The sequence below is a fragment of the Anomaloglossus baeobatrachus genome, chromosome 7 (assembly GCF_048569485.1).
Source record: "Anomaloglossus baeobatrachus isolate aAnoBae1 chromosome 7, aAnoBae1.hap1, whole genome shotgun sequence".
Lineage (NCBI taxonomy): Eukaryota > Metazoa > Chordata > Amphibia > Anura > Aromobatidae > Anomaloglossus > Anomaloglossus baeobatrachus.
Genome location: NC_134359.1, coordinates 291,953,441 through 292,024,497, shown reverse-complemented (window position 1 = coordinate 292,024,497; position 71,057 = coordinate 291,953,441). Strand labels below are relative to the sequence as shown.

The window sequence follows — 71,057 nt, the reverse complement described above, 5'->3', positions numbered from 1 at the left end:
CTCAAGTTTTTACAGACCTGTTAATAGGAACAAGTAGAGCTGCAGTGTAAAGCATGGCGTGGTGACAAAGCAGCAGCCAGAGTCTCTGAAGAAAATGTCCGACTCTACTAGAGGATGAAGCAGAGCCGGAGTCTCCAATCACGGCTCTTATGAAACTGAAGATTTGTCCTTAATGAAATGATTAATTGTCGGCTAATACCGCTTTTAACCCAACGCATTTCAACCCGGGGTATAAGAGGTGTAAAGGGTTAATAAATCCCGACCGTTATCTCTACATGATGTGTAATTTAGTGATATGTGGAAGAAAAATGGGGGTGACGGAGGAGGGGGGCGTCAGAAGAACGCATGTGTATGTTATAATGGGAGAAATGAAGACGTCGTTAAGTGAGAAGAGGAATGAAGATGTGAAGACAAAACGGAAGCAAAGAAAATCCATAAAAAGCCGATTGTGAAGAAGATTTATACGAGATGGAAGCAGCGCAGCGGAGAACAGAACTGATAATGAGGATTAAATGAAGAGCTGGGGGGTGAGTGTCAGAAATCGAAACGCGCGTGCACCTCACACCAGGCTCAAATGTGAGCTAGATATACAGTTATATAAGTAATGACTCCAAAATCCACCATGAACGTTACTTACACCGCAAGATTTAAGCTGTATCTTGTAAACAATGAAGAAGTACTGTTGGACCGAAATGCGCCTGGATATCACACCAGTCTCAAATGTGACCTAGATGTACAGTTATATAAATAATGAACCCAAGATTTACCCTGAACGTTGCTTATGGCGCAAAATTTAAGCTGTATCTGAAAAAAAAATGAAGAAGTACTATTGGACCGAAACGCGCCTGCACCTCACACCAGTCTCAAATGTAAGCTAGATGTCCAGTTAGATAAGTAATAACCACAAGATCCACCATGAACGTTACTTACACTGCAAGATTTAAGCTGTAGCTTTTAAAAAATGAAGAAGCACTGTTGGACTGAAACGCGCCTGTAGCTAACACCAGTCTCAAATGTGACCTAGATGTACAGTTATATCAGTAATGACCCAAGATCCACCCTGAATGTTACTTACGGTGCAACATTTAAGCTGTAGCTTGTAAAAAATGAAAAAGTACTGTTGGACCGAAACGCGCGTGGACATCACACCAGTCTCAATTGTGAGCTAGATATACAGTTATATAAGTAACAAACCCAAGATCCACCCTGAACGTTACTTACGGCGCAAGATTTAAGCTGTATCTTGCAAAAAAATGAAAAATTACTGTTGGACCAAAACGCGCCTGTTCCTAACACCAGTCTCAAATGTAACCTAGATGTATGATTATATAAGTAAAGAACCCAAGATCCACCATGAACGTTATTTAGGGTGCAAGATTTAAGCTGTATCTTGTAAAAAATGAAGAAGTACTATTGGACCGAAACGCGCCTGCACCTCACACCAGTCTCAAATATGAGCTATCTATACAGTTATAGAAGTAATGAATCAAAGATTTACTATGAACATTACTTACGGCGCAAGATTTAAGTTGTAGCTTGTAAAAAATGAAAAAGAACTGTTGGACCGAAACGCGCCTGTACCTAACACCAGTCTCAAATGTGAGCTAGATGTACAGTTATATAAGTAATGACCCCAAGATCCACCCTGAACGTTACTGACAACTACTGTTGGACAGGAACGCGCCTGTACCTCACACCAGTCTCAAATGTAACCTAGATGTACAGTTTTATCAGTATTGACCTCAAGATCCACCATAAACGTTACTTATGGCGTAAGATTTAAGCTGTATCTTGTAAAAAATGAAGTACTGTTGGACCAAAACGCGCCTGTATCTCACACCAGTCTCAAATGTAACCTAGATGTACAGTTATATAAGTAATAACCCCAAGATCCACCATGAACATTACTTATGGTGCAAGATTTAAGCTGTGTCTTGTAAAAAAATTAAAAATGTGCTATTGGACCGAAACGCGTCAATTCTGGAGAAGATGTATGTCTGGGTTACAGTGAAGCATAAAGTCTTTTCTAAAAAAGAGCCATCCATGTTGGATTGAAACACATCCCAGTGGACTGATGAGAGACATAATCAGTCACCGAGACGCATTTCACATTTTTTTTTTCCTATGAAATGATGTTGGATCAAAACAAGTCATAAAGACTGAAGACCGTGGGAGGAAAAATATCCTCCTGTCAGTGCGATGCATGTCAAACCATTGTTTGTTTAAAAAAAGAATCCATGTTGGACTGAAATGCGTCAGCGATTTAATTCTTTTGATGACCTTGTGAAGAAAAGTATACTCACTGTGAAGTAAAAAGAAAAGCCACATAAAAATCTGTATCATAAAAATAGTGAGGGACTTATCAATCAACTAAAGAATAAAAAACAGATGGCGTGAAACGCGTCACTGTAACAAAAGTATATTGATGACTCAATGCAGGGAAATATATTCCAGTCTGATATACTTTCAATCTCTTTCAAAGTAATTCGAAAAGACCCGAAACGCATCTGACCGGATTGTGCTGATGATTCCATGAGAAAAACTATAAAGCGGTGATTATGAAGTACTTGTTGATTCAACACACAGACTGTATGAAAAAGATCCGAGCTGGACTGAAACGTGTCCCTGTGAGCCGAACAGAGGGAGATTTCCATCACTGGTGACTCATTTTATGCCAGACGGGAAAAAAAAGAAAAGGTGTTGGGTCAAAATGCGTCAGAAGACTGAAATGCGTCAAAGTATAATTGAGGATGTGGTTTTGAACAAACTCGTCAATACACTCAAATCACTGCGAATAAAGTCATTCCGACACTGAAAAAAGACTAAAAAAGATCATTCTGGGCTCAAAACGCGTCACTAGAAAAAAAGTATAATCCAGCACACAATTTGATTTCGATCCATGCTAGACCAAAAACGCGTTAGTCAGTATGAGTTTTGTCCTTTTTCAAACAGACTAAAAGAAGTAGAAAGTGGGATCTAAACGCTTCTCAATTCAGGAAAAAATAGTGATGCGTTTCGGTCCGTCTAAAACATCAACCAAGAAGAGCTGATGCTTGAAACGCGTTTCAGTGTAATATTTTTCAAAAACTCTACATTTCCATTTAAAATGGATTGTTTCCATGAAAAATTGATCTTTTCTGTCCAATATTGTTTTTTTTAAGAGGGGCTATACATTCAAGGCACTGACGCGTTTCCATCCAAGATGAATCTTTGTTAGTATTGTTGAAAATGATCAAAACTCATTGCAGTGATGGAAGGATATGTCTCTTAGAAAAAATAACTCCATTACTTTACATCACTAAAGTCATCAATACCGTCAAGTCACTGTGACGCGTTTCGGTCCGTAGGTCACTTAGTCTGTTTTTGAAGGAGTGAAGTATATTTATGGACTGTGAGAGGTTAATTCTTTCTGACGCCCCAGGCCCCGTATCCAAAACGCATTTTGTTCTCCGTATACCAGGGGGGATCAATCTGTCGGCACCACGCGTTTTACGATCTCGGGGTCAGAGTGATGAAGCGTCTTCGAGGAAAAGCAATAATTTACTTTAATTAAATCTGGGAAAGAGCTCGGCTGTAATTACCGCTAATAACAACGACATGAATAATACAAGCCCCGGCTGCCGGATTGTTCTTATCGGAGGCAGCAGCGGTCACATGATCACTGCTACAGCTCCCATCAGATCCCATCAGATCCCATCAGATCCCCCAGCTCAATGGTTTCCAGCTGTATTTAAACAAAAACTCCCAGGATGGTGAGAGTTGTAGTTTCCCATTAAGCGGCGGAGTCAGACATAAAACAGTAGATCCTCAAAAAAAGGGGCTTAGATTGGCCCTATCCAGTGTTCTATATAGCAACGACAAAAATAGAGCCCCTTTCAGCAGCCGCCTGACACCAGCACTCACCAAACCACCTGCAAAAAAGGCATCCTGGAGCCATTGCTTTTTTTTTTTTCTAGATTTGCTAATATTGCAGCCCCTGTGGAGACAACAGCCATGTCCAGGACCCCAGTATTCAATATATGGGGACCAGCCTGGAAATGGGGCCCCCCGTTTCTAGGAGCCCCATAGCAGCAGCCTTTATGATCCATTGTTGTATAAATAGTATGTGCTGGTGCAAAAGGTGCAGAAACACCAAAGAGAAGGTCCTCCATAATAAGGGCCCCGGGGTGGACAAATGTGGGGCCCCTTCCCTGTATATGTGGGTCTAAGCTCTTATATTAGAAGCAGCAACTCTGTTTGTGAGGATCATTCTGAATGACACAGCGCCCTCTGCTGGACAAAGCTCAGTACTGCAGCTTCCAAGATTATACATCTGAGACAGACGGCAGCGCCGACCCAGTATAGAGCAGCTGTACCAATGAGGACACTCAACAACTCTGCCCTATATATAATACCGCCATTGAAAAGGTATTCCAAAATTAATATATATCACTTATCTCTAGGACAGCGTCCGGACTCCCCCATTCCTTCAATGCTGCTCAAACATACACCGGCAGGAAGAATTGGGTCTACAGCCACCACTAGGGGGAGCTCCCTGTATACAGAGATACATGATAAGATCCTGTCTGCAGCCACCACTAGGGGGAACTCCCTGTATACAGAGATACATGATAAGATCCTGTCTGCAGCCACCACTAGGGGGAGCTCCCTGTATACAGAGATACATGATAAGATCCTGTCTGCAGCTACCACTAGGGGGAGTTCCCTGTATACAGAGATACATGATAAGATCCTGTCTGCAGCCACCACTAGAGGGAGCTCCCTGTATACAGAGATACATGATAAGATTCTGTCTGCAGCCACCACTAGGGGGAGCTCCCTGTATACAGAGATACATGATAAGATCCTGTCTGCAGCCACCACTAGGGGGAGCTCTTTGTATACAGAGATACATGATAAGATCCTGTCTGCAGCCACCACTAGGGGGAGCTCCCTGTATACAGAGATACATGACAAGATCCTGTCTGCAGCCACCACTAGAGGGAGCTCCCTGTATACAGAGATACATGATAAGATTCTGTCTGCAGCCACCACTAGGGGGAGCTCTTTGTATACAGAGATACATGATAAGATCCTGTCTGCAGCCACCACTAGAGGGAGCTCCCTGTATACAGAGATACATGATAAGATTCTGTCTGCAGCCACCACTGGGGGGAGCTCCCTGTATACAGAGATACATGATAAGATCCTGTCTGCAGCCACCACTAGGGGGAGCTCCCTGTATACAGAGATATATGATAAGATCCTGTCTGCAGCCACCACTAGGGGGAGCTCCCTGTATACAGAGATACATGATAAGATCCTGTCTGCAGCCACCACTAGGGGGAGCTCCCTTTATACAGAGATACATGATAAGATCCTGTCTGCAGCCACCACTAGAGGGAGCTCCCTGTATACAGAGATACATGATAAGATTCTGTCTGCAGCCACCACTAGGGGGAGCTCTTTGTATACAGAGATACATGATAAGATCCTGTCTGCAGCCACCACTAGGGGGAGCTCCCTGTATACAGAGATACATGATAAGATCCTGTCTGCAGCCACCACTAGGGGGAGCTCCCTGTATACAGAGATACATGCTAAGATCCTGTCTGCAGCCACCACTAGGGGGAGCTCCCTTTATACAGAGATACATGATAAGATCCTGTCTGCAGCCACCACTAGGGGGAGCTCCCTGTATACAGAGATACATGATAAGATTCTGTCTGCAGCCACCACTAGGGGGGGATCCCTGTATACAGAGATACATGATAAGATCCTGTCTGCAGCCACCACTAGGGGGAGCTCCCTGTATACAGAGATACATGATAAGATCCTGTCTGCAGCCTCCACTAGGGGGAGCTCCCTGTATACAGAGATACATGATAAGATCCTGTCTGCAGCCTCCACTAGGGGGAGCTCCCTGTATACAGAGATACATGATAAGATTCTGTCTGCAGCCACCACTAGGGGGGGATCCCTGTATACAGAGATACATGATAAGATTCTGTCTGCAGTCACCACTAGGGGGAGCTCCCTGTATACAGAGATACATGATAAGATTCTGTCTGCAGCCACCACTAGGGGGAGCTCCCTGTATACAGAGATACATGATAAGATCCTGTCTGCAGCCACCACTAGGGGGAGCTCCCTGTATACAGAGATAAATGATAAGATCCTGTCTGCAGCCACCACTAGGGGGAGCTCCCTGTATACAGAGATACATGATAAGATCCTGTCTGCAGCCACCACTAGGGGGGGCTCCCTGTATACAGAGATACATGATAAGATCCTGTCTGCAGCCACCACTAGGGGGAGCTCCCTTTATACAGAGATACATGATAAGATCCTGTCTGCAGCCACCACTAGGGGGAGCTCCCTGTATACAGAGATACATGATAAGATCCTGTCTGCAGCCACCACTAGGGGGAGCTCCCTGTATACAGAGATACATGATAAAATCATGTCTGCAGTCACCACTAGGGGGAGCTCCCTGTATACAGAGATACATGATAAGATCCTGTCTGCAGCCACCACTAGGGGGAGCTCCCTTTATACAGAGATACATGATAAGATCCTGTCTGCAGCCACCACTAGGGGGAGCTCCCTGTATACAGAGATGCATGATAAGATCCTGTCTGCAGCCACCACTAGGGGGAGCTCCCTGTATACAGAGATACATGATAAGATCCTGTCTGCAGCCACCACTAGGGGGAGCTCCCTGTATACAGAGATACATGATAAGATCATGTCTGCAGTCACCACTAGGGGGAGCTCCCTGTATACAGAGATACATGATAATATACTGTCTGCAGCCACCACTAGGGGGAGCTCCCTGTATACAGAGATACATGATAAGATCCTGTCTGCAGCCACCACTAGGGGGAGCTCCCTGTATACAGAGATACATGATAAGATCCTGTCTGCAGCCACCACTAGGGGGAGCTCCCTGTATACAGAGATACATGATAAGATTCTGTCTGCAGCCACCACTAGGGGGAGCTCCCTGTATACAGAGATACATGATAAGATCCTGTCTGCAGCCACCACTAGGGGGAGCTCCCTGTATACAGAGATACATGATAAGATCCTGTCTGCAGCCACCACTAGGGGGAGCTCCCTGTATACAGAGATACATGATAAGATCCTGTCTGCAGTCACCACTAGGGGGAGCTCCCTGTATACAGAGATACGTGATAAGATCCTGTCTGCAGTCACCACTAGGGGGAGCTCCCTGTATACAGAGATACGTGATAAGATCCTGTCTGCAGCCACCACTAGGGGGAGCTCCCTGTATTCAGAGATACATGATTATTAACCTGCCTGCAGCCACCACTAGGGGGAGCTCCCTGTATACACAGATACATGATAAGATCCTGTCTGCAGTCACCACTAGGGGGAGCTCCCTGTATACAGAGATACATGATAAGATCCTGTCTGCAGCCACCACTAGGGGGAGCGCCCTGTATACAGAGATACATGATAAGATCCTGTCTGCAGCCACCACTAGGGGGAGCTCCCTGTATACAGAGATACATGATAAGATCCTGTCTGCAGCCACCACTAGGGGGAGCTCCCTGTATACAGAGATACATGATAAGATCCTGTCTGCAGCCACCACTAGGGGGAGCTCCCTGTATACAGAGATACATGATAACATCCTGTCTGCAGTCACCACTAGGGGGAGCCCCCTGTATACAGAGATACATGATAAGATCCTGTCTGCAGCCACCACTAGGGGGAGCTCCCTGTATACAGAGATACGTGATAAGATCCTGTCTGCAGCCACCACTAGGGGGAGCTCCCTGTATTCAGAGATACATGATAATATCCTGCCTGCAGCCACCACTAGGGGGAGCTCCCTGTATACACAGATACATGATAAGATCCTGTCTGCAGTCACCACTAGGGGGAGCTCCCTGTATACAGAGATACATGATAAGATCCTGTCTCCAGCCACCACTAGGGGGAGCGCCCTGTATACAGAGATACATGATAAGATCCTGTCTGCAGCCACCACTAGGGGGAGCTCCCTGTATACAGAGATACATGATAAGATCCTGTCTGCAGCCACCACTAGGGGGAGCTCCCTGTATACAGAGATACATGATAAGATCCTGTCTGCAGCCACCACTAGGGGGAGCTCCCTGTATACAGAGATACATGATAACATCCTGTCTGCAGTCACCACTAGGGGGAGCTCCCTGTATACAGAGATACATGATAATATACTGTCTGCGGTCACCACTAGGGGGAGCTCCCTGTATACAGAGATACATGATAAGATCCTGTCTGCAGCCACCACTAGGGGGAGCTCCCTGTATACAGAGATGCATGATAAGATCCTGTCTGCAGCCACCACTAGGGGGAGCTCCCTGTATACAGAGATACATGATAAGATCCTGTCTGCAGTCACCACTAGGGGGAGCTCCCTGTATACAGAGATACACGGTAAGATTCTGTCTGCAGCCACCACTAGGGGGAGCTCCCTGTATACAGAGATGCATGATAAGATCCTGTCTGCAGCCACCACTAGGGGGATCTCCCTGTATGCAGAGATACATGATAAGATCCTGTCTGCAGTCACCACTAGGGGGAGCTCCCTGTATACAGAGATACATGATAAGATCCTGTCTGCAGCCACCACTAGGGGGAGCTCCCTGTATATAGAGATACATGATAAGATCCTGTCTGCAGCCACCACTAGGGGGAGCTCCCTGTATATAGAGATACATGATAAGATCCTGTCTGCAGCCACCACTAGGGGGAGCTCCCTGTATATAGAGATACATGATAAGATCCTGTCTGCAGCCACCACTAGGGGGAACTCCCTGTATACAGAGATACATGATAAGAGCCTGTCTGCAGTCACCACTAGGGGGAGCTCCCTGTATACAGAGATACATGATAAGATTCTGTCTGCAGCCACCACTAGGGGGAGCTCCCTGTATACAGAGATACATGATAAGATCCTGTCTGCAGCCACCACTAGGGGGAGCTCCCTGTATACAGAGATGCATGATAAGATCCTGTCTGCAGCCACCACTAGGGGGAGCTCCCTGTATACAGAGATACATGATAAGATCCTGTCTGCAGCCACCACTAGGGGGAGCTCCCTGTATACAGAGATACATGATAAGATCATGTCTGCAGTCACCACTAGGGGGAGCTCCCTGTATACAGAGATACATGATAATATACTGTCTGCAGCCACCACTAGGGGGAGCTCCCTGTATACAGAGATACATGATAAGATCCTGTCTGCAGCCACCACTAGGGGGAGCTCCCTGTATACAGAGATACATGATAAGATCCTGTCTGCAGCCACCACTAGGGGGAGCTCCCTGTATACAGAGATACATGATAAGATTCTGTCTGCAGCCACCACTAGGGGGAGCTCCCTGTATACAGAGATACATGATAAGATCCTGTCTGCAGCCACCACTAGGGGGAGCTCCCTGTATACAGAGATACATGATAAGATCCTGTCTGCAGCCACCACTAGGGGGAGCTCCCTGTATACAGAGATACATGATAAGATCCTGTCTGCAGTCACCACTAGGGGGAGCTCCCTGTATACAGAGATACGTGATAAGATCCTGTCTGCAGTCACCACTAGGGGGAGCTCCCTGTATACAGAGATACGTGATAAGATCCTGTCTGCAGCCACCACTAGGGGGAGCTCCCTGTATTCAGAGATACATGATAATATCCTGCCTGCAGCCACCACTAGGGGGAGCTCCCTGTATACACAGATACATGATAAGATCCTGTCTGCAGCCACCACTAGGGGGAGCGCCCTGTATACAGAGATACATGATAAGATCCTGTCTGCAGCCACCACTAGGGGGAGCTCCCTGTATACAGAGATACATGATAAGATCCTGTCTGCAGCCACCACTAGGGGGAGCTCCCTGTATACAGAGATACATGATAAGATCCTGTCTGCAGCCACCACTAGGGGGAGCTCCCTGTATACAGAGATACATGATAACATCCTGTCTGCAGTCACCACTAGGGGGAGCCCCCTGTATACAGAGATACATGATAAGATCCTGTCTGCAGCCACCACTAGGGGGAGCTCCCTGTATACAGAGATACGTGATAAGATCCTGTCTGCAGCCACCACTAGGGGGAGCTCCCTGTATTCAGAGATACATGATAATATCCTGCCTGCAGCCACCACTAGGGGGAGCTCCCTGTATACACAGATACATGATAAGATCCTGTCTGCAGTCACCACTAGGGGGAGCTCCCTGTATACAGAGATACATGATAAGATCCTGTCTCCAGCCACCACTAGGGGGAGCGCCCTGTATACAGAGATACATGATAAGATCCTGTCTGCAGCCACCACTAGGGGGAGCTCCCTGTATACAGAGATACATGATAAGATCCTGTCTGCAGCCACCACTAGGGGGAGCTCCCTGTATACAGAGATACATGATAAGATCCTGTCTGCAGCCACCACTAGGGGGAGCTCCCTGTATACAGAGATACATGATAACATCCTGTCTGCAGTCACCACTAGGGGGAGCTCCCTGTATACAGAGATACATGATAATATACTGTCTGCGGTCACCACTAGGGGGAGCTCCCTGTATACAGAGATACATGATAAGATCCTGTCTGCAGCCACCACTAGGGGGAGCTCCCTGTATACAGAGATGCATGATAAGATCCTGTCTGCAGCCACCACTAGGGGGAGCTCCCTGTATACAGAGATACATGATAAGATCCTGTCTGCAGTCACCACTAGGGGGAGCTCCCTGTATACAGAGATACACGGTAAGATTCTGTCTGCAGCCACCACTAGGGGGAGCTCCCTGTATACAGAGATGCATGATAAGATCCTGTCTGCAGCCACCACTAGGGGGATCTCCCTGTATGCAGAGATACATGATAAGATCCTGTCTGCAGTCACCACTAGGGGGAGCTCCCTGTATACAGAGATACATGATAAGATCCTGTCTGCAGCCACCACTAGGGGGAGCTCCCTGTATATAGAGATACATGATAAGATCCTGTCTGCAGCCACCACTAGGGGGAGCTCCCTGTATATAGAGATACATGATAAGATCCTGTCTGCAGCCACCACTAGGGGGAGCTCCCTGTATATAGAGATACATGATAAGATCCTGTCTGCAGCCACCACTAGGGGGAACTCCCTGTATACAGAGATACATGATAAGAGCCTGTCTGCAGTCACCACTAGGGGGAGCTCCCTGTATACAGAGATACATGATAAGATTCTGTCTGCAGCCACCACTAGGGGGAGCTCCCTGTATACAGAGATACATGATAAGATCCTGTCTGCAGCCACCACTAGAGGGAGATCCCTGTATACAGAGATACATGATAAGATCCTGTCTGCAGCCACCACTAGGGGGAGCTCCCTGTATACAGAGATAAATGATAAGATCCTGTCTGCAGCCACCACTAGGGGGAGCTCCCTGTATACAGAGATACATGATAAGATCATGTCTGCAGCCACCACTAGGGGGGGCTCCCTGTATACAGAGATACATGATAAGATCCTGTCTGCAGCCACCACTAGGGGGAGCTCCCTTTATACAGAGATACATGATAAGATCCTGTCTGCAGCCACCACTAGGGGGAGCTCCCTGTATACAGAGATACATGATAAGATCCTGTCTGCAGCCACCACCAGGGGGAGCTCCCTGTATACAGAGATACATGATAAGATCATGTCTGCAGTCACCACTAGGGGGAGCTCCCTGTATACAGAGATACATGATAAGATCCTGTCTGCAGCCACCACTAGGGGGAGCTCCCTTTATACAGAGATACATGATAAGATCCTGTCTGCAGCCACCACTAGGGGGAGCTCCCTGTATACAGAGATGCATGATAAGATCCTGTCTGCAGCCACCACTAGGGGGAGCTCCCTGTATACAGAGATACATGATAAGATCCTGTCTGCAGCCACCACTAGGGGGAGCTCCCTGTATACAGAGATACATGATAAGATCATGTCTGCAGTCACCACTAGGGGGAGCTCCCTGTATACAGAGATACATGATAATATACTGTCTGCAGCCACCACTAGGGGGAGCTCCCTGTATACAGAGATACATGATAAGATCCTGTCTGCAGCCACCACTAGGGGGAGCTCCCTGTATACAGAGATACATGATAAGATCCTGTCTGCAGCCACCACTAGGGGGAGCTCCCTGTATACAGAGATACATGATAAGATCCTGTCTGCAGTCACCACTAGGGGGAGCTCCCTGTATACAGAGATACCGAATAAGATTCTGTCTGCAGCCACCACTAGGGGGAGCTCCCTGTATACAGAGATACATGATAAGATCCTGTCTGCAGCCACCACTAGGGGGAGCTCCCTGTATACAGAGATACATGATAAGATCCTGTCTGCAGCCACCACTAGGGGGAGCTCCCTGTATACAGAGATACATGATAAGATCCTGTCTGCAGTCACCACTAGGGGGAGCTCCCTGTATACAGAGATACGTGATAAGATCCTGTCTGCAATCACCACTAGGGGGAGCTCCCTGTATACAGAGATACGTGATAAGATCCTGTCTGCAGCCACCACTAGGGGGAGCTCCCTGTATTCAGAGATACATGATAATATCCTGCCTGCAGCCACCACTAGGGGGAGCTCCCTGTATACACAGATACATGATAAGATCCTGTCTGCAGTCACCACTAGGGGGAGCTCCCTGTATACAGAGATACATGATAAGATCCTGTCTGCAGCCACCACTAGGGGGAGCGCCCTGTATACAGAGATACATGATAAGATCCTGTCTGCAGTCACCACTAGGGGGAGCTCCCTGTATACAGAGATACCGAATAAGATTCTGTCTGCAGCCACCACTAGGGGGAGCTCCCTGTATACAGAGATACATGATAAGATCCTGTCTGCAGCCACCACTAGGGGGAGCTCCCTGTATACAGAGATACATGATAAGATCCTGTCTGCAGCCACCACTAGGGGGAGCTCCCTGTATACAGAGATACATGATAAGATCCTGTCTGCAGTCACCACTAGGGGGAGCTCCCTGTATACAGAGATACGTGATAAGATCCTGTCTGCAATCACCACTAGGGGGAGCTCCCTGTATACAGAGATACGTGATAAGATCCTGTCTGCAGCCACCACTAGGGGGAGCTCCCTGTATTCAGAGATACATGATAATATCCTGCCTGCAGCCACCACTAGGGGGAGCTCCCTGTATACACAGATACATGATAAGATCCTGACTGCAGTCACCACTAGGGGGAGCTCCCTGTATACAGAGATACATGATAAGATCCTGTCTGCAGCCACCACTAGGGGGAGCGCCCTGTATACAGAGATACATGATAAGATCCTGTCTGCAGCCACCACTAGGGGGAGCTCCCTGTATACAGAGATACATGATAAGATCCTGTCTGCAGCCACCACTAGGGGGAGCTCCCTGTATACAGAGATACATGATAAGATCCTGTCTGCAGCCACCACTAGGGGGAGCTCCCTGTATACAGAGATACATGATAACATCCTGTCTGCAGTCACCACTAGGGGGAGCCCCCTGTATACAGAGATACATGATAAGATCCTGTCTGCAGCCACCACTAGGGGGAGCTCCCTGTATACAGAGATACGTGATAAGATCCTGTCTGCAGCCACCACTAGGGGGAGCTCCCTGTATTCAGAGATACATGATAATATCCTGCCTGCAGCCACCACTAGGGGGAGCTCCCTGTATACACAGATACATGATAAGATCCTGTCTGCAGTCACCACTAGGGGGAGCTCCCTGTATACAGAGATACATGATAAGATCCTGTCTCCAGCCACCACTAGGGGGAGCGCCCTGTATACAGAGATACATGATAAGATCCTGTCTGCAGCCACCACTAGGGGGAGCTCCCTGTATACAGAGATACATGATAAGATCCTGTCTGCAGCCACCACTAGGGGGAGCTCCCTGTATACAGAGATACATGATAAGATCCTGTCTGCAGCCACCACTAGGGGGAGCTCCCTGTATACAGAGATACATGATAACATCCTGTCTGCAGTCACCACTAGGGGGAGCTCCCTGTATACAGAGATACATGATAATATACTGTCTGCGGTCACCACTAGGGGGAGCTCCCTGTATACAGAGATACATGATAAGATCCTGTCTGCAGCCACCACTAGGGGGAGCTCCCTGTATACAGAGATGCATGATAAGATCCTGTCTGCAGCCACCACTAGGGGGATCTCCCTGTATACAGAGATACATGATAAGATCCTGTCTGCAGCCACCACTAGGGGGATCACCCTGTATGCAGAGATACATGATAAGATCCTGTCTGCAGTCACCACTAGGGGGAGCTCCCTGTATACAGAGATACACGGTAAGATTCTGTCTGCAGCCACCACTAGGGGGAGCTCCCTGTATACAGAGATGCATGATAAGATCCTGTCTGCAGCCACCACTAGGGGGAGCTCCCTGTATGCAGAGATACATGATAAGATCCTGTCTGTAGTCACCACTAGGGGGAGCTCCCTGTATGCAGAGATACATGATAAGATCCTGTCTGTAGTCACCACTAGGGGGAGCTCCCTGTATACAGAGATACATGGTAAGATTCTGTCTGCAGCCACCACTAGGGGGAGCTCCCTGTATGCAGAGATACATGATAAGATCCTGTCTGTAGTCACCACTAGGGGGAGCTCCCTGTATACAGAGATACATGATAAGATCCTGTCTGCAGCCACCACTAGGGGGATCTCCCTGTATGCAGAGATACATGATAAGATCCTGTCTGCAGTCACCACTAGGGGGAGCTCCCTGTATACAATGATACAGAACATCCTGTCTGCAGCCACCGTGCACATTGCCCTGGTCTGGGGGGCACTGTCGGGGGGTGTTGGGCTTCTCGCCTGTGTTACGGGTCTAGTGAGGAGTCACGACTTTATTGATAAAGCATTATTCTCCATGATTGAGCTGAGTGTGATCGATGCTTCTCCCGGGATCGTCTGCTGTGGAGGAAGTGGCCTCATCTACATCACACGTCGTCTGAGCGCAGTTTCCAGAAATCCATGTTTGCTGCTAACACAGCCTCTTAAAGGGTCGGACACCGGCTACCTCCAATAGGTGGCGCTAGAGAGACGGCGTTCTGCTACTTTACATATACATTATACATATATGGGACCTGGATCGGAAGGAAGACCCCTGGAGCGTCCATAACGGGAAACATTTTCGGACACCCCTTCCCTTAAGCACCAAAATTTGCAAAAATTCTTCAAGCATAAATGATGCGGAAAACTTCATATTACGCAAAAAAAAGGCGCAAGTACATTACTAAATATCCTTCATGGTATCTTCATTCCTTTTCTTTGTAGGACCTCTGCTTGCTGTCAGTAAAGAATGGCTCGTTCTGCTCTCAGCTGAAGTTTTGTTACAATTGTATCCAGTCTGATGCTTTGTAGCAAACAAGCAGAGGATTGTCTACACTGGATACAATTGTAACAGACCCTCAGCTGTGAGCAGGACGCGCGTTGTACAGCGCTATGGCCAGACTGGAGTCATTGTTTGGTTTGTGATACGTGCAGATCTGGGCTCCCCTCCTCCTCCTCCTCCTCCTCCTCCTCCTCCTCCTCCGCAGGTTGTCTCACCTGGGCGGTCAGCGATGCACCTACCCACAATGCAGGAAGCAGGAAGACGAGCGACGCCACACAGGCTGCCCGGACCTCCGCCCCAGGTATTTACCCCCAGAAGTAACACAGCTGAGGGTCTGTGACAATTGCACCCAGTCCAGACGTCAGGATGACACTCTTTACCTGCACTGACACATTGTAACGCACTGAGATTTGTGCTGCTGTGATTTGTATGTCTGCACCTTCCTCAGCACCAGGGAACGGGATCATTAATGGTTAAAAACGCGCCATAAGAAGAAGATCCGGCCGCCCCACAGCTGAGGGTTTGTTGCCGTTACATCCAGTGTAAACAATCCGATACAATGCTGCTCCGTCAGTCTCACAGAGGATCGTCTACACTGGATACAATAGTAACAAACAATCAGCTGTGAGAAGTGTCTCATATTAGAGTTTGATTTATTCTATGGGACGAAGGCGCCACAGAGGCAGGAGGGTCAGGATGATTCTATGTTTCCCATTCACTGACAGCAAACAGAGGTAAGAAACAGAAAAAGCACAAATCTGTGCCCTGTCCTAGTCGTTTGTTACAGTGTATCAGTGCAGGTAGACTGGATACAGTCAGGTCTCTATGGGGGTTTCAGCCTCTTGGGAAAAAGAAGTCGATCTCAACTCACTGACAGCAAGCAGAGATCTTGAAATACAGTGACTGAGTGTAAAGCAGACCTATGGGGGATGAGGCGACCCCCATCAATGCCATGTGATAGGGGTGCGGTGCCCGAAGACATCTTCCGCCCATCCCCTACTTCTCGTAGATATGTTGGGTGTGAGGAGACGATTGTGTAGAATTATTGACAGGTGAGGAAGTGACTCCGGCAGATATTATCTGCAGATATGGAGGAGGAAGTGACTCCGGCAGATAATATCTGCAGATATGGAAGAGGAAGTGACTCCGGCAGATAATATCTGCAGATATGGAAGAGGAAGTGACTCCGGCAGATATTATCTGCAGATATGGAGGAGGAAGTGACTCCGGCAGATATTATCTGCAGATATGGAGGAGGAAGTGACTCCGGCAGATAATATCTGCAGATATGGAGGAGGAAGTGACTCCGGCAGATATTATCTGCAGATATGGAGGAGGAAGTGACTCCGGCAGATATTATCTGCAGATATGGAGGAGGAAGTGACTCCGGCAGATATTATCTGCAGATATGGAGGAGGAAGTGACTCCGGCAGATATTATCTGCAGATATGGAGGAGGAAGTGACTCCGGCAGATAATATCTGCAGATATGGAAGAGGAAGTGACTCCGGCAGATATTATCTGCAGATATGGAGGAGGAAGTGACTCCGGCAGATATTATCTGCAGATATGGGGGAGGAAGTGACTCCGGCAGATATCTGCAGATATGGAGGAGGAAGTGACTCCGGCAGATATTATCTGCAGATATGGAGGAGGAAGTGACTCCGGCAGATATTATCTGCAGATATGGAGGAGGAAGTGACTCCGGCAGATATTATCTGCAGATATGGAGGAGGAAGTGACAATACTCACAAATACCTAACTGTGCCAAGGACGAAGGCAGCACAGAGGCAGGAGGGTCGGGACAAAGGCGCCAGAAAGGCACAAGGGTTGGGACAAAGATGCCACAGAGGCAGGAGGGTCGGGACAAAGGTGCCAGAGAGGCAGGAGGGTGGGGACAAAGGCGCCAGAGAGGCAGGAGGGTGGGGACAAAGGCGCCAGAGAGGCAGGAGGGTCGGGACAAAGGCGCCAGAGAGGCAGGAGGGTCAGGACGAAGGCGCCAGAGAGGCAGGAGGGTCAGGACGAAGGCGCCAGAACGGCAGGAGGGTCGGGACGAAGGCCCCAGAGAGGCAGGAGGGTCGGGACGAAGGCCCCAGAGAGGCAGGAGGGTCGAGACGAAAGCGCCAGAGAGGCAGGAGGATCGGGATGAAAGCGCCAGAGAGGCAGGAGGGTTGGGAGGAAGGCGGCACAGAGGCAGGAGGGTCGGGACAAAGGCGGCACAAAGGCAGGAAGGTCAGGACGAAGGCGCCAGAGAGGCAGGAGGGTCAGGACGAAGGCACCAGAGTGGCAGGAGGGTCGGGACGAAGGCCCCAGAGAGGCAGGAGGGTCGAGACGAAAGCGCCAGAGAGGCAGGAGGATCGGGATGAAAGCGCCAGAGAGGCAGGAGGGTTGGGAGGAAGGCGGCACAGAGGCAGGAGGGTCGGGACAAAGGCGGCACAGAGGCAGGAGGGTCGGGACAAAGGCGGCACAAAGGCAGGAAGGTCAGGACGAAGGCGCCAGAGAGGCAGGAGGGTCAGGACGAAGGCACCAGAGTGGCAGGAGGGTCAGGATAAAGGCGCCAGAGAGGCAGGAGGGTCAGGACGAAGGCACTAGAGAGGCAGGAGGATCGGGATAAAGGCGCCAGAGAGGCAGGAGGGTCGGGACGAAGGCGTAACAGAGGCAGGAGAGTCAGGACGAAGGTGGCACAGAGGCAGGAGGGTTGGGACAAAGGCAGCACAGAGACAGGAGGGTCGGGACGAAGGCGTCACAGAGACAGGAGGGTCGGGACAAAGGTGCCATAGAGGCAGGAGGGTCGGATAGAAGGCGGCACACAGGTAGGAGGGTCGGGATGAAGGCACCACAGAGGCAGGAGGGTCGGGACAATGACAGCACAGAGGCAGGAGGGTTGGGACGAAGGTGCCACAGAGGCAGGTGGGTCAGGACGAAGGTGCCACAGAGACAGGTGGGTCGGGACGAAGGCACCAGAGAGGCACGAGGGTCAGAACGCAGGAGATCGAGACAATGGCGCTACAGAGGCAGGAAGTTCAGGACGAAGGCTCCACAAAGACAGGAGGGTTAGGATTAGGGTGGAACAGAGGCAGAAGGGTCGGGATGAAGGTGCTACAGAGGCAGGAGGGTCAGGACGATGACAGCACAGAGGCAGGAGGGTCAGGATTAGGGTGGAACAGAGGCAGGAGGGTCGGGATGAAGGTGCTACAGAGGCAGGAGGGTCGGGACACATGAGGGTCGAGACAAAGGCACCACAGAGGCAGGAGGGTCAGTATAAAGACGCCACAGAGGCAGGAGGGTCGGTATAAAGACGCCACAGAGGCAGGAGGGTCTGGACGAAGGCGCCACAGAGGCAGGAGGGTCTGGACGAAGGCGCCACAGAGGCAGGAGGGTCTGGACGAAGGCGCCACAGAGGCAGGAGGGTCTGGACGAAGGCGCCACAGAGGCAGGAGGGTCTGGACGAAGGCGCCACAGAGGCAGGAGGGTCGGATAGAAGGCGACACAGAGGCAGGAGGGTTCACCATAAACCAAAGCAATGTTTGGAGGTTGGAGAACACGTAAACATCCGGCTTCAGGCTAAATGCAAATTTCGCTCACATTGTTTTCTGCTAATACAGAAGAGCAGAGATTACGCTTAGTTAGGATTTCCTTCATTGTAGGCAGAAATTATATGATATTTTTTAGCAATTTTGGGGAGATGTAGATTTCATGCCTCCGGGGTTGTTGAAGCCGCCGCCATGTTGTAATGATATATTTGTCTCTTCTTCGGTGGGAAGGTGACGCCATAACGGAGAAGCAGCATCCCCCTCCGCACAATGAGCAGCAATAACATCGGCCAGCAGCTGGAGGACCAGTGGAACGATGTACTGGGACGGCTCGCAACCAAGCAGATGTTCCAGTCAAACTGGGATATCGCCGCTTTTGCCATTTTCTTTGTTTTTATAGGTAAGACACAGGTAGCGAGTGACAGCAAGAGAGTGCGCCAATGGAGGAGTAACTGAGCGCCTCAGGGGATAACATGGGGACCGAGTGTGAGGAAAATGGAGGAGTCACCGAGGGCCTCAGGGGATAACATAGGGACCGAGTGTGAGAAAGATGGAGGAGTCACTGGGCGCCTCAAGGGATAACATAGGGACTGAGTGTGAAAAAGATGGAGGAATCACTGAGCGCCTCAGGGGATAACATAGAGACAGAGTGTGAGGAAGATGGAGGAGTCACTGAGCGCCTCAGGGGATAACATAGGGACTGAGTGTGAGGAAGATGGAGGAGTGACTGAGCACCTCAGGAGATAACATAGGGACTGAGTGTGAGAAAGATGGAGGAGTGACTGAGCGCCTCGGGGGATAACATAGGGACCGAGTGTGAGAAAGATGGAGGAGTCACTGGGCGCCTCAAGGGATAACATAGGGACTGAGTGTGAAAAAGATGGAGGAATCACTGAGCGCCTCAGGGGATAACATAGGGACCGAGTGTGAGAAAGATGGAGGAGTCACTGGGCGCCTCAGGGGATAACATAGGGACCGAGTGTGAGAAAGATGGAGGAGTCACTGGGCGCCTCAGGGGATAACATAGGGACTGAGTGTGAGGAAGATGGAGGAGTCACTGAGCGCCTCAGGGGATAACATAGGGACTGAGTGTGAGGAAGATGGAGGAGCCACTGAGCGCCTCAGGGGATAACATAGGGACTGAGTGTGAAAAAGATGGAGGAATCACTGAGCGCCTCAGGGGATAACATAGGGACTGAGTGTGAGGAAGATGGAGGAGTGACTGAGCACCTCAGGAGATAACATAGGGACTGAGTGTGAGAAAGATGGAGGAGTGACTGAGCGCCTCAGGGGATAACATAGGGACCGAGTGTGAGAAAGATGGAGGAGTGACTGAGCGCCTCAGGGGATAACATAGAGACAGAGTGTGAGGAAGATGGAGGAGTCACTGAGCGCCTCAGGGGATAACATAGGGACCGAGTGTGAGAAAGATGGAGGAGTCACTGAGCGCCTCAGGGGATAACATAGGGACCGAGTGTGAGGAAGATGGAGGAGCCACTGAGCGCCTCAGGGGATAACATAGGGACCGAGTGTGAGGAAGATGGAGGAGCCACTGAGCGCCTCAGGGGATAACATAGGGACTGAGTGTGAGGAAGATGGAGGAGTCACTGAGCGCCTCAGGGGATAACATAGGGACCGAGTGTGAGAAAGATGGAGGAGTCACTGAGCGCCTCAGGGGATAACATAGGGACCGAGTGTGAGGAAGATGGAGGAGCCACTGAGCGCCTCAGGGGATAACATAGGGACCGAGTGTGAGGAAGATGGAGGAGCCACTGAGCGCCTCAGGGGATAACATAGGGACTGAGTGTGAAAAAGATGGAGGAGTCACTGAGCGCCTCAGGGGATAACATAGGGACCGAGTGTGAGAAAGATGGAGGAGTCACTGGGCGCCTCAAGGGATAACATAGGGACTGAGTGTGAAAAAGATGGAGGAATCACTGAGCGCCTCAGGGGATAACATAGGGACTGAGTGTGAGAAAGATGGAGGAGTGACTGAGCGCCTCAGGAGATAACATAGAGACAGAGTGTGAGGAAGATGGAGGAGTCACTGAGCGCCTCAGGGGATAACATAGGGACTGAGTGTGAGAAAGATGGAGGAGTGACTGAGCGCCTCAGGGGATAACATAGGGACCGAGTGTGAGGAAGATGGAGGAGCCACTGAGCGCCTCAGGGGATAACATAGGGACCGAGTGTGAGGAAGATGGAGGAGCCACTGAGCGCCTCAGGGGATAACATAGGGACCGAGTGTGAGAAAGATGGAGGAGTCACTGAGCGCCTCAGGGGATAACATAGGGGCCGAGTGTGAGGAAGATGGAGGAGCCACTGAGCGCCTCAGGGGATAACATAGGGACCGAGTGTGAGGAAGATGGAGGAGCCACTGAGCGCCTCAGGGGATAACATAGGGACCGAGTGTGAGAAAGATGGAAGAGTCACTGAGCGCCTCAGGGGATAACATAGGGACCGAGTGTGAGGAAGATGGAGGAGTCACTGAGCGCCTCAGGGGATAACATAGGGACCGAGTGTGAGGAAGATGGAGGAGTCACTGAGCGCCTCAGGGGATAACACAGGGAGTGTACGCTTAGCTGAGCTGCTATGTTACAGTCAGCCATCATGTCTTTTCTTGTGCTGTGGACCCATCTGTCACTGTCCCCCTCTCCCCAGGGCTCATCCTCCTCCTCATCCTCCTCGTCCTCATCAGATGCTGTTGCTGCTGCTGTTGTGACTGCGATTCCCCAGTGGACAAGGTATGACGAGTCTGCACCTGCCGCCTGCTCCCCGCTGACCGAGCTGCCGCCTGCTCCCCGCTGACCGAGCTGCCGCCTGCTCCCCGCTGACCGATCTGCCGCCTGCTCCCCGCTGACCGAGCTGTCGCCTGCTCCCCGCTGACCGAGCTGCCGCCTGCTCCCCGCTGACCGAGCTGCCGCCTGCTCCCCGCTGACCGAGCTGCCGCCTGCTCCCCGCTGACCGAGCTGCCGCCTGCTCCCCGCTGACCGAGCTGCCGCCTGCTCCCCGCTGACCGAGCTGCCGCCTGCTCCCCGCTGACCGAGCTGCCGCCTGCTCCCCGCTGACCGAGCTGTCGCCTGCTCCCCGCTGACCGAGCTGCCGCCTGCTCCCCGCTGAACGAGCTGTCACCTCCGCCATGATGCAGATTGCATCCAATGAATTCCTGCCGCACGTAGGGGCATATAACAACCTCGGCAGGTGGAGGAGACGCCGTCCCCGCTGGCTGCCATAGAGGATCAGGTCTCGACACTTCAGGAGTTTATGGAAAATCCCACCTTATGTTATAGGAGACAAAATCTTCAGAAAATATCAACAGTACAATACAGAGACCAAATAATACCCCCATATAGTGCTCAAATGTCCACCAGGGTAACCACCAAACAATGCAACCATACAAAGCCTAAAAACAGCACAGTAGAGCACACAATTAACACCGCCATACAGCACCAAAATAACAGCAGAACAGAGACCTTAAAAAAAACTGCCATACACCACCTAATAGTGGAAAAGATCCCTAAATAATACCACTATACAGTGCAAAATGAAAGTAGTAGAGCCCCCAAATAATACCGCCATACAGAACCAAAAAGTACCAAACTTTAGGTACAGTAGTAGATGACAGAACAAGAGAGGACTCATAATACCACCAAACAGTGCAGCAGATAGTGTCTAAACACGGTCGTTCTACATTAAGAGTGCTAAAATCACAATGCCCTACAAAACTGTACCTAAATAATGCTGCCATGTAGTGCCTAAATGTATGATACCCAGGATTCAGGCCTGATGGTTGTGCCCGAATGCTTAGGGCCTACAGGTTATAACCTTCCCTCTGTACAGAAGTCTTCACACCATAATTCCAAAATAACAAGAAAATTCTAAGACTAATCCAGAATACCGTCCATAGTGACACATGAACCCTATATGATAATAACAGAGCGGGAAAGAGATCCCGGACACAGCCTCAAGATCATATGTGCAGTGGCACAGGGACCCGACACAATAGTATCACCGGCTGACTTATCTCTGATAGAGGAAACAGGACAAGAAAGTGACTGCGATATCTGTACCGTAATAACGTACCGCAATAATGTGTAATCACCTAACAAAAGATAACAGCTCATAATATCTCACTAATGATAACAAAGAGACAAAAGGCTGTATACAAGAGACAGTGCAGTACACGGACAGTGTATTATAGTAGTTATATTCTTGTATATAGAGAGCAGTATTATAGTAGTTATATTCTTGTAGATAGGGGCAGTATTATAGTAGTTATATTCTTGTAGATAGGGGCAGTATTATAGCAGTTATATTCTTGTACATAGGAGCAGTATTATAGTAGTCATATTCTTGTACATAGGGACAGTATTATAGTAGTTATATTCTTGTACATAGGGGGCAGTATTATAGTAGTTATATTCTTGTACATAGGAGCAGTATTATAGTAGTTATATTCCTGTACATAGGAGGCAGTATTATACTAGTTATATTCTTGTACATAGGGGCAGTATTATAGTAGTTATATTCTTGTACATAGGGGCAGTATTATAGTAGTTATATTCTTGTAGATAGGGGCAGTATTATAGTAGTTATATTCTTGTAGATAGGGGCAGTATTATAGTAGTTATATTCTTGTACATAGGGGCAGTATTATAGTAGTTATATTCTTGTACATAGGAGCAGTATTATAGTAGTTATATTCTTGTACATAGGAGCAGTATTATAGTAGTTATATTCTTGTACATAGGGGCAGTATTATAGTGGTTATATTCTTGTACATAGGGGCAGTATTATAGTAGTTATATTCCTGTACATAGGGGCAGTATTATAGTAGTTATATTCTTGTACATAGGGCCAGTATTATAGTAGTTATATTCTTGTACATAGGGGCAGTATTATAGTGGTTATATTCTTGTACATAGGGGCAGTATTATAGTAGTTATATTCCTGTACATAGGGGCAGTATTATAGTAGTTATATTCTTGTACATAGGGCCAGTATTATAGTAGTTATATTCTTGTACATAGGAGCAGTATTATAGTAGTTATATTCTTGTACATAGGGGCAGTATTATAGTGGTTATATTCTTGTACATAGGGGCAGTATTATAGTAGTTATATTCCTGTACATAGGGGCAGTATTATAGTAGTTATATTCTTGTACATAGGGCCAGTATTATAGTAGATATATTCTTGTACATAGGGGGCAGTATTATAGTAGTTATATTCTTGTACATAGGGGGCAGTATTATAGTAGTTATATTCTTGTACATAGGAGCAGTATTATAGTAGTTATATTCTTGTAGATAGGGGCAGTATTATAGTAGTTATATTCTTGTACATAGGAGCAGTATTATAGTAGTTATATTCTTGTACATAAAGGGCAGTATTATAGTAGTTATATTCTTGTATATAGGAGCAGTATTATAGTAGTTATATTCTTGTACATAGGGGCAGTATTATAGTAGTTATATTCCTGTACATAGGGGCAGTATTATAGTAGTTATATTCTTGTACATAGGGCCAGTATTATAGTAGTTATATTCTTGTACATAGGGGGCAGTATTATAGTAGTTATATTCTTGTACATAGGGGGCAGTATTATAGTAGTTATATTCTTGTACATAGGAGCAGTATTATAGTAGTTATATTCTTGTAGATAGGGGCAGTATTATAGTAGTTATATTCTTGTACATAGGAGCAGTATTATAGTAGTTATATTCTTGTACATAAAGGGCAGTATTATAGTAGTTATATTCTTGTATATAGGAGCAGTATTATAGTAGTTATATTCTTGTACATAGGGGCAGTATTATAGTAGTTATATTCTTGTACATAGGAGCAGTATTATAGTAGTTATATTCTTGTAGATAGGGGCAGTATTATAGTAGTTATATTCTTGTACATAAAGGGCAGTATTATAGTAGTTATATTCTTGTATATAGGAGCAGTATTATAGTAGTAATATTCCTGTATATAGGGGCAGTATTATAGTAGTTATATTCTTGTATATAGGAGCAATATTATAGTAGTTATATTCTTGTACATAGGAGCAATATTATAGTAGTTATATTCTTGTACATAGGGGCAGTATTATAGTAGTTATATTCTTGTACATAGGGGCAGTATTATAGTAGTTATATTCTTGTATATAGGAGCAGTATTATAGTAGTTATATTCCTGTATATAGGGGCAGTATTATAGTAGTTATATTCTTGTACATAGGGGCAGTATTATAGTAGATATATTCTTGTACATAGGGGCAGTATTATAGTAGTTATATTCTTGTACATAGGGGGCAGTATTATAGTGGTTATATTCTTGTACATAGGGGCAGTATTATAGTAGTTATATTCCTGTACATAGGGGCAGTATTATAGTAGTTATATTCTTGTAGATAGGGGCAGTATTATAGTAGTTATATTCTTGTACATAGAGAGCAGTATTATAGTAGTTATATTCTTGTACATAGAGGGCAGTATTATAGTAGTTATATTCTTGTACATAGGAGCAGTATTATAGTAGTTATATTCTTGTACATAGGAGCAGTATTATAGTAGTTATATTCTTGTACATAGGAGCAGTATTATAGTAGTTATATTCTTGTACATAGGGGCCAGTATTATAGTAGTTATATTCTTGTACATAGGGGGCAGTATTATAGTAGTTATATTCTTGTACATAGGGGGCAGTATTATAGTAGTTATATTCTTGTACATAGGGGGCAGTATTATAGTAGTTATATTCTTGTACATAGGAGCAGTATTATAGTAGTTATATTCTTGTACATAAAGGGCAGTATTATAGTAGTTATATTCTTGTATATAGGAGCAGTATTATAGTAGTTATATTCCTGTATATAGGGGCAGTATTATAGTAGTTATATTCTTGTATATAGGAGCAATATTATAGTAGTTATATTCTTGTACATAGGGGCAGTATTATAGTAGTTATATTCTTGTATATAGGAGCAGTATTATAGTAGTTATATTCCTGTATATAGGGGCAGTATTATAGTAGTTATATTCTTGTATATAGGAGCAATATTATAGTAGTTATATTCTTGTACATAGGGGCAGTATTATAGTAGATATATTCTTGTACATAGGGGCAGTATTATAGTAGTTATATTCTTGTATATAGGGGCAGTATTATAGTAGCTATATTCTTGTACATAGGGGCAGTATTATAGTAGTTATATTCTTGTACATAGGAGCAATATTATAGTAGTTATATTCTTGTACATAGGGGCAGTATTATAGTAGATATATTCTTGTACATAGGGGCAGTATTATAGTAGTTATATTCTTGTATATAGGGGGCAGTATTATAGTAGTTATATTCTTGTACATAGAGGTAGTATTATAGTAGTTATATTCTTGTACATAGGGGGCAGTATTATAGTAGTTATATTCTTGTACATAGGGGCAGTATTATAGTAGTTATATTCTTGTACATAGGGGGCAGTATTATAGTAGTTATATTCTTGTATATAGGGGCAGTATTATAGTAGTTATATTCTTGTACATAGGGGCAGTATTATAGTAGTTATATTCTTGTACATAGGGGCATTATTATAGTAGTTATATTCTTGTACATAGGGGGCAGTATTATAGTAGATATATTCTTGTATATAGGGGCAGTATTATAGTAGTTATATTCTTGTACATAGGGGCAGTATTATAGTAGTTATATTCTTGTACATAGAGGCAGTATTATAGTAGTTATATTCTTGTACATAGGGGGCAGTATTATAGTAGATATATTCTTGTATATAGGGGCAGTATTATAGTAGTTATATTCTTGTACATAGGAGCAGAATTATAGTAGTTATATTCTTGTACATAGGGGCAGTATTATAGTAGTTATATTCTTGTACATAGGGGCAGTATTATAGTAGTTATATTCTTGTACATAGGGGCATTATTATAGTAGTTATATTCTTGTATATAGGAGCAGTATTATAGTAGTTATATTCTTGTACATAGGGGCAGTATTATAGTAGTTATATTCTTGTACATAGAGGCAGTATTATAGTAGTTATATTCTTGTACATAGGGGGCAGTATTATAGTAGATATATTCTTGTATATAGGGGCAGTATTATAGTAGTTATATTCTTGTACATAGGGGCAGTATTATAGTAGTTATATTCTTGTACATAGAGGCAGTATTATAGTAGTTATATTCTTGTACATAGGGGGCAGTATTATAGTAGATATATTCTTGTATATAGGGGCAGTATTATAGTAGTTATATTCTTGTACATAGGAGCAGAATTATAGTAGTTATATTCTTGTACATAGGGGCAGTATTATAGTAGTTATATTCTTGTACATAGGGGCAGTATTATAGTAGTTATATTCTTGTACATAGGGGCATTATTATAGTAGTTATATTCTTGTATATAGGAGCAGTATTATAGTAGTTATATTCCTGTATATAGGGGCAGTATTATAGTAGTTATATTCTTGTACATAGGAGCAATATTATAGTAGTTATATTCTTGTACATAGGGGCAGTATTATAGTAGATATATTCTTGTATATAGGGGCAGTATTATAGTAGTTATATTCTTGTACATAGGGGCAGTATTATAGTAGTTATATTCTTGTACATAGGGGCAGTATTATAGTAGATATATTCTTGTACATAGAGGCAGTATTATAGTAGTTATATTCTTGTACATAGGGGTAGTATTATAGTAATTTTTCATCCTTTTTGCAGAGGAAATATAAGCAGAAGGTTGGAGTTGACAATCTCGCTATGGAGCCATAACCTCTCCTGTCTTTGGGTCGGCGGATGATGGATCCAGTGAATCTGACCCTCTGAGGTCTTCTCTTGATCTGTGATCTCAATGATGGACATGATTTCTCCGGGATGATTATCACGTGTAGGATGTAATCACTTTCTATGAACAGTTGATTGTAGCTAGAAGAGCTAGATATTGATTATTACAAATTGTGCTGCTATAACCTCGTTCACCACCAGAGGGCAGCCCGCTCCTCCCTTATTGCTGTAGACTGATTCTCACAAGATGTTATTCGTTTCCTTCCTTTGTGTCTATTTCATTACAGTTTGTGGTTTTCTCCGCTCACATCCAGAGCTGCAATGGTCAATCACGGGCTCAGATGTTCCTGTGCGGTTACATGAGGGGTGAAACGCGGGAGATTTACAGTTGCAGCTTCGGGTGTGAATGGAGCATTAAAGTCAAAATCAATTTAAAATTAAAAAATAGCAAAGAACTTGTGACGGCTGCAAAATAAAAAGATTTTATAACTTTTTTTTTCCATTTTTTATTTGTAGAAAGGGACTGGGAGTGATGCAGATGTGGGGTCCGGCCGTGCTTCAGACCGCGAATTATTGCAGGGGTCACTTTAAGGGACAAAATGTCTCTCACGGGGGGAGGGAGGGGGGGGGATTTCATTTCTTTGCCTATTAATTTCTGGATCCCTCCATCCTTGTCTATTGGAGTCTAAGATTCCTCTTTTGTCTCAGCAGAGGTTCAGGATGCTGCTCTGTCCCTCCACCATGCTTTACACTGCATCTTCACTCCACTAGGACAAGCTAGGATCAGACTAAGATTTATATGTATTGCCTATGAGTATACGATCCACCTCCCTGTTGAGTCGCAGGATTCGGTTTTCTCTCCACCATGCTTTACACTGCATCTGCACTCGGACAAGCTAAGATCAGACTGAGGGTATGTGCGCACGTTGCTTTTTACCTGCTTTTTACCTGCTTTTTTGCTGCTTTTTCTTCTGCGCTGTTTAATGCCAAAATGGATGTGTTCTTCTATTCAAGCAAAGTCTATGGGAATTTGGGTTTCTTGTTCACACTATGTTGTTCAAAATGCTGCCTTTTTGTGGCAGAACTTTGGTCAAAAACTCAGCTTTGCAGTGCAAAACCCAAATGGCAAAAACAATTGACATGTTGCTTCTTTGAAAAGCTGAGTTTTTGACCAAAGTTCTGCCACAAAAAGGCAGCATTTTGAACAACAATAGTGTGAACAAGAAACCCAAATTCCCATAGACTTTGCTTGAATAGAAGAACACATCCATTTTGGCATTAAACAGCGCAGAAGAAAAAGCAGCAAAAAAGCAGGTAAAAAGCAGGTAAAAAGCAACGTGCGCACATACCCTAAGATTTAATTGCATTACCTATAAGTGTAAAATCCATGGGATCCGTAGGATTCTGTTCTCTCACCACCATGCTTTACACTGCATCCCTACTCTATTACAACAAAGCTAGGATCAGTGATTCCCGGTTAGTTGCATTGCCTATGAGCGTACAATTCCCCTTCTGCCTCCTCGGAGGTTTCGGTTGATCTGTCCCTCTGTCTCCCCCATGCTTTACACTGCATCTCTACTCCAATAGGACACAACAATGTTTAATGACTTAGTTGCTTTGCGTATTCGAAGCGAATGATCCTTGATCTGTTACATCAGATTCAGGATGTGGTGTGGTCCGTCCACCATGCTTTACACTGCATCGATATTTCATTAGGCCACAGCTAGAATTAGTGACTACCGTTTAGTTGCATTGTCTATTGGGGTGTAAAATGTGCCACGCTGCTTCATCAGAGATTCAGGATGTGGTTTGGTCTGTCCACCATGCTTTACACTGCATCGATATAGGGCACAGCTAGAATCAGTGACTACTGTTTAGCGTTGCATTGCCTATTGGGGTGTAAAATCTACTACTTGATCCCTTGACCCAAAACCCCCCTTACCACATTGTCAATGGTCTGAGGGGAGGAGCCTCTATAAGGGGGAGGAGCTATAATTCCAAAGCCGAAAAGTAGGACACAAGCAGTTGGGAAATGAGGGGTTAATTCTGTGGATAAAAAGCAGAAAATGTCATTAATGTGAATCCGTCCCTCGGCATGTGACGATCACTCCGATCCAATCTCTAACTGATGGAAGAGTTTTGTATTAACCCCTTCTTGGCTGGAATTTAACAATTAACGACCACACCGGTCACGTGATGCTTAAGGTGCCTTAAAGGGGTCCTCCAGCCATTTAAAGGGGTAGACTTTATTGGACAGTATATGTGCCCTAATGATAACCTGATCACAGGACCCTGGACCCGCGCTCAGCAAGGGAGGAATAAGGCAGCAACAGTTCCCTATCCCTGCAGCGCCCCTACAGGACAAATGAGGCATTACACAATTCTCATCCTGTATTCTACATAGACCAAAAGGGGAATTTCTAAACTACATCACCCCTTTAAGTGATCCGCTAGGATCTGGGAACATAATCGTGCGAGGGGCAGGAGGAGGGTGCGTGTAGGACTTAGATGATAACATTTCTAATCTATTTCATGCCTATTTATATGGCCGTCCCCTCCTCCCAGGCTCAACTCTTAATTACCGGCTGCACCCTGGTGACTGTGCTATTTTGGGATGATTGGATTTTACAGATAATATTCCACAGATGACCCATGCAGAGAACAAGACCAGTCTCCAATGAGAGAAACAAGGCTGCATTTCCCATATTCACCAGCAGGTGGTGCAAGAGACCGCAGGCAGCTTCCCAGTATCGGGATACACATGTATAATAATGTGCTGGGAGTCCGCCAGTAAGGAACTGGGAATCAAGCGAAGATCGGATTTGGGAAATGGATTGGGGGGGGGGGGGGGGTTGGGGGGGTTAGGGTTAGCAAAAGATCAAAGGTCAGCGGTGATAAAGGAGCAGGAATGTGGAGGAGGTGGGAGAAATACGGTATGAGAGTGTTAATGATCCACGAGGGCGCTGTAATAAAACCCGTTATACCTGATTGCGTCCACAATATCTGAACCCATGCTGTAGATGTAGCCGAGTTTATGTTTAAGGGGTCACTCCCAAAATTTAATCTGTGAAAGAAGAAAACTTGCCGAGTGCCAGGGATCTGCCTTTCCCCAGAATCGGGCCCTACACCCCCAATAATCAACAGACTATCCCCCCATCTCACCTATTAGGCAAGGAGGGGGCTGTGATATTCGTGAGGGGGGGGTTCAGCAGCATCTGTGCTCCATAGACTGAGGATATAACTCTCCATACCTGCAGTCTCCACTAGAGGGAGCCCACACACACTGTCCCTTACTTCAGGTGGCAGCAGTGAGCTCCCTCTGGTGGTGAATGCAGGAACAGCACATACATGACAATGGCAGCGCGTCACACTTGTCCTGAGTTTTCCTTGTATTTTTGGATATAGCTCAGCCCTTAGACTGCACCCCCTCCTTACCACCCCATTGTAATCCGCCTTTGTCAACCTCTTTGTTCGGAGTGGAACGGGGGGGAGGGGGGAAAATCAGGTGCTTCTTTGCGGCTGGAGACAATAAAAGATTCAGAAGCAGAGACTTATTTCTTTATTTCAAGCACATTTCCATTCCGCTATTTACAAAGGAAGGACAATAGTGAGCAGAGGGGAATGTATGGGGGGGGAGGAAATTACCGTAAAGGTGACCATGAATAGCGCCGAATGGACGGGGGAAGGGAGCGCAGGTGTTAACTTGTTCTATGTGGCTACATATAAACAGCTCTATTGTATATAAAAAGGTCAGACAGTATACAGACAATAGGCAAGGACACAGACAATAGACAGAAAAAAAAAAACCTACACTGGCGCCACCTGGTGTCAGAACATGGTAACTGCAGCAAATGCTGTACGAATACAGCGCCGCCCTGCGCCAAGGCGAGGGACAGCAATAAAGGTTTATGTACTTTTAGAAAAATTAAAAAAAAAAAAAAAAAAAAAAAAAAGAAGAAGAAGATGTGCATGCTCTGGGGTTGCCATGGCATCATCAACAGATTGTTGCCATGGCAACCCCAGAGCATGCTAAATATTTGCAGTATAATATAAATATCTTTTCCAGCATTTATAGTTATGAATGAGCGGCTCCTTGGCCCGGCGCAGTGTACGGCTGCTGACACTCCGGGGTCTGGAGAAGCTGGGTGGCCACCCCTGAAGGAGCGGGAGGCAGGTCGGTGGCCACCCAGCTTTCCCTGTAAAAGATAAGACCGGGTTTGGTCCTGGATTGCACTGAGAATGTGGACGATTGCCCTTGTTTCCCGCCGCATGTAATAAATAATACGCAATATACATCACGTGACGACGTGCATGCTCGGCCCGGACATGGAGGCCGCAGGGTCACCGGAGCGAGGAGGTTACACACTGAGGGTCCTATAGGTCAGGGTCGGCCCCGTCCAGCGAACCACAGTCCATGCTTGGAGCAGACGTCCCCCGAAGAGGCGCCGCTCTCCTCCATCATGGCCGCCGTCAGCCTTAATATGGACGGAAGTTCCAGTAGCTGGAGAATATGGAGATCTGTGGAAGAGACAGCGGCGGTCAGCAGCGCCCCCCCAGAGGCCGGGATGTATATGGCGGTAGATGGACGGCACGCACCTTGTCCTTCAGTTGCTGGCAGAGCTGCAGCGAGACGGTGAAGAAGACCAGGGCGTCGTTCAGCCACGGGACCACGCACTCCACCTTGTGGACATGGCTCACCTCGAAGCGCTGGGTGTTCAGCTCACTGTGCGGAGGCAGAAAACACGGCTATAGGCAGAAAGCATCCCCTCCAGTCACAGCCAAAGCTGCTCACAAATTTCTACAGGCTGCCCTTCACCCCGCTGTCATGGCACAGAGGAAGCAGAGTCCAGCTCCGCCACGTCAGCTCCTGCGCTGCACGGTGTACAGGGTCAGTTTGGCCTTTCCCTTTAAAGGGGAGTCCCATCTCAGTACTGCTAGGAAGCCATCACCTAATGATCCCTGGGGGTCCGACCTCTGGGACCCCGGAGCCACAGTGCAACCTTAATTGTTCCCTCCAGAGCAGCGCTCGCGCTCAGCTGCCCCATTCAACTGAATAACACTGAAACACTGGGGCCCCTTCACTCTACTGATTAGTGGGGACCAAAGGACCGGACCCCCAACGATCAGAACCCAGTAATACATGGACACTGAGCTGAGAAGCCCCTTATTTGTAGTGTGCGGCACAATCCGGCTCTGAGCACGGCCGCCCTGGTGTCACACAAGTGTCTGCCCCCGATACTCACAACATGGCTCCGGGATTGTGCAGAACGGAGCTGCCGGCAGGACGGAAATTCTACAAAGGAAGGAAACAATATTCAGATGAAGGCCAGGCCAGAGCTGCGCTCCGTGTCAGTGTCTCACCTTGGTGGAGTCGGGCTGCAGAGCTGCGCTCCGTGTCCGTGTCTCACCTTGGTGGAGTCGGGCTGCAGAGCTGCGCTCCGTGTCAGGGTCTCACCTTGGCGGACTCGGGCTGCAGAGCTGCGCTCCGTGTCTTACCTTGGCGGAGTCGGGCTGCAGAGCTACGCTCCGTGTCTCACCTTGGCGGAGTCGGGCTGCAGAGCTGCGCTCGGTGTCAGGGTCTCACCTTGGCGGACTCGGGCTGCAGAGCTGCGCTCCGTGTCAGGGTCTCACCTTGGCGGACTCGGGCTGCAGAGCTGCGCTCCGTGTCCGGGTCTCACCTTGGCGGACTCGGGCTGCAGAGCTGCGCTCCGTGTCCGGGTCTCACCTTGGCGGAGTCGGGCTGCAGAGCTACGCTCCGTGTCTCACCTTGGTGGAGTCGGGCTGCAGAGCTGCGCTCCGTGTCAGGGTCTCACCTTGGCGGACTCGGGCTGCAGAGCTGCGCTCCGTGTCAGGGTCTCACCTTGGCGGACTCGGGCTGCAGAGCTGCGCTCCGTGTCAGGGTCTCACCTTGGCGGACTCGGGCTGCAGAGCTGCGCTCCGTGTCCGGGTCTCACCTTGGCGGACTCGGGCTGCAGAGCTGCGCTCCGTGTCCGGGTCTCACCTTGGCGGAGTCGGGCTGCGCTCCGTGTCTTACCTTGGCGGAGTCGGGCTGCAGAGCTGCGCTCCGTGTCCGGGTCTCACCTTGGCGGAGTCGGGCTGCAGAGCTGCGCTCAGTGTCTTACCTTGGCGGAGTCGGGCTGCAGAGCTGCGCTCCGTGTCCGGGTCTCACCTTGGCGGAGTCGGGCTGCGCTCCGTGTCTTACCTTGGCGGAGTCGGGCTGCAGAGCTGCGCTCCGTGTCCGGGTCTCACCTTGGCGGAGTCGGGCTGCAGAGCTGCGCTCCGTGCCTCACCTTGGCGGAGTCGGGCTGCAGAGCTGCGCTCCGTGCCTCACCTTGGCGGAGTCGGGCTGCAGAGCTGCGCTCCGTGCCTCACCTTGGCGGAGTCGGGCTGCAGAGCTGCGCTCCGTGCCTCACCTTGGTGGAGTCGGGCTGCAGAGCTGCGCTCCGTGCCTCACCTTGGTGGAGTCGGGCTGCAGAGCTGCGCTCCGTGCCTCACCTTGGTGGAGTCGGGCTGCAGAGCTGCGCTCCGTGCCTCACCTTGGTGGAGTCGGGCTGCAGAGCTGCGCTCCGTGCCTCACCTTGGTGGAGTCGGGCTGCAGAGCTGCGCTCCGTGCCTCACCTTGGTGGAGTCGGGCTGCAGAGCTGCGCTCCGTGCCTCACCTTGGTGGAGTCGGGCTGCAGAGCTGCGCTCCGTGCCTCACCTTGGTGGAGTCGGGCTGCAGAGCTGCGCTCCGTGCCTCACCTTGGTGGAGTCGGGCTGCAGAGCTGCGCTCCGTGCCTCACCTTGGTGGAGTCGGGCTGCAGAGCTGCGCTCCGTGCCTCACCTTGGTGGAGTCGGGCTGCAGAGCTGCGCTCCGTGCCTCACCTTGGTGGAGTCGGGCTGCAGAGCTGCGCTCCGTGCCTCACCTTGGTGGAGTCGGGCTGCAGAGCTGCGCTCCGTGCCTCACCTTGGTGGAGTCGGGCTGCAGAGCTGCGCTCCGTGCCTCACCTTGGTGGAGTCGGGCTGCAGAGCTGCGCTCCGTGCCTCACCTTGGTGGAGTCGGGCTGCAGAGCTGCGCTCCGTGCCTCACCTTGGTGGAGTCGGGCTGCAGAGCTGCGCTCCGTGCCTCACCTTGGTGGAGTCGGGCTGCAGAGCTGCGCTCCGTGCCTCACCTTGGTGGAGTCGGGCTGCAGAGCTGCGCTCCGTGCCTCACCTTGGTGGAGTCGGGCTGCAGAGCTGCGCTCCGTGCCTCACCTTGGTGGAGTCGGGCTGCAGAGCTGCGCTCCGTGCCTCACCTTGGTGGAGTCGGGCTGCAGAGCTGCGCTCCGTGCCTCACCTTGGTGGAGTTGGGCTGCAGGGCGTGGAGCTGGTACACCAGGAGGCAGAGCTTGTTCACGTTCACGTAGAAGTTGAGCAGAACATCCGGGGGGAGCGACGGGGTGAACATTTTCTAAAAAAGAAGAGGAGAAGGGGGAGTCAGTCAATGCCGGCGGTCTAGTCCTAGTATGCCAGGACAATCTGGGCATGCTGGGGCCTGTAGTTCCACAGCAGCCTACAATGGATGTAAGTAAGCATTACCGTCAGGCCGCTGGTGGCCACCTCCGGTAAGGTCATGGTCGCCGGTGTGGTGAGGCGATTGCGGGCTCTGGTCAGCTGCAGCATAACAGCGTCCATCAGCTGCGGAGAGGAGCGGAGAGGAGCAGACAGGGCGAGATTACAGATGGGCGACCTCCCGGTGATACCCGACCCCCCGATATGTGCCCGGCAGCCCCGGGGGGCACACGCCGTCCTCACCTTCAGCACCTCGGACCCCGTCTGGAAGGTGTAGTTCTCGCCCCGGTTGGTGAGGAGGTAAATCGCCTGATTCACGTGGTTCCTGGCGTCCTGGATCTGAGGAACCAAAAACATTAATATTGACAGGTCCCTGCGAGATCCGTGCAGGAGAGGAGACTGCTGGTGACGGATCCGGCCCCACCTGCTGCATCTTCCACTGCTTGTCATCCCGAAACGCAAAGTGAAGCGTCTGATTGGTCCTCGCCACCTTCAGGTTCACCTCCTACAAAGACAAAATTATTACATCTAGGGTAAGGCTTGCTCGTCAGTGCCCTCTGCTGGCTGTCAGTGAATGGGAACACACTCACCGCCTGGCACAGCGTGTCTCCTTGTAGGGTCAGGACTCCCTTCACCTGGTCTGTGCTGCAATCCAAAAGCGGGCAGAGTCAGTGCCATCTGTGACCGCGGTGTCACTGCAGCCTCCACCCCCACCGTGGTGCCACTGCAGCCAACCGCCATCCCCCCGGTCCCAGTGTAGCAGCCCCCCCCCCCCCATGGTGCCAGTGTAGCAGCCCGCCCCTTCCCCCGTCCCAGTGTAGCAGACCCCCCCCCCCGTCCCAGTGTAGCAGCTCCCCGTGCCCGGCACCTACCTGGAGCTGCCCAGGACAAAGTTCTCCTGCCTGGAGGCGCCGTCTGCTGCTCCGCTGGGGAGGGTGAACCTGCGGGACGCCTCCTATAGGGGAAAGGTGCGGGACAAGGCTTAAATAATCCTAATGATATAGGCGGGACTGGCCGGCCCCCTGCTGTGGATGGGGGGGGTCCTCCCGACTCTTCCTCAACAGATGAGGTTTGAAGTCAAATACCCAATCCTTTGTTTCTGCAACTAAATAAGCCTCCACAGAGGGTCCCGGAGAGGAGAGGAGGCAAGGGCCGACAGAGGGTCCCAGAGAGGAGAGGAGAGGAGGCAAGGGCCGACAGAGGGTCCCAGAGAGGAGAGGAGAGGAGGCAAGGGCCGACAGAGGGTCCCAGAGAGGAGAGGAGAGGAGGCAAGGGCCGACAGAGGGTCCCAGAGAGGAGAGGAGAGGAGGCAAGGGCCGACAGAGGGTCCCAGAGAGGGCCGACAGAGGGTCCCAGAGAGGGCCGACAGAGGGTCCCAGAGAGGGCCGACAGAGGGTCCCAGAGAGGGCCGACAGAGGGTCCCAGAGAGGGCCGACAGAGGGTCCCAGAGAGGAAGGCGAGGGCCGACAGAGGGTCCCGGAGAGGAGAGGAGGAGGAGGAGGAGGAGGAGGAGGAGGAGAGGGCCGACAGAGGGTCCCAGAGAGGAAGGCGAGGGCCGACAGAGGGTCCCGGAGAGGAGAGGAGGAGGAGGAGGAGGCGAGGGCCGACAGAGGGTCCAGAAGAGGGAGGAGAGGCGAGGGCCTGAGAGCTCACGACTCTTAGCCAAACATTGGTGAAACAAGACCATTTCTGCAGGGTGTTTGGCATCTATAGACAGTAAACCCGTCCCCGCCATTACTATGGTTCCAGGAGACCCCCACCCTAGTCCAGGCGGCCATCTTGCCTGGTGTCATGTGACGTGCGGTGTTCCGGGCCCTCACCTTCAGGATGTCCTGCAGCTGCTTGAGCACGGAGTGCACCTCCTCCTTCAGGAGCCATTTGAACTCTTCTTCCTGCAAAACAGCGGACGACGTGAAAGCAGCGGGGGCCACAGCCCAGACGTGTAATATACAGGGGGGCCACAGCCCAGACGTGTAATATACAGGGGGGCCACAGCCCAGACGTGTAATATACAGGGGGGCCACAGCCCAGACGTGTAATATACAGGGGGGCCACAGCCCAGACGTGTAACATACAGGGGGGGCCACAGCCCAGACGTGTAACATACAGGGGGGGCCACAGCCCAGACGTGTAATATACAGGGGGGGGGCCACAGCCCAGACGTGTAATATACAGGGGGGGCCACAGCCCAGACGTGTAATATACAGGGGGGGCCACAGCCCAGACGTGTAATATACAGGGGGGGCCACAGCCCAGACGTGTAATATACAGGGGGGGCCACAGCCCAGACGTGTAATATACAGGGGGGGGGCCACAGCCCAGACGTGTAATATACAGGGGGGGGCCACAGCCCAGACGTGTAATATACAGGGGGGGGCCACAGCCCAGACGTGTAATATACAGGGGAGGCCACAGCCCAGACGTGTAATATACAGGGGAGGCCACAGCCCAGACGTGTAATATACAGGGGGGGGCCACAGCCCAGACGTGTAATATACAGGGGAGGCCACAGCCCAGACGTGTAATATACAGGGGGGGGCCACAGCCCAGACGTGTAATATACAGGGGGGCCACAGCCCAGACGTGTAATATACAGCGGGAGGCCACAGCCCAGACGTGTAATATACAGGGGAGGCCACAGCCCAGACGTGTAATATACAGGGGGGCCACAGCCCAGACGTGTAATATACGGGGGGGGGTGTCTCACTATGCACTGGCTCTCAATGAACAAGCCACCATTGCACACTGAAGCCCGAGACCCTGTGGCTACATCCCCACAAGTGTGTGCCCCCAATAAGCAGTGCTGGAGCCGTGCGTCTCTAGGATGACAGACAACACAGAACCCTGTGTAAATGGATTCTACCCCCCCCCCCCCATCATCAGATGTGCGAAGCTTCCCCCCAGCATTTTTCCCCTGCTGCTGTATGTTCAGGCATGCTGGGGGTTGTAGTTCTGCGGAGCTGGAGGTTAGTTTGGTGCCACTTCTGCTACTCGGATCCGGCTGTAACTCTTTAGTGATGGGATCTTGGCTCCTCCGCTGCCATTGTGTCCGGGGTAATGATTACACACGGCTCCGCGCGGTCACCCATTACATCACCTGACTGTGCAAAGTGTAAGACCTGTCCACACCGCTGACCCCGGCCCCATATCATTCTTCTTCCGTGCCGCACCTTTCCTCTGTCCCTCTTCTGCGCGGCTTCTCCCGTGCCGCACCTTTCCTCTGTCCCTCCTCTGCGCGGTTTCTCCCGTGCCGCACCTTTCCTCTGTCCCTCCTCTGCGCGGTTTCTCCCGTGCCGCACCTTTCCTCTGTCCCTCTTCTGCGCGGTTTCTCCCGTGCCGCACCTTTCCTCTGTCCCTCTTCTGCGCGGCTTCTCCCGTGCCGCACCTTTCCTCTGTCCCTCTTCTCTGTGCCGCACCTTTCCTCTGTCCCTCTTCTCTGTGCCGCACCTTTCCTCTGTCCCTCTTCTCTGTGCCGCACCTTTCCTCTGTCCCTCTTCTCTGTGCCGCACCTTTCCTCTGTCCCTCTTCTCTGTGCCGCACCTTTCCTCTGTCCCTCTTCTCTGTGCCGCACCTTTCCTCTGTCCCTCTTCTCTGTGCCGCACCTTTCCTCTGTCCCTCTTCTCTGTGCCGCACCTTTCCTCTGTCCCTCTTCTCTGTGCCGCACCTTTCCTCTATCCCTCTTCTCTGTGCCGCACCTTTCCTCTATCCCTCTTCTCTGTGCCGCACCTTTCCTCTATCCCTCTTCTCTGTGCCGCACCTTTCCTCTATCCCTCTTCTCTGTGCCGCACCTTTCCTCTATCCCTCTTCTCTGTGCCGCACCTTTCCTCTATCCCTCTTCTCTGTGCCGCACCTTTCCTCTATCCCTCTTCTCTGTGCCGCACCTTTCCTCTATCCCTCTTCTCTGTGCCGCACCTTTCCTCTATACCTCTTCTCTGTGCTGCACCTTTCCTCTATCCTTCTTCTGCACGGCTTCCCCCATGCCGCACCTTTTCTCTGTCCCTCACCTTTCCTTCTTTTTTTCTGCGCGGAATCTCCTGTCCGGCACTTTTCCTCTGTCCCTCTTCTGCGCGGCTTCTCCCGTGCCGCACCTTTTCTCTGTCCCTCTTCTCTGTGCTTTTTCCCGTGCCGCACCTTTCCTCTGTCCCGCACCTTTCCTCTATTCTTTTGTGCAGCATCTCCTGTCCGCCACTTTTCCTCTGTCCCTCTTCTGCGCGGCTTCTCCCGTGCCGCACCTTTTCTCTGTCCTTTTTCCCGTGCCGCACCTTTCCTCTGTCCCTCACCTTTCCTCTATTCTTTTGTGCAGCATCTCCTATCCGCCACTTTTCCTCTGTCCCTCTTCTGCGCAGCTTCTCCCGTGCTGCACCTTTTCTCTGTCCCTCTTCCCGTGCCGCACCTTTCCTCTATTCTTCTGCGCAGCATCTCCTGTCCGGCACTTTTCCTCTGTCCCTCTTCTGCGCAGCTTCTCCCGTGCTGCACCTTTTCTCTATCCCTCTTATGTGCGCCTCCTCCCATGCTGCAACTTTCCATACTGGTTCCATTAACCTTAGGGGTGTAATTCTGCCCTCAACCCTCCTTTCTGGGGGGCGCTGCCCCTACGGTCACGTACCTGCCATCCCTCAGTTGTGCACTTACACCTGCCCTATACAGAACAATGAGGCTTATGCTGAAGTCTCCTGTATTTTGGGTGTCAGCGTCCCCCGGGGAGGGCGGCCCGGAGCTCGGATGTGTCCGGTCCGCACAGGAGCGTGTGTTGTATACACAGAGGCCGTGTTGTGGGTTGTAGTCTGTAGTCTGCAGTCAGGGATGTGATTGGGTTGCAGATCTAGAAAGTAGGAGATATAGAGCGATGCTATGCAGCGCCCCCACCAGGGCAACAACGGAATAACCGGCCCCTCCAATATCACTTGGAAGGGAGCTGTGAATAATCCTTAAAGTAACCTCACACCCATCTATTGCTCTGTGGTATCAGCCACATGAGTGATTTAGATCAGGGCCAGGATCCCCGCGCAGCCGCTCATCCCCGTGGACGATAACTGCAACCACTACCCCTCTCATCATCATCATCATCATCATGTGACGGCTGCTGCACGCAGGAGATAACACCAGATGTGGAGAGATTACTTTCTTAAAGGGCCAGTCACTCCAAACTCATCTGCTCATAATGATCCAACTACGGCGTGACCTGGCTGATAACAGAGAGCAATGAAGGCTATTTCCTCACTCCAAAATAATAATAAGCGGCTGATCCCGTGAAGCAATGGACGGCGCCTAGAATCCACAAGCGAGAGAGAATTCCATTAATTCGGCATCTGGTAGTCCAGAAATCTGGCAAAACCACAGCTCCCTGCAGAGTAGCCTGCGGTGAGGGTATGCTGGGAGTTGTAGTTTCACAGCAGCACTTGGCGTCTTGATTATTCCGTGTAAGTGGCGGCAAATTTCCAAAAACCCATCATAAAAGGGGCGATGGCGCCATAGGTACCGCGTGTCGGCCAACGTGTCTCCATTTGACGGACGCCGTCGCCATAATTAATAAGACACCTGACGGTAAAAATGATGCGACCGCCCCTTTAAAAAAAAAAAAAGGACATAAACGGCGATAAATTGGCGCCATATGGTGACACTGCAACCGCTGGCGGCCTAAGACGATTGCAGAAAGGGTTAATACATGATACTGTCCGCTGGCGACATCCGCGGGGGCAGTCATGGCGCGGAGGGCGGTCACCGTTGTCACGGATACAGCGAAATTAAGATATGGAGTCAAGGTGAATGGCGATAACGTCGTTGCCATGACGACAATATGGTAATGGATGGTGGTCACAGGCATTTATGGCTTTAGAGTGAATGCACAAGTGGAAACAAATCGATTGTCAGCTCTTGTGGCCAGAAGCTGATAATAAGGATGGGTATAATGAGCAGTAAGGTCACCCGGCTCCCCCGGCCACTCACCAGCACAGCCGGCCACTCACCAGCACACCCGGCCACTCACCAGCACGCCTCGCTCCGCACCACTCGCCGCAGCAGCTGCCGCCGTCGCCATCCTGTGCTTCTCTGCGAGCAGACGACACCTCCGAGACGACTCTATAGCTACAAACCCCGCCTCTCTTATCTGATTGGATGAAAGATATTACACAAAGCTTCCTAATTGGCTCAGCGCCGGAGCAGCCGTCAAGTCATTGGTTAGAAGTCTGACTGCTCCGCTCGCTGATTGGACCAGTGGCGCTATGTTGTTTTGAGGTACCGAAACCACGCCCTTAGTCGGTTCATCTGCGATCTGATTGGCTGGAGGCGGATGAGTGGGGGATGCAGAGGATGTTGCAGTAACCTGTGCGGGAGGTCACCGGGCGCCGCTCACAGATGACGCCGGGATCGCGGGAGCCACAGGGGCCAGACACAGCTGGTAATATCGACATCATACAAAATGATTAAAGAAGAAAAAAAGAAAACGCATTGTGTGAACAGCCCCTTGAAGGCTACGATTATAGCTACGTAAACCTACAGCTCCTGACCACATTATATGTATAAACACCCAGCAACAATGGCCAATCAACTCCTAAGCACACCAATACCGCACACATAGTCGTGTATGAGTGATATAGCACCCACTTGATCCACAGCGCTGTACACAGCAGCCACATTACACAGGGTCCCACGGCTGCACCTCTTTAGTCAGGGTCCCACGGCTGCACCTCTATACTCAGGGTCCCACGGCTGCACCTCTATACTCAGGGTCCCACGGCTGCACCTCTTTACTCAGGGTCCCACGGCTGCACCTCTTTACTCAGGGTCCCACGGCTGCACCTCTTTGTTCAGGGTCCCACGGCTGCACCTCTTTGTTCAGGGTCCCACGGCTGCACCTCTTTGTTCAGGGTCCCACGGCTGCACCTCTTTGTTCAGGGTCCCACGGCTGCACCTCTTTGTTCAGGGTCCCACGGCTGCACCTCTTTGTTCAGGGTCCCACGGCTGCACCTCTTTGTTCAGGGTCCCACGGCTGCACCTCTTTGTTCAGGGTCCCACGGCTGCACCTCTTTGTTCAGGGTCCCACGGCTGCACCTCTTTGTTCAGGGTCCCACGGCTGCACCTCTTTGTTCAGGGTCCCACGGCTGCACCTCTTTGTTCAGGGTCCCACGGCTGCACCTCTTTGTTCAGGGTCCCACGGCTGCACCTCTTTGTTCAGGGTCCCACGGCTGCACCTCTTTGTTCAGGATCATGAGTGACACCCCCTATCTATAGAGAAGCCCCCACCCATGAGGAGGCTCAGGACGCTTCACCATTACAAGACACAGGACTCACAGTGCCATCACCACATCATCTCCCATCATTCCTCAAGACGCCCCAGTCTGAAGACGCTTCAGAGAAAATAGGTTTCAAAGTACAGGAACCGGCCTGCACAGAATAGGGGAAATAGAGGGTGAGCGGCCGGATGCAAAATGTGGCCTGCACGCCCACCTGCATGATAGACAGATGGATGGGTCCATGCCGCATTCTAATACCAGTAAAGGCATAAGTATTGGCCCCCGCCCCATAATACAGACATACATGACGCCCCATCCTGCTTTTCACTAATAATATCCTCTGTCCTGGGCCCCTTCCAGTAATAATATCCTTGATCCTGCACCCCTTTCGGTATTATGTCTCCCATCCCGCACCCCTTTCGATATTATGTCTCCTATCCCACACCCCGTTTGGTATTATGTCTCCCATCCCGCATCCCTTTTAGTATTATGTCTCCCATCCGCACCCCTTTTGGTATTGTCTCCCATCTTGCACCCCTTTTAGTATTGTCTCCCATCCGCACCCCTTTTGGTATTATGTCTCCCATCCCGCACCCCTTTTGGTATTATGTCTCCCATCCCGCACCCCTTTTGGTATTATGTCTCCCATCCCGCATCCCTTTTACTATTATATCTCCCATCCGCACCCCTTTTGGTATTATCTCTCCCATCCCGCACCCCGTTTGGTATTATGTCTCCCATCCGCACCCCTTTTGGTATTATGTCTCCCATCCGCACCCCTTTTAGTATTATGTCTCCCATCCCGCACCCCGTTTGGTATTATGTCTCCCATCCCACACCCCGTTTGGTATTATGTCTCCCATCCGCACCCCTTTTGGTATTATGTCTCCCATCCGCACCCCTTTTAGTATTATGTCTCCCATCCCGCACCCCGTTTGGTATTATGTCTCCCATCCCGCACCCCGTTTGGTATTATGTCTCCCATCCGCACCCCTTTTAGTATTATGTCTCCCATCCGCACCCCTTTTAGTATTATGTCTCCCAGCCTGCACCCCTTCCTAGGATAATGTCTTCCATCCTGCCCCTTTTTTAGTATAATATCATCAATTCTATGTAACGCTAGGTACGGGAAAGTACCAAGCGAATGGGGAAAGAAAAGGGAAACCCTGTGTTTACATAAGGGGGAGATAGAGACCCCTAACTAAGCCTACCACTTGGCCCTGTGGTCCGTCACCACCCTAGATAGGTTCCACACGTATGCGTTGAGCCAAATACCTGGCTGACCCTGACATAGGCCCTAGATAGGGAGTAGATGGGATGAGCGCTTATTAGACCCCCCCACTAGGCACTAAAGAAGACGACACAGGTATAACAAACAATGGGAGGAAGGGGAGGGGGGGTAGGGAGGAGTAAATTAGTAACTGATCTATAGAGGACTAAGGGAGAGGAACTGCAAGAACCACAAAGTTTCTCCAGGTGTGAAAGTTAAAAAAAACCCCCAAAAAAACAAAACACGACTGCTTGCACTGAAGATCACCAGCACAGAGTTAGGCCGGTGTCACACTTGCGAGTGCCTCACCCGGCACGGACTCTCACTCATCACGGGAGCGGGTCGGTTGCATACATCTCTATGCATGTGAGACGCTCCTATCCGGAGAGTGTCTGGCCGTGACGGGTGATGCAACGAGATACTCGCAAGTGTGACACCGGCCTAAGGGTGAAGGAGAGCATATAAAGACACCAAGGGAAGCACTGATGAAAAACAGCTGAAAAGGGTGAGGAAAAAAGCAGGGTCCTAAAGGGGAAGGGATGAAAAACAAGCAGAAAAGATCCATACAGCTCTGGCAAAAATTAAGAGACCACTGCAAAATTGTCAGTTTTTCTCTTCATTTTTTTGAGTAAATTATTCTTTTATTCTATAAACCACTGACAAGCCGCATACAAGGTTATCCTGGACAAACAGTGGCTTCCTTCTGCTCAGGCAATGTTCCCCAACTCTGAGGACTGTTTTTTTCCAGCAGGACAATGCACTATGCCACACAGCTAGGTCTATCAATGTGTGGATGAAGGACCACCACATCTAAACCCTGTCATGGCCAGCCCAATCTCCAGACCTGAACCCCATTGAAAACCTCTGGAATATAATCAAGAGGAAGATGGATAGTCACAAGCCATCAAAGAACTACTTACATTTTTTGCACCAGGAGTGGCATAAGGTCACCCAAAAGCAGTGTAATAGACTGGTGTAAAGCAGCCAAGATGAAAGCTGGGATTAATAATCATGGTTATTCCACAAAATATTGATTTCTGAATCTTCCTGATATAAAACATTAGTATTGTTGTTTCTAAATGATTATGGACTTGTTTTCTTTGCATTATTTGTGCATTGTTTTGTTATTTTCACAATTTCTCATTTTCAGAAAAATACAAAATTTATTGCTTGGAAATTCGGAGACGTCGTCAGGAGTTTATAGAATAAAAGAACAATTTACATTTCACTCAAAAATATAAAGAGAAAAATCTGAAAAAAAACTGACAATTTTGCAGCGGTCTCTTAATTGTTGCCAGAGCTGTAGGATTCCAAATACACCAAGCAGTAATAATAGAAGGTCAATGAGCAGTTTGCACAGCCAGATGCTGGCACCATCTATTGCCAGACACCAAGGGACTGTGTCACCCGTGACATCCTGGGCCCCTTCCCGGGATAATGTCCCCCATTCTTGTGCCCCTTGCTGGCATGTCTCCAATCCTGACGCCTTCCTGGAATAATGTCCTTGATATTGCGTTCCTTCACAGTGTACTGTCCCCCATCCAGGGCCCCTGCGCGGTATAATGTCCCCCATCCAGGGCCCCTGCGCGGTATAATGTCCCCCATCCAGGGCCCCTGCGCGGTATAATGTCCCCCATCCAGGGCCCCTGCGCGGTATAATGTCCCCCATCCAGGGCCCCTGCGCAGTATAATGTCCCCCATCCAGGGCCCCTGTGCGGTATAATGTCCCCCATCCAGGGCCCCTGTGCGGTATAATGTCCCTCTTTCTGGGCCCCTGCGCGGTATAATGTCCCTCTTTCTGGGCCCCTGCGCGGTATAATGTCCCCCATCCTGGGCCCCTGTGCGGTATAATGTCTCCCATCCAGGGCCCCTGCGCGGTATAATGTCCCCCATCCAGGGCCCCTGCGCGGTATAATGTCCATCATCCAGGGCCCCTGCGTGGTATAATGTCCCCCATCCAGGGCCCCTGCGTGGTATAATGTCCCCCATCCAGGGCCCCTGCGTGGTATAATGTCCCTCTTTCTGGGCCCCTGCGTGGTATAATGTCCCTCTTTCTGGGCCCCTGCGCGGTATAATGTCCCCCATCCTGGGCCCCTGCGCGGTATAATGTCCCCCATCCTGGGCCCCTGTGCGGTATAATGTCTCCCATCCAGGGCCCCTGCGCGGTATAATGTCCCCCATCCAGGGCCCCTGCGCGGTATAATGTCCCCCATCCAGGGCCCCTGCGCGGTATAATGTCCCCCATCCAGGGCCCCTGCGCGGTATAATGTCCCCCATCCAGGGCCCCTGCGCGGTATAATGTCCCTCTTTCTGGGCTCCTGCGCGGTATAATGTCCCCCATCCTGGGCCCCTGCGCGGTATAATGTCCCTCTTCCTGGGCCCCTGCGCGGTATAATGTCCCCCATCCTGGGCCCCTGCGCGGTATAATGTCCCCCATCCTGGGCCCCTGCGCGGTATAATGTCCCCCATCCTGGGCCCCTGCGCGGTATAATGTCCCCCATCCAGGGCCCCTGTGCGGTATAATGTCCCCCATCCAGGGTCCCTGCGCGGTATAATGTCCCCCATCCAGGGCCCCTGTGCGGTATAATGTCCCCCATCCAGGGCCCCTGCACGGTATAATGTCCTTCTTCCTGGGCCCCTGTGCGGTATAATGTCCCTCTTCCTGGGCCCCTGCGCGGTATAATGTCCCTCTTCCTGGGCCCCTGCGCGGTATAATGTCCCTCTTCCTGGGCCCCTGTGCGGTATAACGTCCCCCTTCCTGGGCCCCTGCGCGCTATAACGTCCGTCAACACAAGCCCCTTCCCGGTGTAAAGGTCACCCAACACTTTTATAATAAAAAATATTCTTCTCATCTTTCACTGCTGCGACAAGAAGCATCCTCTTCTATACCTGGCACAAAGGCAGATAGCAGACATCGGCATGCCAGCTATGGGCGACGCATGAAGTCACTGCTATGCGACGCCCGTGCCTAGCACACCGCCGTCAGCTGCTGCCCTTATTGACTGGCAGCATGTATTGCAGTGTAGGGAGCCGGCGGCTCTCTGCTCCACAATACATTTCAGCTGAATGGGTGACCTCAACAAATGCATCTCCAGATGAAAAAGATGCTGATGTTAGTGAGTCCCCCCCCAGCACAGGCCCGGCTGCACCCTCACCGACTATGATCATTACACTCCTGATTTAGGACGATGACGCTTCCTCCCCTCCATGATGGAGACCAAGTCACAAGGGAAAAGTGAGAACTACCGTATTTTTTTGGATTATAAGACACGCTTTTCCTCCCAAAAATTTGGGAGGAAAATGAGGGGTGTGTCTTAAAATCCAAATATAGCTTTACCTGGGGGTCCTGTCTGTCCGGCAATCGGGTGGCCGGGTGCCTGTGTGCAAGCGGCCGGGTACCTGTGCTTGCGTGCGGGCAGCAGTCAGGTGCATGTACCTGCGTGCGGGCGGCAGCCGGATGCCTGTCGGTGCCGGCTGCCTCTCTGTGCGGGTGGACGGGCGTACTGCTGGCTGACACACTGGGCGTGCGGGTGGCTGTGCAGCAGGTTTCCCAGTGTGTCCGCGGTCTCATTTTCAAATGATGGCGCCAGGAGCGGGCGCGTGCGCAGATAGAGCTCTTGGATGAGAGCTCCATCTGCGCACGCGCCGCTCCAGACGCCATAATTTGAACTGGGACCGCGGACACTGGGACACTCACCGCACCGGCCTGCTGCACCACTCACCCGCCGCCACTACTGACATGCCGCGCCTGCCACCACAGACCCCGCCACCAGCACAACCTCTGCCTCCTGTGACCCCCGCTTTACCACCACTGCTGCTCCCCCTCCGGTAAGAGAACACCGGAGTATAACAGACCCCATTTTTCTTTTTTTATGTCTAAATTTGGGGTGCGTCTTATAATCCGGTGCGTCTTATAAAGCGAAAAATACGGTAAGTGGCTCGGAGAACAAAACATTGATATTTTGGGTCCAGAAACTCCCCAGATCTCAGTCCCATTAAAAACCTGTGATCAATCCTCAAAAAGCAACAAAATCTAGAAAGATAAACTCCGAGCTCTGAGGAGACAAGAACGGTCATCAGTCCGGAGCCGGCGGGGGGCGAGGGGCAGAAATCTGGAGAAATCAGGGGCAGCGCTGGGAATAAAGGGAATTTTGTTTACTTACCGTAAATTCCTTTTCTTCTAGCTCCAATTGGGAGACCCAGACAATTGGGTGTATAGGCTATGCCTCCGGAGGCCGCACAAAGTATTACACTTAAAAGTGTTAAGCCCCTCCCCTTCTGCCTATACACCCCCCGTGCTCCCACGGGCTCCTCAGTTTTGGTGCAAAAGCAAGAAGGAGGAAAAAGAATTATAAACTGGTTTAAAGTAACTTCAATCCGAAGGAATATCGGAGAACTGAAACCATTCAACATGAACAACATGTGTACACAAAAAAACAGGGCGGGTGCTGGGTCTCCCAATTGGAGCTAGAAGAAAAGGAATTTACGGTAAGTAAACAAAATTCCCTTCTTCTTTGTCGCTCCATTGGGAGACCCAGACAATTGGGACGTCCAAAAGCAGTCCCTGGGTGGGTAAAATAATACCTCGTAAGAGAGCCGTAAAACGGCCTCTTCCTACAGGTGGGCAACCGCCGCCTGAAGGACTCGTCTACCTAGGCTGGCATCCGCCGAAGCATAGGCATGCACCTGATAGTGTTTCGTGAAAGTGTGCAGACTCGACCAGGTAGCCGCCTGACACACCTGCTGAGCCGTAGCCTGGTGCCTCAAAGCCCAGGACGCGCCCACGGCTCTGGTAGAATGGGCCTTCAGCCCTGAGGGAACTGGAAGCCCAGCCGAACGGTAAGCTTCGAGAATTGGCTCCTTGATCCACCGAGCCAGGGTTGATTTGGAAGCCTGTGACCCTTTACGCTGGCCAGCGACAAGGACAAAGAGTGCATCCGAGCGGCGCAGGGGCGCCGTACGAGAAATGTAGAGTCTGAGTGCTCTCACCAGATCTAACAAGTGCAAATCCTTTTCACATTGGTGAACTGGATGAGGACAAAAAGAAGGTAAGGAAATATCCTGATTGAGATGAAAGGGGGATACCACCTTAGGGAGAAATTCCGGAACCGGACGCAGAACCACCTTGTCCTGGTGAAAAACCAGGAAAGGGGATTTGCATGACAACGCTGCTAGCTCAGACACTCTCCGAAGAGAAGTGACTGCTACTAGAAAAACCACTTTCTGCGAAAGGCGTGAGAGAGAAATATCTCTCATTGGCTCGAATGGTGGTTTCTGAAGAACCATCAGCACCCTGTTTAGATCCCAGGGTTCTAACGGCCGCTTGTAAGGAGGAACGATGTGACAAACCCCCTGCAGGAACGTGCATACCTGTGGAAGTCTGGCTAGGCGCTTCTGGAAAAACACAGAGAGCGCTGAGACTTGTCCCTTAAGGGAGTCGAGCGACAAACCCTTTTCCAGTCCAGATTGAAGGAAGGACAGAAAAGTGGGCAAGGCAAAAGGCCAGGGAGAAAAACCCTGAGCAGAGCACCACGACAGGAAAATTTTCCACGTCCTGTGGTAGATCTTGGCGGACGTTGGTTTCCTAACCTGTCCCATAGTGGCAATGACGTCTTGAGATAACCCTGAAGACGCTAGGATCCAGGACTCAATGGCCACAGTGTCAGGTTGAGGGCCGCAGAATTCAGATGGAAAAACGGCCCTTGAGATAGCAAGTCTGGTCGGTCTGGTAGTGCCCACGGTTGGCCGACCGTGAGATGCCACAGATCCGGGTACCACGACCGCCTCGGCCAGTCTGGAGCGACGAGGATGACGCGGCGGCAGTCGGCCCTGATCTTGCGTAACACTCTGGGCAACAGTGCCAGCGGAGGAAACACATAAGGGAGCTGAAACTGCGACCAATCCTGAACTAAGGCGTCTGCCGCCAGAGCTCTGGGATCTTGAGACCGTGCCATGAACGTCGGTACCTTGTTCTTGTGCCGGGACGCCATGAGGTCGACGTCCGGCACCCCCCAGCGGCAACAGATCTCCTGAAACACGTCCGGGTGAAGGGACCATTCCCCTGCGTCCATGCCCTGGCGACTGAGATAATCTGCTTCCCAGTTTTCCACGCCCGGGATGTGAACTGCAGAGATGGTGGAGGCCGTGGCTTCCACCCACATCAAAATCCGCCGGACTTCCTGGAAGGCTTGCCGACTGCGTGTGCCGCCTTGGTGGTTGATGTAAGCCACCGCTGTGGAATTGTCCGACTGAATTCTGATCTGCTTGCCTTCCAGCCACTGCTGGAACGCTTTCAGGGCAAGATACACTGCCCGTATTTCCAGAACATTGATCTGAAGCGAGGACTCTTGCTGGGTCCACGTACCCTGAGCCCTGTGGTGGAGAAAAACCGCTCCCCACCCTGACAGACTCGCGTCCGTCGTGACCACCTCCCAGGATGGGGGTAGGAAGGATTTCCCCTTCGATAATGAAGTGGGAAGAAGCCACCACCGAAGGGAAGCTTTGGTCGCCTGAGAGAGGGAGACGTTCCTGTCGAGGGACGTCGGCTTCCTGTCCCATTTGCGTAGGATGTCCCATTGAAGACAACGCAGGTGAAACTGCGCGAAAGGAACTGCCTCCATTGCTGCCACCATCTTCCCCAGGAAGTGCATGAGGCGCCTCAAGGTGTGTGACTGACCTTGAAGGAGAGATTGTACCCCTGTCTGTAGTGAACGCTGCTTGACCAGCGGAAGCTTCACTATCGCTGAGAGGGTATGAAACTCCATGCCAAGGTATGTCAGCGATTGGGCCGGTGTCAGATTTGACTTTGGAAAATTGATGATCCACCCGAAACTCTGGAGAGTCTCCAGGGTAGCGTCGAGGCTGTGTTGGCATGCCTCTAGAGAGGGTGCCTTGATCAACAGATCGTCCAAGTACGGGATCACCGAGTGACCCTGAGAGTGGAGGACCGCTACTACAGTAGCCATAACCTTGGTGAAAACCCGTGGGGCTGTTGCCAGGCCGAACGGCAGTGCCACGAACTGCAGGTGTTCGTTTTCTATGGCGAAGCGCAAGAAGCGCTGGTGCTCTGGAGCAATCGGTACGTGGAGATAAGCATCTTTGATATCGATCGATGCAAGGAAATCTCCTTGGGACATTGAGGCGATGACGGAGCGGAGGGATTCCATCCGGAACCGCCTGGTCTTTACGTGTTTGTTGAGCAGTTTCAGGTCCAGGACAGGTCGGAAAGACCCGTCCTCCTTTGGGACCACAAACAAGTTGGAGTAAAAAACCGTGGCCCTGTTGCTGAAGAGGAACAGGGACCACCACTCCTTCTGCCTTCAGAGTGCCCACCGCCTGCAGAAGAGCCTCGGCTCGCTCGGGAGGCGGGGATGACCTGAAGAATCGAGTCGGGGGACGAGAGGTGAACTCTATCTTGTAACCGTGAGACAGAATGTCTCTCACCCAACGGTCTTTTACCCGTGGCAGCCAGGTGTCGCAAAAGCGGGAGAGCCTGCCACCGACCGAGGATGCGGAGTGAGGAGGCCGAAAGTCATGAGGAAGCCGCTTTGGTAGCGGCACCTCCGGTGGTCTTTTTAGGACGTGACTTAGACCGCAATGCATCAGAGTTCCTTTGATCTTTCTGAGGCCTTTTGGACGAGGAGAATTGGGACCTGCCCGCGCCCCGAAAGGACCGAAACCTCGACTGCCCCTTCCTCTGTTGGGGTATGTTCGGTTTGGGCTGGGGTAAGGATGTATCCTTTCCCTTGGATTGTTTGATGATTTCATCCAAACGCTCGCCAAACAATCGGTCGCCAGAAATTGGCAAACTGGTTAAGCGCTTTTTGGAAACAGAATCTGCCTTCCATTCCCGTAGCCACAAAGCCCTGCGGAGTACCACCGAATTGGCGGCTGCAACCGCCGTACGGCTCGCAGAGTCCAGGACAGCATTAATAGCGTAAGACGCAAATGCCGACGTCTGAGTGGTTATGGACGCCACCTGTGGCGCGGACGTGCGTGTGGCTGCGTCAATTTGCGCTTGACCTGCTGAGATAGCTTGTAGCGCCCATACGGCTGCGAATGCTGGGGCAAAAGAAGCGCCGATAGCTTCATAGATGGATTTCAACCAGAGCTCCATCTGCCTGTCAGTGGCATCTTTGAGTGAAGCCCCATCTTCCACTGCAAGTATGGATCTAGCCGCCAGTCTGGAGATTGGAGGATCCACTTTGGGACACTGAGCCCAACTTTTGACCACGTCAGGGGGAAAGGGATAACGTGTATCCTTAAGGCGCTTAGAAAAACGCTTATCTGAACAAGCATGGTGATTCTGGACTGCCTCTCTGAAATCAGAGTGGTCCAGAAACATACTCGGTGTACGCTTGGGAAACCTGAAACGGAATTTCTCCTGCTGAGAAGCTGACTCCTCCACCGGAGGAGCTGAGGGAGAAATATCCAACATACGATTGATGGACGCAATAAGGTCGTTCACTATGGCGTCCCCGTCCGGAGTATCAAGATTGAGAGCGGCCTCAGGATCAGAATCCTGATCAGCTGTCTCTGCATCATCAACCAGCGATTCCCCTCGCTGAGACCCTGCACAATATGATGATGTCGAGGGAAAATCTAAGCGAGCTCGCTTAGTCGGTCTGGGGCTGGGGTCTGTGTCAGAACCCTCAGCCTGGGATCCATGAGATACCCCGGGAGGACATTGTTGGTCCAGCTGAGGTGGGCCAGGGAACAAAGAATCAACAGAGTCCCTGTGCTGAGATACCGGCCTGTACTGCAAGGCTTCTAGTATCTGAGCCATAGTCTCAGAGTTTTGCAAACTCCGTCCCTGTCACCTGAACAGTGTTAGCAGGTGGCTCCCCCTGGGCCCCCCCTAGCAGAGGCTCTGGCTGAGCAAGTGCCACAGGGGCCGAACAGTGCACACAATGAGGGTCAGTGGAACCTGCCGGTAGCGGGGTCGTACATGCGGCGCAGGCAACATAATAAGCCTGTGTTTTGGCACCCCTGCCTTTCGTGGGCGCCATGCTATTATCTTCCCTGAGCAACACAATAGGGTATATAGCCAGAAATCAACTGTGCACCATACAGTGTAAAATAAACATATAATGTTACACTACTGCACAATGGGGCTAGCACCACAGGTGCTGCTTACCACCCGCTTAAAGCGGTTGTGAGGCCACCAGAGTCCCTGCCTGGGTCTCCCAGACTTTGTCCCCCTCTGCAGCGTCCGAGGAGCTGACAGGAATGGCTGCCGGCGTCCTGAGGAGAGGAGGGAGCCGTGGGCGTGACCCAGAAAGAGCGGGAACTGGTGCCCGCACTGTGCACAGTGAGGGGGGTGGAGTATGCAAAGCATGCTCCAGCCCTCCGTGCTGCTCGTTCTGTGCAGCGTCCCGCCCTTCCCCTGCCTGTCAGGGCTGGGGGTGGGAGGAAAGGAAACTAGGCCGCAAAAAAGCCGGGGACTCTAGTAATAAACGCGGCCGCCGTAAAAGCGCGGCCGCGTGGAAGTCCCCGGCGCACTACAAGTCCCAGCCGCGCCGCAGTGTTTCCATGGCAGCGGCGGTCAGTGCGGCAGTCCCTATACATAAACACACTCAGCAACGCTGAGTGTATAATGGCACATATTAACCCGGTCAGCGCCGCGGTCCCCGGTGCACTAGCACACCCAGCAAAGCTGGAGTGTTGCTGTGCGCGGTCCCCACCGGGATACAGAGTACCTCCAAGTAGCAGGGCCATGTCCCTGAACGATACCCGGCTCCTATCCAGCAGGCTCCACAGGAGTTGTGGATGAAGCACGGTCTCAGTGCCTGGAGACCGATAGGATCCCACTTCCACCAGAGCCCTGAGGGGGATGGGGAAGGAAAACAGCATGTGGGCTCCAGCCTCCGTACCCGCAATGGATACCTCAACCTTACAACACCGCCGAGAAGAGTGGGGTGAGAAGGGAGCATGCTGGGGGCTCTATATGGGCCCACTTTTCTTCCATCCGACATGGTCAGCAGCTGCTGCTGACCACTCTCTGAAGCTGTGCGTGCATGTCTGACCTCCTTCGCACAAAGCAAAAAACTGAGGAGCCCGTGGGAGCACGGGGGGTGTATAGGCAGAAGGGGAGGGGCTTAACACTTTTAAGCGTAATACTTTGTGCGGCCTCCGGAGGCATAGCCTATACACCCAATTGTCTGGGTCTCCCAATGGAGCGACAAAGAAACTCAGTCTGTACGGAACCTTCATGTATTTTTGAATAAAATGTAACAACTGATGGCTGTTGCTATGGTTACCAGCGTTCAAAAATAAACATTCCGAGCAAAAGACACTGAAGCTGCGAAGTGTGAAAATTGAAAAATGTCACAGGATTAAGGGGTCTGGGGTGGTCTAACTACCGTATTTTTCGTTTTATAAGACGCACCGGATTATAAGACGCACCCCAAAATTAGAGGGAAATAAAAAAGGTAAAAAAAGAAGGGAATTTTGTTCCTTTTCTTCTAGCTCTTATTGGGAGACCCAGACGATTGGGTGTATAGCACTGCCTCCGGAGGCCACACAAAGCAATTACACTAAAAAGTGTAAGGCCCCTCCCCTTCTGGCTATACACCCCCAGTGGGATCACTGGCTCACCAGTTTTAGTGCAAAAGCAAGAAGGAGGAAAGCCAATAACTGGTTTAAACAAATTCACTCCGAAGTAACCTCGGAGAACTGAAAACCGTTCAACATGAACAACATGTGTACCCGCAAACAAACCAAAAATCCCGAAGGACAACAGGGCGGGTGCTGGGTCTCCCAATAAGAGCTAGAAGAAAAGGAATTTACGGTAAGTAACAAAATTCCCTTCTTCTTCGGCGCTCTATTGGGAGACCCAGACGATTGGGACGTCCAAAAGCTGTCCCTGGGTGGGTAAAGAAATACCTCATGTTAGCGCTGCGAAGACAGCCCTCCCCTACGGGGAGGCAACTGCCGCCTGCAGGACTCTTCTACCTAGGCTGGCGCCCGCCGAAGCATAGGTATGCACCTGATAATGTTTGGTGAAAGTGTGCAGACTCGACCAGGTAGCTGCCTGGCACACCTGTTGAGCCGTAGCCTGGTGTCGCAATGCCCAGGACGCACCCACGGCTCTGGTAGAATGGGCCTTCAGCCCTGATGGAACCGGAAGCCCAGCAGAACGGTAGGCTTCAAGAATTGGTTCTTTGATCCATCGAGCCAGGGTGGCCTTAGAAGCCTGCGACCCTTTGCGCTTACCAGCGACAAGGACAAAGAGTGCATCCGAGCGGCGCAGGGGCGCTGTGCGGGAAATGTAGATTCTGAGTGCTCTCACCAGATCTAACAAATGTAAATCCTTCTCATACCGATGAACTGCATGAGGACAAAACGAAGGCAAAGAGATATCCTGATTAAGATGAAAAGAGGATACCACCTTCGGGAGAAACTCCTGAATGGGGCGCAGCACTACCTTGTCGTGGTGGAAGACCAGGAAGGGAGCCTTGGAAGACAGCGCTGCTAGCTCAGACACTCTCCGAAGAGATGTGATCGCTACCAGAAAAGCCACTTTCTGTGATAGTCTAGAAAGTGAAACCTCCCTCAGAGGCTCGAAGGGCGGCTTCTGGAGGGCAACTAGTACCCTGTTCAGATCCCATGGATCTAACGGCCGCTTGTACGGGGGAACGATATGGCAAACCCCCTGTAGGAACGTGCGCACCTTAGAAAGTCGTGCTAGACGCTTCTGAAAAAAGACGGATAGCGCCGAGACTTGCCCTTTAAGGGAGCCGAGCGACAAACCTTTTTCTAACCCAGATTGCAGGAAAGAAAGAAGGGTAGGTAATGCAAATGGCCAGGGAGACACTCCCTGAGCAGAGCACCAGGATAAAAATATCCTCCACGTTCTGTGGTAGATCTTAGCAGACGTGGGCTTCCTAGCCTGTCTCATGGTGGCAACGACCCCTTGGGATAAGCCTGAAGACGCTAGGATCCAGGACTCAATGGCCACACAGTCAGGTTCAGGGCCGCAGAATTCCGATGGAAAAAAGGCCCTTGGGACAGTAAGTCTGGTTGGTCTGGTAGTGCCCACGGATGGCCGACCGTGAGATGCCACAGATCCGGATACCACGCCCTCCTCGGCCAGTCTGGAGCGACGAGTATGACGCGGCTGCAGTCGGATCTGATCTTGCGTAGCACTCTGGGCAAGAGTGCCAGAGGTGGAAACACATAAGGGAGCCGGAACTGCGACCAATCTTGCACTAGGGCGTCTGCTGCTAGAGCTCTTTGATCGCGAGACCGTGCCATGAAGGTTGGGACCTTGTTGTTGTGCCGGGACGCCATTAGGTCGACGTCCGGCCTTCCCCATCGGCGACAGATTTCCTGAAACACGTCCGGGTGAAGGGACCATTCCCCTGCGTCCATGCCCTGGCGACTGAGGAAGTCTGCTTCCCAGTTTTCTACGCCGGGGATGTGAACCGCGGATATGGTGGAGGCCGTGGCTTCCACCCACATCATAATCCGCCGGACTTCCTGGAAGGCTTGCCGACTGCGTGTCCCCCCTTGGTGATTGATGTATGCCACCGCTGTGGAGTTGTCCGATTGAATTCGGATCTGCTTCCCTTCCAGCCACTGTTGGAAGGCTAGTAGGGCAAGATACACTGCTCTGATTTCCAGAACATTGATCTGAAGGGTGGACTCCTGCTGAGTCCACGTACCCTGAGCCCTGTGGTGGAGAAACACTGCTCCCCACCCTGACAGACTCGCGTCTGTCGTGACCACCGCCCAGGACGGTGGTAGGAAGGATCTTCCCTGTGATAATGAGGTGGAAAGGAGCCACCACTGCAGAGAGTCCTTGGCCGTCTGGGAAAGGGAGACTTTCCTGTCCAGGGATGTTGACTTCCCGTCCCATTGGCGGAGAATGTCCCATTGAAGTGGACGCAGATGAAACTGCGCAAACGGAACCGCCTCTATTGCCGCCACCATCTTCCCGAGGAAGTGCATGAGGCGTCTTAAGGAGTGCGACTGACTTTGAAGGAGAGCCTGCACCCCAGTCTGTAGAGACCGCTGCTTGTCCAGCGGAAGCTTCACTATCGCTGAGAGAGTATGAAACTCCATGCCAAGATACGTTAGTGATTGGGTCGGTGACAGATTTGACTTTGGGAAGTTGATGATCCACCCGAACGCCTGGAGAGTCTCCAGTGCAACATTCAGGCTGAGTTGGCATGCCTCTTGAGAGGGTGCCTTGACCAGTAGATCGTCCAAGTAAGGGATCACCGAATGTCCCTGAGAATGCAAGACTGCTACCACTGCCGCCATGATCTTGGTGAACACCCGAGGGGCTGTCGCCAGACCAAATGGCAGAGCTACGAACTGGAGATGGTCGTCTCCTATCACGAAGCGTAGAAAGCGTTGGTGCTCTGTAGCAATCGGCACGTGGAGATAAGCATCTTTGATGTCTATTGATGCTAGGAAATCTCCTTGAGACATTGAGGCAATGACTGAGCGGAGGGATTCAATCCGGAACCGCCTGGCGTTCACATGCTTGTTGAGCAGTTTTAGGTCCAGAACAGGACGGAAGGAGCCGTCCTTTTTTGGAACCACAAAGAGATTGGAGTAAAATCCTCGCCCCCGTTCCTGAGGGGGGACAGGGATCACGACTCCTTCTGCTCTTAGAGAGTCCACCGCCTGCAGCAGGGCATCTGCTCGGTTGGGGTGTGGGGAGGTTCTGAAGAACCGAAGTGGAGGCCGAGAACTGAACTCGATTCTGTACCCGCGAGACAAAATGTCTGTTACCCACCGGTCTTTGACCTGTGACAGCCAAATGTCGCAAAAGCGGGAGAGCTTGCCACCGACCGAGGATGCGGAGGGAGGAGGCCGAAAGTCATGAGGTAGCCGCTTTGGAAGCGGTTCCTCCATTCGCTTTCCTGGGGCGTGAGTGAGCCCGCCAGGAATCTGAGCTCCCTTGTTCTTTCTGAGTCCTTTTGGACGAGGAGAATTGGGCCTTGCCCGAGCCTCGAAAGGACCGAAACCTCGACTGCCACTTTTTCTGTTGAGGTTTACTTGCTCTGGGCTGTGGTAAGGAAGAGTCCTTACCCTTGGACTGTTTTATGATTTCAGCCAATGGCTCACCAAACAGTCTGTCTCTGGATAATGGCAGGCTGGTTAAGCATTTTTTGGAACCAGCATCTGCTTTCCAGTCCTTTAACCACAAGGCTCTGCGCAAAACCACAGAATTGGCGGACGCCATAGCGGTACGGCTCGTAGATTCTAGGACAGCATTGATAGCATAGGTCGCAAACGCAGACATTTGCGAAGTTAGGGACGCCACCTGCGGTACTGCTGGATGTATGATAGCATCCACCTGTGCTAAACCAGCTGAAATAGCTTGGAGTGCCCACACGGCCGCGAATGCTGGAGCAAACGACGCGCCGATAGCTTCATAGACAGATTTCAACCAAAGGTCCATCTGTCTGTCGTTGGCATCTTTAAGTGAAGCGCCATCCTCTACTGCGACTATGGATCTAGCCGCAAGCTTGGAAATTGGGGGATCCACCTTTGGACACTGGGTCCAGCGTTTGGCCACCTCAGAGGGAAAAGGATAACGGGTATCCTTAGAACGTTTAGAGAAACGCTTGTCTGGATGAGCGTCGTGTTTCTGGATCGATTCTCTGAAGTCAGAGTGGTCCAAAAAAGCACTTAATTTACGCTTGGGATACAGGAAATGGAACTTCTCCTGCTGGGCAGCTGCCTCCTCTGCTGAAGGAGCTGGGGGAGAAATATCCAACAGTCTATTAATTGCCGATATAAGGTCATTAACCATGGCGTCACCATCAGGGGCATCCAGATTGAGAGGGGCCTCAGGATTAGAATCCTGATCACCGTCCTCAGTCTCGTCACAGAGAGACTCCTCTCGCTGAGACCCTGAGCAGTGTGATGACGTGGAGGGTCTTTCCCAGCGAGCTCGCTTAGGCTGCCTGGGACTGTCGTCTGAGTCAGAGACTTCAGCCTGTGATGCTTGAGACCCCCTTGAAGTATGGATTAGTTCCAACTGAGGGGGACCGGAGAGCATAGACACAGCAGTGTCCATGGTCTGAGTAACTGGCCTGGACTGCAAGGTCTCCAGGATTTTAGTCATAGTCACAGACATTTTATCAGCAAAAACTGCAAAGTCTGTCCCCGTCACCGGGGCAGGGTTCACAGGCGTCTCTGCCTGGGCTACCACCACCATAGGCTCTGGCTGACGAAGTGCCACTGGGACTGAACATTGCACACAATGTGAGTCATTGGAGCCTGCTGGTAGATCAGCCCCACATGCAGTACAAACAGTGTACACAGCCTGTGCCTTGGCACCCTTGCGTTTTGCGGATGACATGTTGCTGCCTCCTCAGAGCAGTACAGGGTGTCCAGCCAAGAAGCGACCTTACAGTGCAACTATATATATATATATATATATATATATATATATATATGGTACCAAGAAAAAAGTACACTAATATAACACTGAGGCACTAGTGGGGCCAGCACTAAAGTGCTGCTTACCGCCCGCTTAGGAGCGGGTGTGTGGTCGCCGAAATCCCTTTAGTCTGGGTCTCCCAGAGCCTGCTGCCTTTCCCCAGCCAGACTGCATGTGTAATGGCTGCCGGCGTCCTTGTGGAGAGGGGGGGCGGGCCCTGGGCGTATACAGACGAAGAGCGGGAAGCCTGCTTCCCACTGTGCCTAGTGAGAGGGCTGGAGCATGTAAATAAAGCTCCAGCCCTCGGCGCTGCCAATTGAGCAGCGTCTCTCCCCTACCCTGATTGACAGGGTGGGGGCGGGAACGAAGCGGCGCTAGGCCGCAGAAGCCGGGGGCTAAAGTTAGAAGCGCCGCCGCCGTAAAAGCGCGGTCGGCGCAAAGTCCCCGGCGCACCACAAGTCGCAGCTGCGCCGCCGCTCCAGGAGTGGTCGGCGCAGTAGTTCCCAACATGTAACGTCACTCAGCAAAGCTGCAGTGACCTAACCCCAGCGCACAGCGCTACTGTCCCCGGCGCACTATAACGCTCAGCAAGCCTTGAGAGTGTCCGTGCCTGCCGGGGACACAGAGTACCTGAATGATGCAGGGCCTTGTCCCTGACTGTACTCATGCTCCAAATCCAGCAGGTTCTCTGGGTCTGTGGATGGACCCCGCCTCAGGGCTTGGGGGCCGGCAAGATCCCACTTCCACAGAGCCCCTCAGGGGGATGTGGAAGGAAAACAGCATGTGGGCTCCAGCCTCTGTACCAGCAATAGGTACCTCAACCTTACAAGCACCACCGCGGGTGAGAAGGGAGCATGCTGGGGGCCCTATATGGGCCCTCTTTTCTTCCATCCGATATAGCCAGCAGCTACTGCTGACTACAAACAGTGGAGCTATGCGTGGATGTCTGACCTCCTTCGCACAAAGCAGAAAACTGGTGAGCCAGTGATCCCACTGGGGGTGTATAGCCAGAAGGGGAGGGGCCTTACACTTTTTAGTGTAATTGCTTTGTGTGGCCTCCGGAGGCAGTGCTATACACCCAATCGTCTGGGTCTCCCAATAGAGCGCCGAAGAAAAATAAATATGGGGTCCGTTTTATAATCTAGTGGTGTCTTACCAGGGAGGGGGGGCAGCAGCGGAGCGGGGGGGGGGGTCACAGGAGGCAGGGGCGGTGCTGGAGTACTGCAAGTAGTATAGAGGGGGGGCCAGATACTCACTGCAGGTGCTGCTCTGCACGGGGCAGGTGATGGAGCAGTCGCGCAGAGCGGAGGAGCCGAGCAGAGCGGAGTCGTCGAGCGCCGAGCAGAGCGGAGTCGTCGAGCGCCGAGCAGAGCGGAGTCGTCGAGCGCCGAGCAGAGCGGAGTCGTCGAGCGCCGAGCAGAGCGGAGTCGTCGAGCGCCGAGCAGAGCGGAGTCGTCGAGCGCCGAGCAGAGCGGAGTCGTCGAGCGCCGAGCAGAGCGGAGACGTCGAGCGCCGAGCAGAGAGGAGTCGTCGAGCAGAGAGGAGTCGTCGAGCGCCGAGCAGAGAGGAGTCGTCGAGCGCCGAGCAGAGAGGAGTCGTCGAGCGCCGAGCAGAGAGGAGTCGTCGAGCGCCGAGCAGAGAGGAGTCGTCGAGCGCCGAGCAGAGAGGAGTCGTCGAGCGCCGAGCAGAGAGGAGTCGTCGAGCGCCGAGCAGAGAGGAGTCGTCGAGCGCCGAGCAGAGAGGAGTCGTCGAGCGCCGAGCAGAGAGGAGTCGTCGAGCGCCGAGCAGAGAGGAGTCGTCGAGCGCCGAGCAGAGAGGAGTCGTCGAGCGCCGAGCAGAGAGGAGTCGTCGAGCGCCGAGCAGAGAGGAGTCGTCGAGCGCCGAGCAGAGAGGAGTCGTCGAGCGCCGAGCAGAGAGGCGTCGTCGAGCGCCGAGCAGAGAGGAGTCGTCGAGCGCCGAGCAGAGAGGAGTCGTCGAGCGCCGAGCAGAGAGGAGTCGTCGAGCGCCGAGCAGAGAGGAGTCGTCGAGCGCCGAGCAGAGAGGAGTCGTCGAGCGCCGAGCAGAGAGGAGTCGTCGAGCGCCGAGCAGAGAGGAGTCGTCGAGCGCCGAGCAGAGCGGAGGAGTCGAGCGCCGAGCAGAGCGGAGGAGTCGAGCGCCGAGCAGAGCGGAGGAGTCGAGCGCCGAGCAGAGCGGAGGAGTCGAGCGCCGAGCAGAGCGGAGGAGTCGAGCGCCGAGCAGAGCGGAGGAGTCGAGCGCCGAGCGGAGGAGTGGAGGAGCCGAGCGCCGAGCAGAGCGCCAAGCAGAGCGGAGGAGCCGTGCACAGAATAGAGCGGTGCCGCCTGATGCACAGAACAGCGTCGCACAGAACAGCAGCGCCGGCAGCACAGTGCATTGCTCGGAGCATCTACCCTGCCTCCTTTGTCGCCTCTGCACAACCATCCGGTAACCTACATTTGGATTTTAAGACGCACCCCTCATTTTCCTTCCAAAGTTTTGGGAGGAAAAGTGTGTCTTATAATCCGAAAAATACGGTAACCCCTTCTGAATTTATTAGGAGGTCTGGCCTCAATTGGGGGCTGGTTTTGGGGCTAAAGAGGGGTCAAGTCTTTGGGTTTAATTGCTGTGGTTATGGGGCTCTATTAGAAGAGGTGAATTGTCAGGAGTCTTCATTAGGTAATGTCAGGTTATTATATAATTAGGGGTCTGGTCTGGGTTAGGGGGTCTGGTCTAGGATCCGTATTACATTGGGGAGGATTGTATAGACTCAGCGGTTCGGGAATCATTTTTGGGGGTTCTGAATGGGGCAATTCAGTCCTATGGCTGCCCCACGGTGAGCGACAACCCTTGTGGGGGCGGCCATATTGGTTGTCTTCCAACTTTTCCAGACGCGGACGCGACCTCTAATCCAGGAATAAGGCGGCGTGTAAATAATTAACAAGGAAGGCTTTATTATTTGCCAGTAGCATTGCTAATTGCACAAAACTCCCTCCCCTCCCCCTCCCCCATATACCACACTATTTTCCAATGACAAAAACTTTGAATTATAAAACATAAAAGCCCCTCCCCTTTCACAAGGCCCCTCCCCCAATACCCCCCTCCCACCCCCCAAAAAAAAAAAATCTAAAAATGTAAAGTCTGATCAGAGGGAAAGCAGGGGAAACAAATAAAATAAAAGGGCGAGGTGCGGAGATGAGAATCCGGACAGGACGCGCGGGCTCTTCCTGACATCCGGTACCGTGTTCGGTTATCAGCCGGTGTGAATACTTGTGCATTCAGGGGGGAAATCCAATCAAGGTTCAGGATCGCTGGTCTCCAATCTGGCGCTCTCCGGCATGCTGGGAGTTGTAGTCCTGAAAGCATGATGTTGGTGAAGTCCCATCCAGCTGATGCAAAACTACAGCTCCCATCAGGTCATAGGCTGTGCGGGCATGATGGGAACTGTAGTTTTGCTATGCATGGGAAAGCACAGGTTGGAGACCCTTACGCTAGAGCAGTACCCGTCAACCTGAGAACTACATCTCCCATCATGCTCAGAATGCAGGGCCTTTTGGGAAATGTAGTTTTGCAACGGCTGCAGAGCCGCAGGGTAGGGGGTACTGCTCTGAAGTGATCACACCCCCTTTAGGACGACACAATTGATGAGGAATACAGGTCTCTGAGCCGTGTCCAAGGGGTCTGTGCCTCCATAGAAAGAGTGCACCGATGTTATCTATGACCTTTCAGAAATGCCCCTTTAAAGATTCAGGCTCATCTACTGCAAAGTGAATGTCCACCCTTTCATATTATATCTGTATAGACTGATACAAAGCTCCAAATCCCCTGCATGGACATATAGTGACATGAAGAGTGCGTTCCTGCAGCCGCCACTAGAGGGAGCTCACTGCACAGTGTTTACACAGAGCTCAGCTGCCGGCGGTGAGCTCCCTCTAGTGGCGGCTGCAGGAACCGCACTCATGTCACAGGGAATTTGGAGCTTTGTATCAGAAAAAAAAATACAACTGTTATACAGATATAATAAGAAATAAAATCAGCACAGAATCCTGCGCATTAAGGGAATTTAAAAAAAAAAAAAAAAAAAAAAAGTGGAGATTCGCTTTTGATCCACTCCATACCCCAGAATCCTGCAGGAAGCCCCCTCCCCCCGTTCGAGCCATGCCATGATTTTTATCTTTAGCTTAAATCACAGTAGAAATGAACCCCAATCCTGTCATAAAAGGAGAAAAAAAACCCACAATAAAATCCAATAAAAACATAAATAAATAAAACCAGGATTTCTTTAAAAAAAATTCAGCAAGAAGAGGGGGGGGGGTGAAAAAAAATTAAAAAAATAAAAATAGCAACTTTCAGGATCTACAGGAAGAGACGGGTTTAGCTGCCACTAGTAATGAAACGGCTGATGAAGGCCCCCCCCAGGAGTGAAGATCGGGGGGCGAAGGTTTGAGAGGCGGCGAAAAGTGCGACACCGGGTAACAAGCAACAAAGTGAGCAAAGAAAAACATAGAAATCTGGATTTAGCCACACTTTACAGGCGCTCTAGCTTTTGGGAACTACAACTCCCAGCATGCCTGGGCAGCCATCGGCTTTCTGAGCATGCTGGGAGTTGTAGTTTTGCAGCAGCTGGAGAGTCATTGAGGTGTCAGGGATTGGTGGGAGTCGTAGGTGACTGGTGGGGGTTGTAGTCGGCACGCACTTACCATACCGTCCCCTTATAATACAGTCCATAGGGGGAGAAAGAAACAAAAAGCGGGTGATCAGAGTCCAGCCGACAGGGAAGAAAATTTGGAGGATGCTAAAAAGAAAAAAAAAACAAAAAAAATCTTGTGCACTGTACAACTAGGCAAAATCATCTTCCAAGAAAGTAGTCATCTGGAGGACAGGCGTCTCTGGAGGACAGGCGTCTCTGGAGGACAGGCGTCTCTGGAGGACAGGCGTCTCTGGAGGACAGGCGTCTCTGGAGGACAGGCGTCTCTGGAGGACAGGCGTCTCTGGAGGACAGGCGTCTCTGGAGGACAGGCGTCTCTGGAGGACAGGCGTCTCTGGAGGACAGGCGTCTCTGGAGGACAGGCGTCTCTGGAGGACAGGCGTCTCTGGTGTCCACAAGGTAACGTTCGTATGTCCTTCAGCAGTGAAGTGGATGGTCCTCAAGATGAGCATGCACCGGGGGTGGGGAGGGGGATCACTCCGACTACAAGTCCTGCGCACCAGAAGGGTCCACACGTGTAAGAACGGGTCACTACGGATAAAGAGAGAGAGCGGCGGCGGAACGGTCGCCATTAGTGCAAGGCCGGGGCGGATCCGACACCGCTGCCTGGACAGGAGCCGACGTGCCGACAGTTCACCGACAACTAGACACTGGTGTCAAATGAAAAAAATATATATATATCTGGAGAAGGAAAAAAAAAAAAAAAGGACAGAGGCGGAAAAAACAGAAGAAGAAGGATCCTGGACAGTGAAATGGAGGAACTAGTGGATGTAGGCCCGGTACACGGCGGACATGTCGTTGTCAGATTGGTCCAATGCTTTCGCTCTTTTGTAGACCTGTCGGAAAGAAACAAATACACAGGGTCAGGAGGGTGATCTACCCAAGGGAGGGAGGGGGAACGATCTACCCAAGGATGGAGGGGGAACGATCTACCCAAGGATGGAGGGGGAACGATCTACCCAAGGGAGGGAGGGGGAACGATCTACCCAAGGGAGGGAGGGGGAACGATCTACCCAAGGATGGAGGGGGAACGATCTACCCAAGGATGGAGGGGAACGATCTACCCAAGGGAGGGAGGGGAACGATCTACCCAAGGATGGAGGGGAACGATCTACCCAAGGATGGAGGGGAACGATCTACCCAAGGATGGAGGGGAACGATCTACCCAAGGGAGGGAGGGGAACGATCTACCCAAGGGAGGGAGGGGAACGATCTACCCAAGGAGGGAGGGGAACGATCTACCCAAGGGAGGGAGGGGAACGATCTACCCAAGGATGGAGGGGAACGATCTACCCAAGGATGGAGGGGAACGATCTACCCAAGGATGGAGGGGAACGATCTACCCAAGGGAGGGAGGGGAACGATCTACCCAAGGATGGAGGGGAACGATCTACCCAAGGGAGGGAGGGGAACGATCTACCCAAGGGAGGGAGGGGAACGATCTACCCAAGGGAGGGAGGGGAACGATCTACCCAAGGGAGGGAGGGGAACGATCTACCCAAGGATGGAGGGGAACGATCTACCCAAGGATGGAGGGGAACGATCTACCCAAGGGAGGGAGGGGAACGATCTACCCAAGGGAGGGAGGGGAACGATCTACCCAAGGAGGGAGGGGAACGATCTACCCAAGGAGGGAGGGGAACGATCTACCCAAGGAGGGAGGGGAACGATCTACCCAAGGAGGGAGGGGAACGATCTACCCAAGGAGGGAGGGGAACGATCTACCCAAGGAGGGAGGGGAACGATCTACCCAAGGAGGGAGGGAATGATCTACCCAAGGATGGAGGGAATGATCTACCCAAGGAGGGAGGGGAACGATCTACCCAAGGTTGGAGGGGAACGATCTACCCAAGGAGGGAGGGAATGATCTACCCAAGGAGGGAGGGAATGATCTACCCAAGGAGGGAGGGAATGATCTACCCAAGGAGGGAGGGAATGATCTACCCAAGGAGGGAGGGAATGATCTACCCAAGGATGGAGGGAATGATCTACCCAAGGATGGAGGGAATGATCTACCCAAGGAGGGAGGGAAGGATCTACCTAAGGTGGGTGGGATTTACATCTACCCAAGAGGACGAATAGTAAAATGTTATTATTTTTTTTAATACACTTTTGACAAATCAGTTTGGCAGCCATTGTTCTCTTCGGATGATTGGTGGGAGTGGAAGTCAGAATGTCCGAGGTTTCGCCGCCCGTACATTACACAGGAGCGGTGATTCTGCCCCCGGTGGTTTCATTCTTCCTGGCCGCGTGAGACGCAAAACTAATATGCCATGAAAACCGTGAAATTGCCCCAAACTATCTCCCTGCTCTGCAGAGACGGCGCTGCACTCTCACCTCGTTGGCTGCGGCAGCCATAGGGGTCGGGTGGTTGACTGAGTCGCCCATGGCGATGGCGAGCCGCAGGTCCTTCTGGATGTACTTTAGGTAGAAGTCTGGTTTGAAGTTCCCCTGTAGGATGTCTGAGGAGAGAGCGGCGGTCAGCGAGGGGAGTCAATGCGGCCTCACAAGTGGAGCAGAAAGGAGGCCGTGACATCGGGGATTACACAGCTGTCAGAGAGGAGAAGGAGGGGGGACGAGAGAGAGAAGAGGAGGAGAAGGAGGGGGGGACGAGAGAGAGAAGAGGAGGAGAAGGAGGGGGGGACGAGAGAGAGAAGAGGAGGAGAAGGAGGGGGGGACGAGAGAGAGAAGAGGAGGAGAAGGAGGGGGGGGACGAGAGAGAGAAGAGGAGGAGAAGGAGGGGGGGACGAGAGAGAGAAGAGGAGGAGAAGGAGGGGGGGGACGAGAGAGAGAAGAGGAGGAGAAGGAGGGGGGGGACGAGAGAGAGAAGAGGAGGAGAAGGAGGGGGTGGACGAGAGAGAGAAGAGGAGGAGAAGGAGGGTGGACGAGAGAGAGAAGAGGAGGAGAAGGAGGGTGGACGAGAGAGAGAAGAGGAGGAGAAGGAGGGGGGGGACGAGAGAGAGAAGAGGAGGAGAAGGAGGGGGGGGACGAGAGAGAGAAGAGGAGGAGAAGGAGGGGGTGGACGAGAGAGAGAAGAGGAGGAGAAGGAGGGTGGACGAGAGAGAAGAGGAGGAGAAGGAGGGTGGACGAGAGAGAGAAGAGGAGGAGAAGGAGGGTGGACGAGAGAGAGAAGAGGAGGAGAAGGAGGGTGGACGAGAGAGAGAAGAGGGGGAGAAGGAGGGTGGACGAGAGAGAGAAGAGGAGGAGAAGGAGGGTGGACGAGAGAGAGAAGAGGAGGAGAAGGAGGGTGGACGAGAGAGAGAAGAGGAGGAGAAGGAGGGTGGACGAGAGAGAGAAGAGGAGGAGAAGGAGGGGGGACGAGAGAGAGAAGAGGAGGAGAAGGAGGGGGGACGAGAGAGAGAAGAGGAGGAGAAGGAGGGGGGACGAGAGAGAAGAGGAGGAGAAGGAGGGGGGACGAGAGAGAAGAGGAGGAGAAGGAGGGGGGACGAGAGAGAAGAGGAGGAGAAGGAGGGGGGACGAGAGAGAAGAGGAGGAGAAGGAGGGGGGACGAGAGAGAAGAGGAGGAGAAGGAGGGGGGACGAGAGAGAAGAGGAGGAGAAGGAGGGGGGACGAGAGAGAAGAGGAGGAGAAGGAGGGGGGACGAGAGAGAAGAAGAGGAGAAGGAGGGGGGACGAGAGAGAAGAGGAGAAGGAGGGGGGACGAGAGAGAAGAGGAGAAGGAGGGGGGACGAGAGAGAAGAGGAGAAGGAGGGGGGACGAGAGAGAAGAGGAGAAGGAGGGGGGACGAGAGAGAAGAGGAGAAGGAGGGCGGGCGACGAGGCGGAGAAGGAGGGCGAGCGACGAGGCGGAGAAGGAGGGCGGGCGACGAGGCGGAGAAGGAGGGCGGGCGACGAGGCGGAGAAGGAGGGAGTGGACGAGGCGGAGAAGGAAGGGGAACGAGGGAAAAATGGCATTATTTCTTTCTTACTTTGGCACTTTTGGTCCAGGAAAATACTGGAGAGCTGGCTCTGGATCAGGATGTCCAGCAGGGTCTGCTGAGACTGGCCGGTCACCTGCGCCAAGGTCATACCCTCCGCTATCGTGGCCATGAAGCTGCCCTGAACCATGTTAATGATTAGCATCATCCGGGCCGCATTACCAGCCTCACCTGCAAGAGAGACAAAAACACACATAAATCAGTATGATCAATTCCAAGCATGCTCCACCCGCCCTCCGTGTGCCAGCCTCCCCGCTCCCCCCGCCCTCCGTGTGCCAGCCTCCCTGCTCCCCCCGCCCTCCGTGTGCCAGCCTCCCCGCTCCACCCGCCCTCCGTGTGCCAGCCTCCCCGCTCCACCCGCCCTCCGTGTGCCAGCCTCCCCGCTCCCCCCGCCCTCCGTGTGCCAGCCTCCCCGCTCCACCCGCCCTCCGTGTGCCAGCCTCCCCGCTCCACCCGCCCTCCGTGTGCCAGCCTCCCCGCTCCACCCGCCCTCCGTGTGGACATTGTGCCAGACGTTGTCAAGTTGCATAAAATGCCATACTGCGGAGTTGGCAACTTGCAGTTCTCCAGCCTTGGTGTACTACAAGTCCCTGCATGCCCTGGCGGTGGCTGGATGGGGAGTCAGTGTGGCCGGTGTATTAGTGACCTCCCTTGGTTATTGTGCCTCAGAAAAGATTAGTGCACGCTCCTGAAATAATCGAGGCTGAGAGCAGGACATCGCTCACATCAATATAATCATGGGCGGACGGGTCACCACCCCCATAAGATTGGACACTCCTCAGCTATGTTCTTTAACCTCTTCAAGGCCACACACAATATTTGTCCGCTGAAACGAGCTTACCGAGAAAGAAGGACGTCCTGCCCATGGCCTGGAAGCAGCTGGAGCAATCTTCAAAGACGCTTTGGTCTCCGGCTGCCAGGATCATCAACATGCCGTCGTTGGAGAGCTGCTGGTTACCGGCCACGGGGGCTTCTAGGAAGCGGCCGCCCCGAGACACTATGATCTGGAGGAGGGAGAGGTGAGGGGGCGCACGCTGGTGTAAGACATCACATCGCAGTGTAATAACAGCATGGTACCTGTGCCACCTCTGCCGCAGTCTCTGGGTCCACCGTAGACATGTCCACGTAACACTTCCCTGGACGGATCCCCTGCAGAACCCCGCTGGGTCCCAGCACCAGCTGAAAGCAGAGGAGGAGCATAGTAAGGAATACCTCCAGCAAGTAGCCATCTGATCGCCAACCCCTCCCGGAAAAGGGTCCGACACGTGCAGCCCTGCTGCCCGGGACTGACGGACCCCCAGCGATTAGTCATGGGGCGTATTTATATAGAGCAGAACAAAGTGTAGACCACGTACATCCTTAGCCGCTTTGGGGTCCGCAACGCAGGCAAACGTGATGTCACACGTAGAGACCACCTCGGCCGGAGTTCTGCCTAAATGTGCCCCTTCCTGGATGAACAGGTCGCACTGCAAGAGACCGAGACAAGAAAAAAAGAAGGAGGGAATGAATGCAAATCTAAAGACCTGGTGATAAAATCTATTGCTCACTGTTATCAGTCACGGCAGGCTGCAGAGAACCCCACTATAGGGACTCTTATGTCATGTATTGCCAGACATCACGCTCCGGCACAATATAAATCATTGGGGTTATCCATGTTTTCACCCCGTCCCGCTCTGATTTTCTGTACATTTTATTGATACCAGTTTTTTGGAAAAATGCAACAACGCTTTGATCGCAGTGCAGACTGGAAGAGGACGACTCTGCAGCTTCCGGTCTAGTCTTCTCTATTATTATACCATTTACCGCATTCAATAACTTAGTTTTTTGATGCTTTGGATGAAACCAAACTTTTCTAGGTTATTTATTTTTTTAACTCTTTCATGACCTGTGATGTACATGTTCATCACAAGATGCATGATGGGATTATAGAGCGAGCTCATTAGGGGTTGTAGATCCAGCGATCGCAGTTGGCTCTGATCACTGCTGTTTAATCATCCACCATCAGCAAAATGAAAGGGCGTATTTGCGTTCACACCGGCTCTTACCAACCTATCACTCCTTTTTTACCCCTCCAGTGTTCAGGGAAAAAAAGTCTGGTATCACCAAGTCTGTAATATTTTGATCAAACTAATTATCCCTGTACTACAGAAAACGCGAAAAAAATAAAAAAAGCCGGATTTGCTGGTTTTCCGTTAACCAAACCCCAAAAGAAGGGAATTTTGTTTACTTACCGTAAATTCCTTTTCTTCTAGCTCCAATTGGGAGACCCAGACAATTGGGTGTATAGCTTCTGCCTCCGGAGGCCACACAAAGTATTACACTTAAAAGTGTAAAGCCCCTCCCCTTCTGCCTATACACCCCCCGTGCATCACGGGCTCCTCAGTTTTGGTGCAAAAGCAAGAAGGAGGAAAAATTATAAATTGGTTTAAAGTAAACTCAATCCGAAGGAATTTCGGAGAACTGAAACCATTTAACATGAACAACATGTGTATACAAAGAACAACAGCCCGAAGGGAACAGGGGCGGGTGCTGGGTCTCCCAATTGGAGCTAGAAGAAAAGGAATTTACGGTAAGTAAACAAAATTCCCTTCTTTTTCGCTCCATTGGGAGACCCAGACAATTGGGACGTCCAAAAGCAGTCCCTGGGTGGGTAAAATAATACCTCGTAATAGAGCCGTACCACGGCCCTTTCCTACAGGTGGGCAACCGCCGCCTGAAGGACTCGCCTACCTAGACTGGCGTCTGCCGAAGCATAGGTATGCACCTGATAGTGTTTCGTGAAAGTGTGCAGACTCGACCAGGTAGCCGCCTGACACACCTGCCGAGCCGTAGCCTGGTGCCGCAAAGCCCAGGACGCACCCACGGCTCTGGTAGAATGGGCTTTCAGCCCTGAGGGAACCGGAAGCCCAGAAGATCGGTAAGCTTCGAGAATTGGTTCCTTGATCCACCGAGCCAGGGTTGATTTCGAAGCCTGTGACCCTTTACGCTGGCCAGCGACAAGGACAAAGAGTGCATCCGAACGGCGCAGGGGCGCCGTACGAGAAATATAGATTCTGAGTGCTCTCACCAGATCTAACAAGTGCAGATCCTTTTCACACTGGTGAACTGGATGAGGACAAAAAGAGGGTAAGGAGATATCCTGATTGAGATGAAAGGGGGATACCACCTTAGGGAGAAATTCCGGAACCGGACGCAGAACCACCTTGTCCTGGTGAAAAACCAGGAAAGGGGCTTTGCATGACAGCGCTGCTAGC

General features: G+C 51.4%; 3 protein-coding genes across 3 annotated transcripts in view; 1 reads left to right on the top strand and 2 right to left on the bottom strand.

Moving 5' to 3' along the window:
• The first annotated feature begins 15,601 nt into the window (after window positions 1–15,601).
• On the top strand, window positions 15,602–28,223 carry SMIM22 (small integral membrane protein 22). The gene is made up of 4 exons (XM_075318433.1): window positions 15,602–15,708; window positions 19,171–19,339; window positions 21,601–21,683; window positions 27,668–28,223. Exons 2-4 carry the CDS (start codon window positions 19,210–19,212, stop codon window positions 27,716–27,718), a joined length of 264 nt encoding a protein of 87 aa, XP_075174548.1. The 5' UTR covers window positions 15,602–15,708; window positions 19,171–19,209; the 3' UTR covers window positions 27,719–28,223.
• Window positions 28,224–31,274: 3,051 nt separating this feature from the next.
• Window positions 31,275–41,353, bottom strand: ROGDI (rogdi atypical leucine zipper). The gene is made up of 11 exons (XM_075318431.1): window positions 41,247–41,353; window positions 37,081–37,152; window positions 36,133–36,215; window positions 35,851–35,905; window positions 35,685–35,765; window positions 35,504–35,599; window positions 35,288–35,386; window positions 35,046–35,159; window positions 32,974–33,023; window positions 32,327–32,453; window positions 31,275–32,248 (listed from the first exon to the last, which is right to left on the bottom strand). The coding sequence occupies exons 1-11, from the start codon at window positions 41,295–41,297 to the stop codon at window positions 32,207–32,209; spliced, it is 870 nt and encodes a 289-aa protein (XP_075174546.1). The 5' UTR covers window positions 41,298–41,353; the 3' UTR covers window positions 31,275–32,206.
• A 20,919-nt stretch (window positions 41,354–62,272) lies between these two features.
• The window catches only part of GLYR1 (glyoxylate reductase 1 homolog), a 68,712-nt gene continuing 59,927 nt past the window's right edge, over window positions 62,273–71,057 (bottom strand). The window contains exons 10-15 of the mRNA XM_075319795.1: window positions 69,159–69,269; window positions 68,881–68,982; window positions 68,645–68,807; window positions 67,795–67,974; window positions 66,205–66,329; window positions 62,273–64,703 (exon numbers count right to left, since the gene is read on the bottom strand). Of these exons, the coding sequence (XP_075175910.1) occupies window positions 64,629–64,703; window positions 66,205–66,329; window positions 67,795–67,974; window positions 68,645–68,807; window positions 68,881–68,982; window positions 69,159–69,269 (756 nt within the window). The 3' untranslated portion in view covers window positions 62,273–64,628. The remainder of the gene's footprint in view (window positions 64,704–66,204; window positions 66,330–67,794; window positions 67,975–68,644; window positions 68,808–68,880; window positions 68,983–69,158; window positions 69,270–71,057) is intronic.

Coding starts and splice junctions, on each gene's coding strand:
- SMIM22 (XM_075318433.1), top strand. CDS start 19,210: ATGAGCAGCAATAACATCGGCCAGCAGCTGGAGGACCAGTGGAACGAT. Junction 19,340..21,600: donor CATTTTCTTTGTTTTTATAG/GTAAGACACAGG, acceptor CCCTCTCCCCAG/GGCTCATCCTCCTCCTCATC. Junction 21,684..27,667: donor GCGATTCCCCAGTGGACAAG/GTATGACGAGTC, acceptor TCCTTTTTGCAG/AGGAAATATAAGCAGAAGGT.
- ROGDI (XM_075318431.1), bottom strand. CDS start 41,297: ATGGCGACGGCGGCAGCTGCTGCGGCGAGTGGTGCGGAGCGAGGCGTG. Junction 35,387..35,503: donor CGGGGTCCGAGGTGCTGAAG/GTGAGGACGGCG, acceptor TCCTCTCCGCAG/CTGATGGACGCTGTTATGCT. Junction 33,024..35,045: donor TGCAGCCCAACTCCACCAAG/GTGAGGCACGGA, acceptor CTTCCTTTGTAG/AATTTCCGTCCTGCCGGCAG.